This window comes from Lathyrus oleraceus, chromosome 7 (assembly GCF_024323335.1).
Source record: "Lathyrus oleraceus cultivar Zhongwan6 chromosome 7, CAAS_Psat_ZW6_1.0, whole genome shotgun sequence".
NCBI classification, from domain to species: Eukaryota; Viridiplantae; Streptophyta; class Magnoliopsida; order Fabales; family Fabaceae; genus Lathyrus; species Lathyrus oleraceus.
The window spans coordinates 270,058,727-270,130,815 of record NC_066585.1 but is presented as its reverse complement, the minus strand read 5'-3'; the positions used below and the strand labels follow the sequence as shown (position 1 = coordinate 270,130,815).

General features: G+C 37.4%; 1 protein-coding gene across 2 annotated transcripts; it reads right to left on the bottom strand.

The window, feature by feature from the left end:
* Positions 1–47,138: 47,138 nt before the first annotated feature.
* On the bottom strand, positions 47,139–54,082 carry LOC127101545 (transcription initiation factor TFIID subunit 15). Of its 2 annotated transcripts, XM_051038986.1 has the most exons (9): positions 53,915–54,082; positions 53,345–53,462; positions 52,726–52,894; positions 52,029–52,384; positions 51,724–51,915; positions 50,621–50,704; positions 48,687–48,765; positions 48,177–48,303; positions 47,139–47,544 (listed from the first exon to the last, which is right to left on the bottom strand). In XM_051038986.1, exons 3-9 carry the CDS (start codon positions 52,843–52,845, stop codon positions 47,360–47,362), a joined length of 1,143 nt encoding a protein of 380 aa, XP_050894943.1. In that variant the 5' UTR covers positions 52,846–52,894; positions 53,345–53,462; positions 53,915–54,082; the 3' UTR covers positions 47,139–47,359. The 2 variants fall into 2 exon arrangements, with proteins under 2 accessions (XP_050894943.1, XP_050894942.1); XM_051038985.1 differs by lacking the exon at positions 53,345–53,462.
* Between the last annotated feature and the right edge of the window lie 18,007 nt (positions 54,083–72,089).

The window sequence follows — 72,089 nt, the reverse complement described above, 5'->3', positions numbered from 1 at the left end:
AGCGACTTGATAGACCAGCACATGTGTTTACAGCTGAGGCCAGTTTTGATGATAAACCATGGTACCACGATATCAAGCATTTCCTTCAGACTCAGGAGTATCCTCTTGGAGCAACAGAAAAAGATAAAAAGACTTTGAGAAGATTGTCAGGCAGTTTCTTCCTTAATCAGAATGTGCTCTATAAGAGGAATTATGACATGGTCTTACTCAGATGTGTTGACAAAAAGGAAGCAGAAATGTTGATGAAAGAAGTTCACGAAGGGTCCTTTGGTACTCATGCAAACGGCCACTCTATGTCAAGAAAGATGTTGAGAGCTGGTTACTACTGGTTGACCATGGAATCAGATTGCTACAAATTTGTAAAGAAGTGTCACAAATGTCAGATCTACGCTGATAAGGTTCATGTACCACCAACCTTTTTGAATGTGATTTCTGCTCCTTGGCCATTCTCAATGTGGGGCATTGACATGATCGGTATGATTGAACCCAAAGCTTCCAACGGACACCGTTTCATTCTCGTGGCAATTGATTACTTCACCAAATGGGTGGAAGCAGCTTCGTATGCAAAGGTGACAAAGCAAGTGGTGGTCAGATTCATCAAAAATAATCTCATTTGCCGATATGGCATTCCAAACAAGATCATCACTGACAATGGCTCCAATCTGAACAACAAAATGATGGATGAATTATGTGAAAGTTTCAGGATTGAGCATCACAACTCTTCTCCTTACCGTCCCAAGATGAATGGGGCAGTTGAAGCTGCAAATAAGAATATCAAGAAGATCATTCAAAAGATGGTTGTTACCTACAAAGATTGGCATGAAATGCTGCCTTTTGCACTACACGGATATAGAACATCAGTCCGTACTTCAACTGGGGCAACCCCATTTTCACTTGTATACGGTATGGAAGCTGTGTTACCGATAGAGGTTGAAATTCCATCAATGAGGATACTAATGGAAACTCAGTTGTCAGAGGCTGAATGGTGTCAAAGCAGATACGATCAGTTGAATTTGATTGAAGAAAAAAGAATGATTGCCTTGTGCCATGGACAGTTATATCAAAAGAGAATGAAGCAGGCATTTGATAGGAAGGTTAAGCCGAGAGAATTCAAAGAGGGTGACCTTGTGCTCAAGAAGATGATACTATTTCACAATGATTCTAGGGGCAAGTGGACTCCTAACTATGAAGGACCCTATGTTGTCAAGAAAGCCTTCTCAGGCGGTGCTTTAATTCTTACAAACATGGATGGTGAAGAGCTTCCATGTCCCGTGAATACAGATGCAGTCAAGAAATACTTCGCCTAAAAAATGAAAAGAACAGCTCGCTAAGTTGAAAACCCGAAAGGGCGGCTTAGGAAAAAATGAGCGTCTCGGTGGACTGAAAACTTGAAAGGGCAGTCCAAGCAGAAATTAGAGACATAAAAAAACAAAGAGAATATTATCCCGGTAGATTGAAAACCCGAAAGGGCAATCTAGGCAAAAGTTAGGGATTTCAGGCAAGTAACTGCATAACAGAGATAAGATCATTGAAGTATCAGAATATTTTCAACAGATCTCCAACTTTCTCAAGGCTGCAATACAGGTCAAAAGTGGAAGAGAGAATGATGTCATTGTAGTTCAACGTACCCTTTTTCCACGAAATTACCATTTTCCAATTTGTAAAGATCTATGGAATCACGCTGTTGGCTGATTACCATCCTATCAAATCAATTTGAGCCTTTCTATATTTCTTGGCACTCTTAATTTTCATTTCAATTTACGAAAGTTCTTTTACTTTGACAGATATGTTTTGAAACAAAAGTTTTGAATTAAAAACAGTTTTTGAAAAATATAAAGATTATTTATTTTGATTTGTGGACATCAATAAAAGGATTGAGACATGTGGTCCCAGTAATTCTGAAATCATGTGATTCTTATTACTATCCTTATATGTATATGATGAAAAAAATCTCCACAGGTGTCTTGGCAGTAATATTTCTCCAGCAGAGGTTGTGATTCTGGATATCCCCAGCTATGCTTCCTAGTTTTCCTCAAGAGATCATGCAAGAAATATTTCAAGAAGTTTCTTCCCTTCACTTGGGGCATGAAGACTCCCCAGTTAATTGATCATGAAGACTCCCCAGTTTAATTGATCATGAAGACTCCCCGGTTAATTGATCATGAAGACTTTGATCCAGGTTTTAAGTTACAGATTTGGCCTATGGGATTACTACAGGTATTTCCCCAGTAATTTATTAAGGCGGGATCAGCAATGTCCCCAGCAGAGGATGAGAAGGAAGATTTGATTTCCCTGAGCAGGAGTAATACAGAGGTTTCCATCCCTCAGCGAGTGAAGAAAGTTGATATTCAGAAACTACAGGGAATCTCCTGTTGTTCTCTGTCCATTCAATAGAAGGATATGTCTCCTCCTCAGTAATGTTTTGTAGTAAAAGAAGAGTGTGTTATGCATTTTAAGCAAATTCAAGAATTGCAGGATTTCTCCTGAATTCTCATTTATATTCAAAGGTCAGACATCACTGTTCCCCGGCAGAGTCTCCTAGAGGAAAGATCTCGTAACCAGATATCAGACACCATAATCCCCTGCAGAGTCTTCAGATACAGAAAGTCTCCATGATAATTAAAGCAAAAAAATCAAGGATAGATTTCCCCTATATTCTTATTCCCTGGAAAGATACCACCTACCCCCAGCGGACTTTATCCCCAGCGGAGTCTTCCAGAAGAATAATCCCTTCTGCATTATCAGCAAATTCAAGAATTGCAGGACTTCTCTTACAATATCATCTTATTTCCAGAGGATAACACCTTGTATCCCCAGCGGAGTCCTCAGAAAGGTCCAATCCTCATATACCTCACAAATTCAAGAACCACAGGGAATCTCCTGCATTTTTGAAGTAGAAGGCATCTCCATTCTTCTACGGAATCCTCAGCAGAGACAGACTTTTAAAGAAACCTGGATATGGTGCTCTTGTACCAATTCCCCAGCAAGTCTTTGTACTACTCCCTAGCGAGTCTCGGTGCAAATCTCCAGCAAGTCCTTATGCAGCTGTTAACATTTTTAGTTATTCCTAGTTTTGTCTGTCCATCATGCATTCATTAATAAATATTCATGCATATCTATGACATATCATGCTTGCATTCATATGCACCTTGTTTCCTTGTTTATATTGTGGGTTGAGTCAATCTCTCCATATAGAGTATCCTCATAAGCAGCAAAATACCTTTTATTGGTCATGTTTCCCACAGAGATCTATGCCTCGTGGAAGATGGTTGTTTCAGTTGTAAATCCTGATGAGTTCATTCCTCTTCAGTTGAAGTCTTGTTTGACCGTTTCATTCTAGTTCTATCCTAGTTTGAACCTCGTGTCTCCAGATAAAGCTCAGAAATTGCCAGTAAAAGAAGGCAACAATATAGTCTTTGTGACTCTCATTCAGTAAAACAGACATGACAGATATTGTGTCCAAGTCCTTTATACCTTCATCTTTGAGTTGGTACCCGTTACAAACTTGAGTTACCTACATCCATGAGTGGTAACCTTTGTTATCCCTCGGATAAATTAATTACTATCTCCATCTATGAGTTGATAACATCCTCACAGAAAGTTCCATGGTTCTACCTGCAACTTTGAGCTGGTAGCGTGCTTTCGTCTTTGAGTTTAGCACAGATTCCTTTTGATTCCACCTTCGTCTTTGAGTTGGTGAAGTACCTGCAACTTTGAGCTGGTAATATGCATTCATCTTTGAGTTCGCACATTTTCCTGTGATTCCATCTTTGTCTTTGAGTTGATGGAGTACCTTCATCTATGAGTGGGGTATGTTTGATCCTTGTTGAACTGATAGTGTGCTTTCATCTTTGAGTCTGCACAGATAACTTCTGATTCCATCTTCGTCTTTGAGTTGATGGAGTACCTTCATCTATGAGTTAGGTACATTTTGTCCTTCCACCGTCATCTTTGAGTCGGTAATGATAAACATCTCCAGGAAAATATGTTCTAAATTCTTTTAAACACCTTTGTCAATGAATCGGTGGTTGCCTTCAACTTTGAGTCGGCATTTCTCTGTCTACCTCATCAATGAGTTGGTAGTGTGCATTCAACTGTAAGTCTACACAATGATCCTTAGATCTGATTCTTCATCTACACCATCATCAATGAGTTGGAATTTGATTTCTCTAGCAGTGTTATTATCAATCTTTTGAAGCTTGCCTTCAACTTTGAGTTGGCATATCCTGTTTACCTCATCAATGAGTGGGTAGTGAGCTGTCAACCATGAGTCAACGCAGTTCGATTCTTATTATGCCCTTGTTATACCTTCATCCTTGAGTTGGTATTCATCTTTTCTGTTACCTCCATCTTTGAGTTGGTAATGTACTGTCACATCAGTACTCTTGTTATATTGATCTTTTCCCACTTTCATCTATGAGATAGTGATGTATCGTCAGCATTGAGTCGATATCTCTTTTCCTCCTATTTTCCATCTATGAATAGGTAGTGAATCTTCCCCAGCTGAGTGTTCTCAGTGTTTACCTTCATGCATTGAGTCGGTGTATGTCCTTCCCCAGTAGAGTTTGCACTCCTGTGTCTCTGTGTCTGTCTGTCTTTTGCATCATGCATACATGCATTTGCGGTCAAATTTTGTGGCGTTTGTCATATTTAATTACCTTACGCCATTCGATAGCCTCCGGCTATCTGGCCTAAGTTAATTAAATAGGGGCATCTGTCGCACCCCAAAATTTGACTTTGGCTTTGTTGACCACATCTTGATTAATCTCGTTGTCTCGTATTCATCTCAATTTCTTAAACTTCGCGTGACAACTGGTTTGATTAGATTTTGTGTGTTTTCGTTGCTTACCGTGTTGTATTTCGTTGTTTTAGCAAAACCTGGCCGATATCGTTGCCTCGTATTTATCTCGCTTATCTCTGTTGTGCGTGGCATCGCTTCGATTAGGTTTGGTGCATTTTTATCAATTTAATTGTTTGTTTGTCGGTATTTTGACTGTATTTCGAATATATTAGAGTTTTCGTATTGTCCGATTATTTGTGATTGTGTTTGTCAGCGTTTTCATGATGCCGTGTTGATTTTATTATTGCCTAGGGTTGTTTATTTAATTACGTGTTGTGCCGTGTGATTTAATCGAGTATGTTTGAGTCGTGTTGTTGATTTTACTGGTTTACCGGTTTACTGGTTTATTGGTTTTATCAATTTGTCTGTTTTGCTGTGCAAATTGTCATCATTTTTATCGCGTTCGTGTCGCTCGATTTTATCGTATTTTAATCGTGTGCCGTTTAATATTATTTGTGCTTAATATTAATTGTGTTTAGTTGTTAATTAGTTTATTTAATTAGGATTAATATTATATTAGTTTATTATTATTATTATTATATAATATATAAATATATATTATTAATTTATGTTAGATATTTTTTAGGTTTCTTATTGTTTAAGTAATCTAAATATATATTATTAATTTATGTTAGATATTTTTTAGGTTTCTTATTGTTTAAGTAATCTAAATATATATTATTAATTTATTTAGATATTTTTTAGGTTTCTTATTGTTTAAGTAATCTAAATATATATTATTAATTTATGTTAGATATTTTTTAGGTTTCTTATTGTTTAAGTAATCTAAATATATATTATTAATTTATGTTAGATATTTTTTAGGTTTCTTATTGTTTAAGTAATCTAAATATATATATATAGATGTGGTTAGTAAGAAAAAAGAGAAGGAGGTGGATCAGTAAGGAAAAAACGTGTGGTGAGAGAAACAGAGAATTGAAAAGAAATATTTTTCCAAAAGCATTACCGTATTTCACTTGTTCTTCATTTTCGGTAACCCAAAATTGTCCCGATTATTCACCGAAACACAAAACCGATTTCATATCTTTGAAGTTCGTTGAGTCCAGGTCACAAATATCCAAGGTTCATTTCATTCCGGCGTCGTTTCACTGATCAAAAGCGACGTTGAAGTCAGGTACTCACGAAGGCAGCCAGCACTGCGTCGGTGACGGTTTCCAGCTTTCGGTCGATCATTTGGACGATCAGAAGTTCATCCTCTTCACACAAGGTAATATTCTTCACTTATCTCTGAAATCGGCAAAGTTCTGGCTTGCCGACATGTGTTTTAATATATTATTTATCTATATATATATATATATATATATATATATATATATATATATATATATATATATATATATATATATATATATATATATATATATATTTTAGACAATAAATATATAGTAGACAAAAATATATATATGTACATTTAGACAAATAATATATAATAGACAAAAATAATATATATATATATATATATATATATATTTGTAAATTATATATTATTTGTCTAAATGTACATATATATTATTTTTGTCTACTATATATTTATTGTCTAAAATATATATATATATATATATATATATATATTATATATATATATATATATATATATATATATATATATATATATATATATATATATATATATATATATTACTTTTGTTTACTAAATATTGTTTATCTTTTATTATTATTTTGCATATATGTTTTATTTAAATGTTAGTTAAATTAATTATTTGTTAAATGTTTATTTTAATTAAATGTTTATTTATATCAAATGTTTATTTTGTCTAAAGTAAATGTTTATATTGTTTTTTATATTTGTTTATGTTGTTACTAACCGTTTCGTTTCAGTTTCAGCTCGATTAACTCCACTAACTATTCGTAATACTAACTATTCATAGCTAACTGTGTTGTAATAATTTACTTTCTCGCATTTTTTATGTTCTGTATTGTGTGTTTAATCGTATTGTTCACGTTTTATGTTAAAAATCGAAAAATCCAAAAAAAGAGAAACCCGATGCGATTCCAACGGTCGCCGTTTAAGAAACCCTTTTCACACACTCACAAGCTTACTCTTGGGCTTCCTTATAATGAGCCCATTTATTTATTGTTTCAGGGTTTAGGCTCATTCAAATCTTTTGCCAGCTTTGGCTTTTCAGTTTAAAAACATTTTCAAAAGGACGTGTCAGTCTCGAAGCCTCCCGCCTAGGTCGAGCAAGAGATGGCAAGACACGCCAATCTAAAATCAACAAAACAGACTTTCCCCTTTTCTTTTGGGAGAACTACGTGGATTCTGATTTCTCCATTGCGCCTTGGAGATACGTAGGCATGAAGTCTACGACTTTATCGAGTCCAAAAACAATAAAATCAAGTTCTTTTCTCATCTCCCTAATCAAACGATCAAAGTGAAAAAAGCAAAGCATTCACATAAACATAAGCAAAAAGGTTCCTGTGGAGTACCACAGATGTAGAGGGTGCTAATACCTTCCCTTTGCATAACCAACCCCCGAACCCGTAACTCTAAAGGGATTTATCGTTATTTTTCCCTTCCTCTTTTTGGATAAAATAAAAGACGGTGGCGACTCTTGCATTTAAAATGGGTTAAGTTCAATCAATACTTAATCTCGTGAAAAATCCCGCCGCGACAGAAAGTCTTCACCATCCATAGTAGTAAGCATCATGGCACCTCCTGAGAATACTCTTTTGACCACAAATGGTCCTTCATATGTAGGAGTCCACTTTCCCCTAGGATCACCCTGTGGTAGTATGATACGCTTGATTACCAAGTCACCAGCCTGATATACCTTTGGCTTAACCTTCTTATTGAAAGCTTTGATCATCCGTTTCTGGTACATCTGACCATGACAAACAGCTACCAACCTCTTCTCATCAATCAAATTTATCTGGTCGAGTCGAGTCTGAATCCACTCATCTTCATCCAAGCATGCATCCTTCATGATTCTTAAGGAAGGGATCTGAACTTCAATGGGCAGAACTGCTTCCATACCATAGACTAAGGAGAATGGGGTTGCCCCTGTTGAAGTACGTATTGTAGTACGATAACCATGAAGAGCAAATGGTAACATCTCGTGCCAATCCTTGTAAGTAACAGTCATCTTCTGTAGAATCTTCTTAATGTTCTTATTAGCAGCTTCTACTGCCCCATTCATCTTCGGACGATACGGAGAAGAGTTGTGATGCTTAATCTTGAACTGCATGCAGAGATCAGTAATCATGGTATTGTTCAGATTAGAGCCATTGTCTGTGATAATCCTTTCAGGGATGCCATACCTACATATGAGATTATTCTTAATGAATCGAGCCACAACATTCTTGGTAACAGATGCGAATGAGGCTGCCTCTACCCACTTTGTAAAGTAATCAATAGCAACTAGGATGAAACGATGCCCATTAGAAGCAGTAGGCTTGATCTCACCAATCATATCAATGCCCCACATGGCAAAAGGCCAAGGAGCAGTCAACACATTTAATGGAGCCGGAGGTATATGCACTTTATCAGCATAGATTTGACACTTGTGACATGTCCTGGAATGTTGATAGCAGTCAGCTTCCATGGTAGACCAATAGTATCCTGCTCTCAATATCTTCTTTGTCATAGTATGACCACTAGAATGAGTGCCAAAAATCCCATCATGCATGTCTTCCATAATCTTTGTTGCTTCCTTCTTATCCACACAACGAAGCAAAGTTGAATCATGATTGCGTTTGTACAAAATTCCATTACTCAAGAAGAACTTAGCAGAAAACCTCCTCAGAAACTTCTTATCTTTGACAGATGCCCCTTCAGGGAACTCCTGAGTTTCAAGATATCTTTTTACTTCATAGAACCAAGGCTTTTCCTCTCCTCCTTCAGTATCAATCTCATTGCAGTATGCAGGCTTCTCAAATCTATCAATAGTAATCTTGGGAGCTTCATCATCCCAGCTAATCTCAAACATAGATGCCATGGTGGCTAATGCATCTGCCAACTGATTCTCTCCTCGTGGAATGTGTCCAAAGGTAATCTCTTCAAAATGTGGGATCAAAGACAACACATGCTCTCTGTAGGGAATAAGATTTTCATGCTTGGTATCCTAATCTCCTTTAATCTGACTCACTACCAGGGTTGAATCTCCATATACGTCCAGGAACTGAATTTTCATATCAATGGCAGCTTTGATGCCCAGGATACATGCCTCATACTCAGCCATGTTATTGGTACAATAGAAACAAAGTCTTGCAGTAATCGGGGTATGACAACCTTCAGGGGAAATTATCACAACACCAACACCATTACCAAGTGCATTAGAAGCTCCATCAAAAACCATAGTCCATCGGGATCCTTGTTCAGGTCCGTCATATTGTCCAGGTTCTTTGGTAATAATCATAATGTCTTCATCAGGAAATTCAAAACTCATTGACTGATAATCATCCACTGCCTGATGAGCCAAATGATCAGCTACAACCCTTCCTTTAATGGCCTTCTGAGTAGTGTACTGTATATCATATTCTGTTAAGATCATTTGCCATCTCGCTATTCGTCCGGAGAGAGCAGGTTTCTCGAATATGTACTTGATTGGATCCATCTTCGAAATCAATAAGGTAGTATGAGTCAACATATACTGTCTTAGTCGGCGAGCAGCCCATGCCAAAGCGCAGCAAGTTTTCTCGAGCAGTGAGTATCTTGTTTCACAGTCGGTAAACTTTTTGCTAAGGTAGTATATTGCCTGTTCTTTTCGACCAGACTCGTCATGTTGCCCCAACACACACCCCATTGAGTTGTCTAATACTGTTAAGTACATAATCAAGGGTCTTCCATCAACTGGTGGCATCAAAATTGGAGGTTCTAGGAGATATCTCTTGATTTCATCAAAGGCTGTCTGGCACTCATCATTCCACTCCATTACCTGATCTTTCTTTAACAACTTGAAGATTGGTTCACAGGTAGCAGTTAATTGGGAAATAAATCTTGCAATGTAATTCAATCGTCCCAAGAAACCTCTAACTTCCTTCTCAGTACGGGGAGCTGGCATCTCTTGTATAGCTTTCACTTTTGCAGGGTCTACTTCAATACCTTTTCCACTGACAATGAAACCCAGGAGTTTACCAGACCTAACTCCAAAAGTACACTTGTTTGGGTTCAATCTCAATTTGTATTTCTTCAACCTTTCAAACAACTTATGCAGATGATCAAGGTGTTGCTCTTCATTCTGGGACCTGGCTATCATATCATCCACATATACCTCTATCTCATGATGAATCATATCGTGAAACAAAGCCACCATAGCACGCTGATATGTTGCCCCGGCATTCTTCAAACCAAATGGCATCACTTTATAGCAAAAGGTACCCCACTGTGTAACAAATGTAGTCTTCTCCATATCTTCAGGTGCCATCTTGATTTGATTGTAACCAGAGAAACCATCCATGAAAGAGAATACTTTATGCTGAGCAGTGTTGTCTACCAGAACATCAATATGAGGCAGTGGAAAGTCATCTTTGGGGCTGGCCTTATTCAAATCCCTGTAGTCTACACACATACGTACTTTAACATCTTTCTTAGGTACCGGTACCACATTTGCAACCCATTGAGGATAAGAAGTCACAACTAAGAACCCTGCATCAAATTGTTTCATTACCTCTGCTTTAATCTTTTCTGACATTTCAGGACGCATGCGACGAACCTTCTGCTTCTTTGGACGACAATCTTCTTTTACCGGTAAACGGTGAACCACAATGTCCGTATCCAACCCTGGCATATCTTCATAGGACCAAGCAAAGATTTCCACATAATCATGTAACATTTGAATTAATCTGCTCTTGACACCATCTTCTAATTCAGCTCCTATCTTGACCTCTTTCCTGTTTTCTTCAGTTCCCAGATTCACAACTTCGATTGGCTCTTCATGTGGCTGTATAGCTTTCTCTTCTTGTTGTAATAACCTAGCAAGCTCTACAGGTACTTCACAATCTTCATCCTTTCCATCTTCAGCTTGATAGATCGGATTCTCGAAATTATAATTGGCAATAGTAGAACTGTTATCAACAGGATCCAGAGTGGATGAGGATCTGCATTTTAGTGATGTGGGTGTGTGTAAGAACACATAGCTGATGAAAATAAAATAAAAGAAAAACAAAGAGCCCAATATTTACGAAAACGAAACGTCCATTGATTTTTATTGAATGAAGTATGCAAATGAAATGACATCCCGAAACAAGCATACCAATGTGCCCCGGGTAAGGCACAAGGCTTAAAAATTTAATTGTTCAAACTTAAAAATAACAACATAGTAATAGTATTTACTCCTGACTAAAGGAGATAGGAATAACGTCTTCAGTCTTCCAATTGTTGAGCCCATCACCCACAGTAGGAAAAATCCAGTTATCCAGATTGTAGTCTTCATTATAGTCACCCACAGCATTGATTTGATCTTTCATGTTCCCTGGATTGGTGATACGAACAGCACGAGCACGACGAACAGCCTTCTGGGACTCTGCAGTGAAACCCAAACCAAACTTGTCAGACTTGTAAGGAATGTCGGGAAGCTGACCCCAAATAGTGCAACCACCTTCTTCAACCACAGCTCTAGCATCTTTGAGGGAAGCCATTGTAGGAGGTACTCTGGTAACCACAGGAGGAGCTTCAGTAGCGGGAATGACCCAAGGAACTACTTCAAATGTCTGGCAAGGAGTCTCAACATATTCACCTTCCACTTCAACATACTTAAATGTATTCACATGACTGACCATATATTATTCCTCTCCATAAACAGTTACGATCTTTCCCTTCACTGGATATCTCAACTTCTGATGTAGAGTGGAGGTCACAGCACCTGCCCCGTGGATCCAGGGGCGCCCAAGCAAACAAGAGTACGCAGGAGGAATATCGATTACATAGAAGGTAGAATCGAAGACTTGAGAGCCTACTTTGATCGGGAGATCTATTTCTCCATGCACCACTCTTCTTGAACCATCAAAGGCTCTCACCACTATATTACTTGATCTTAACACAGCATCTTCAGGACTGAGCTTGTTCAGAACCTCTTTGGGAAGTACATTCAATGAAGAGCCATTGTCTATCAACACATGAGACAAGGTAGTGCCCCTACATTCAATGGAGATATGTAAAGCTCTGTTATGGTTTCTTTTGGCAGGAGTCAAGTCAGCATCAGAAAAACCTAACCCATTATCATAAGTCAGATATGCAACACAATTTTCAAATTGATCCACAGAAATTTCATTTGGTACATGAGCAGTCCTTAAGAATTTGATCAAGGCTTTAGCATGAGCCTCAGAACACATCAACAAAGACAACATGGAAATTTTGGAGGGAGTATGCCCCAACTGATCAACAATATCATAATCACTCTTACGAATGATCTTCAGCACTTCTTCCATCTGTTTAGAGAGATTTTCAGCAGTCGGTGCTTCAGCTTGCATAGGTTCAACCACAGGACCTTTGCCTCGAGCATCAGTACTTGGCTCAGAAGTGGAGGTAGTAGTTGGAAGAACTGTATTTTTTGAGGTAGCTGGAGGAGAGAAAATTCTTCCACTTCTGGTGATCTTACTAGATCCAGCAATATTATCAACATCAAGGTTATCATCAGTAACAGGTGTATCAGTCAAAGGTTCCTGCTTAACACCATGGATATAAACATCAGAACCGTAATTCCAGGGTATAGCTTTATCAGAAGTATAAGGAATAGGGCCAGGAATGGTAATAATCATGGGAGGCACTCTAACTTCAGCAACAGTCTTCACCAGGCCTTCAGCAGTAATTTTGATAGGACCCTTGGAAGTGATCTTGACAGGGCCTTTGGAGGTAATCTTCACTGGCACTTTATCAACCATATCCACATCTTCAAACTTCTTACCTCGAGTTAGGTGTTCACACATACTTTCCACAGAAGGAGTTCTCTCAAACAATATAGTGTAATTGTCCATGAGGCGTTGAATACCATCTTTCAACTTCCAGCAGCTATCAGGTTTGTAGGCACAATAAAAACAGTCCTCGTTGCAACCTGGAAAGAATCCAACCTGCACCAGCTTCTTCTTGATAATAGATAAGGGAGTAGTCACATCTGCTACTGAGGAAACATATGAAACTTCATCAACAACATTAACAGTCTTCTCATGATTGGGCATGGGAGCAGTAATCACATTTGGAGTCCCAGGAGGGTCAAATTCAATCTCCCCAGCTTCAATCATATCTTGAATCTTATTTTTCAGCACCCAGCAATTGTTGGTGTCATGTCCCGGACAATTAGAATGATAGGTGTAACACCCCGATAAAAATAAGATAATTATTTAATTTAAGTTAATATTATATTTATTAATTTAATTAAATAATTGGAATTATTGGAATATTATTATTATTATTATTATTATTATTATTGGAATAATAATTATTGGAAAATATATATAAGTTGGAAATAAGGAAAAAAAGAGTTCCATTTTGGTAAAAAGAGTTTTCACGTGAAAGCAGAGAAGCGGCTGAAAAGAGGAAAAGGGCAAAGAGGCAGAGCAAGAGGAAGAAGGTTGGAGAAGAGAAGAGCTTGAGGCTAAAAGATTCGCCGGATTAACTCAGGTAAGGGGGGTTTATCGTCGGTTAATGGGTATTATGGGTTAACATGTAATGGGTAGTGATAAGCCGTTGATTTGACCCTAATTGGATTATGAATGTTGAAAAATTGTGATGAATAGATGATGTGAAAACTGTACTTGAATCTGTATTTGTGTGAGTTGTGATTTCCCGAACGTATAGCTTTTTACGGAATCGGAATCGGAGGTCCGGAAGTCCTCTAACGGCGGAAAATGCGGAGAATTCTGCATTCTGCTTCGTGTTAGCGCAGGAACAGCTTTCTGTCTTGCGTTAACCGGTTAACCCAGGGTGTTAACCGGTTAACACTGTTATGAACTGTGAAAATATTGCTGTTTTGCTTGCGTTAACCGGTTAACCCAGGGCGTTAACCGGTTAACACTGTTGTGATTTTTGAGAAATTGCTGTTCTGTCTGCGTTAACCGGTTAACCCAGGGCGTTAACCGGTTAACACTGTTGAGTTTTGCCAGAAAGCGTGTTCTGTGTTGCGTTAACCGGTTAACCCAGGGCGTTAACCGGTTAACACTGTTGGAAATTGGAAAAAATTAATATTTGAATAATGTGTGCATAATTGGTGTTTGGCCTATATTGGCGTATGATGTAATAGGGATTAATTCCCGCTATTTTGAGCAGTATAGGTATTAGTGGAGTGTGCTAATACTGTGATTGATTAATTGGCATGACATGATATGATTATGTGATAAATATACTGATGATGTGTGAAAATATGCATAATGTTGTCAATGTATATATTATGCATGTGTTGGTGAATGGACTGTTTTATGGCTTAGAGTGTGAGCATATGTCCATTGTGGATTGTTGTTAATGATGTTGCATTGCTAGGTGAATTAGCATGCATATTGTGGCCTTTATGGTGGTAGCTAATTCCCATGGTGAGGAATTAGTGAGTAAATCATTATGGATTATTGTTGATGATTTTGCATTGCTAGGTGATTTAGCATGCATATTGTAGTCTGTATGGTGGTAGCTAATTCCCATAGTGAGGAATTAGTGAGTTGGTGGTAGCTAATTTCCGTGGTGAGGAATTAGTGAGTGAGTCACTAGGTCTCAAATGAGTGGGACTAGTGGGCTTGGTAGCCGTATCTGGATTTGATCGGTGAGGTGAACTATATGTTCACGAATAGTCGGTACCGCATGCATGGAGTCTCATTGCATAATGTATGTATTGTGTATAATATGAATGGATGTGTTCCAATATTATACGTGTGTTTTGATGTTTATGTTGAGTATGATTATGAGTATGAGTTGATGTTGCCGTTACTGAATGTGTGATGTAATTAGGGTGATTAATGTGTTATTTACTTAGCATTACATGATATTTTATAATGCTTTTTATATCGATTGAGGAACTCACCCTTACAACTATTTTTCAGGTAACGAGCAGTGATTGAGTAGAAGCTAGTGCTTGGAGTCTAGTGTAGTCTCCTTAGTGGGTCATGCTCTGATAGATGTAACATCGGGACGGGATGTTTTACCTTGTTGAATAATTTTACATGTAATGTGTTACATGTTTTGCATGATTGATTTGATTTCTATCCGCTGCGTATTGTGCAAATGCTTTATGTTTTGAATTAATAAAAGAGCATGACAGTTATTTGGTGAATGGTGTGAAATGATTGTGTGACACCCTTAATTGCATAATTACTCTGATTGATATATTGCTATTTTAATTAAATATTTGGGGTATTTTAGAAGGGTGTTACATTAGTGGTATCAGAGCATAGTCGGTCGAGTCGAGTCGTAATTATTCTGTTTTCCCTGTACGGGATAGGTGTTGTGTAACCCTATCAGTACTTATTGTTTTAGCTTGATTGGGTTTTTAGAATAGAGATGGCTGGAAGAGGTAGAGACGATGCTGCGATTGCTGAGGCTCTGGGTATGCTAGCTGGAGTACTTGGAGGAAATCCGAATGTTGTGGGAATGGGAGCTGCTCGTCAACTGAGTGAGTTCCAGAAGAACAATCCTCCAATGTTCAAGGGAGCATACGATCCAGATGGTGCTCAGAAGTGGTTGAAGGAGATCGAGAGGATCTTCCGAGTGACTGAGTGTGCCGATAACCAGAAGGTCAGGTTCGGTACGCATATGCTGTCAGAAGAAGCAGATGATTGGTGGGTTGCTACCCGCACTGAGTTGGAATCTGCTGGGAATGCTGAGATCACTTGGGCTGTGTTCAGAGAGAGATTCCTGAGGAAGTACTTTCCAGAGGATGTCAGAGGAAAGAAAGAGATAGAGTTCTTGGAATTGAAGCAGGGCAACCGGTCTGTTACTGAGTATGCTGCTAAGTTCACAGAGCTGTCAAAGTATTACACTCCCTATGATGAGGCTACTGGGGAATTTTCAAAATGTGTGAAGTTTGAGAACGGGTTGCGTCCCGAGATCAAGCAGGCTATTGGATATCAGCGGATTAGAGTGTTTTCTGATTTGGTTGACTGTTGCAGGATTTTTGAACAGGATACCAAGGCCAGAGCGGAAAGCTATCAGCAGAGGGTTGATAGGAAAGGCAAGAATCAGAATGATCGTGGGAAACCGTATGCAGCTGGCAAAGGTTTCCAGAGACATAGTGGAATGAAGAGGCCTAGTGGGGGAGACTCTAGTGCCCCTGCTAAGTGTTACAGATGTGGTCAGGCTGGACATCATGTCCATGAGTGTACCAGTGCTGAGAGGAAGTGTTTCAAGTGTGGCAAAGGTGGTCATTTGGCTGCAGAGTGCCGGTCGAAGACTGTGACTTGTTTCAACTGTGGAGAGTTGGGTCATATTAGCCCACAGTGTCCTAAACCGAAGAGAGAGAACCAGTCGGGAGGCAAGGTCTTTGCTTTATCGGGTTCTGAGACTTCTGCAGATGATCGTTTGATCCGAGGTACGTGTTATATTAATGGCTTTCCTCTTGTAGCTATTATTGACACAGGTGCGACTCATTCCTTTATATCTTTGGATTGTGCTGTGAAACTTAAGTTAGAGATATCTGAGATGCATGGAAGTATGGTGATTGATACTCCTGCGAAGGGTTCAGTGGCTACTACTTCAGTTTGTTTAAATTGTCCTTTGAGTATTTTTGGTAGAGACTTTGGAATAGACCTAGTGTGTCTTCCACTAGTGCAGATTGATGTTATTCTGGGTATGAACTGGTTGGTGGGTAACCGAGTTTATATCAACTGTTTTGATAAGACTGTGATCTTTCCTGAGATTGAGGAAGGAAAGGATTTGTTTCTATCAGCGAGGCAGGTGAATGAGGCAGTAGAAGATGGGGCAGAGTTGTTTATGCTGTTAGCGACTTTGGAGGCTAAAGATAAACTGGTGAATTGCGACCTGGCTGTGGTGTGTGATTTTCCTGATGTGTTCCCGGAAGAAGTGAATGAATTACCGCCAGAGCGTGAAGTTGAGTTCTCGATTGATTTGGTACCTGGTACTAGGCCGGTGTCGATGGCTCCGTACCGTATGTCTGCTGTTGAGTTAACTGAACTGAAGAGTCAGTTGGAAGATCTGTTGGATAAGAAATTTATTCGTCCGAGTGTGTCATCGTGGGGTGCACCAGTGTTATTGGTTAAGAAGAAAGAAGGTACTATGAGGTTGTGTGTGGACTACAGGCAACTGAATAAAGTGACGATCAAGAATCGGTATCCTTTGCCGAGGATTGATGATTTGATGGATCAGTTGGTTGGTGCGAGTGTGTTCAGCAAAATAGATTTGAGATCTGGGTATCATCAGATACGTGTGAAAACTGAGGATATTCAGAAGACTGCTTTCAGAACAAGGTATGGACATTATGAGTATTCTGTAATGCCTTTTGGTGTGACTAATGCGCCTGGAGTATTTATGGAGTATATGAATAGGATTTTCCATCCGTATCTAGACAAGTTTGTTGTGGTGTTTATTGACGATATTTTGGTGTATTCGAAATCGGAAGAAGAGCATGCTGAGCATTTGAGAATGGTTTTAGGAGTTCTACGAGAAAAGAAGTTATTTGCTAAACTGTCCAAATGTGAATTTTGGTTAGAAGAGGTTAGTTTTCTTGGTCATGTGATTTCAAGAGATGGTGTTGTTGTTGATCCTTCTAAGATAGAAGCGGTATCTAAGTGGGAAGCTCCGAAGTCAGTTTCTGAGATAAGGAGTTTTCTTGGACTTGCAGGTTATTATAGGAAATTCATTGAGGGATTTTCTAAGTTGGCGTTACCGTTGACGATGTTGACTAGAAAGGGGCAAGCGTTTGTTTGGGACTCAAAATGTGAAGAAGGTTTCCAAGAGTTAAAGAGAAGGTTGACTACTGCTCCTATTCTGATATTACCGAGTTCGTCGGAATCATTTGAGGTTTACTGTGATGCTTCATTGTTGGGCTTGGGTGGTGTGTTGATGCAGAATAAGCAGGTTATAGCTTATGCTTCGAGACAACTGAGGGTTCATGAGAGGAACTATCCGACACACGATTTAGAGTTGGCAGCTGTGGTATTTGTTCTGAAGTTATGGAGGCATTACTTGTACGGGTCAAGATTTGAGGTTTTCAGTGACCATAAAAGTTTAAAGTATTTGTTTGATCAGAAAGAGCTGAATATGAGACAGAGGAGATGGTTAGAGTTTCTGAAGGATTATGACTTTGGTTTGAATTACCATCCGGGTAAAGCAAACGTAGTGGCTGATGCATTGAGTCGGAAATCATTGCATATGTCTATGTTAATGGTTAAGGAATTGGATTTAATTGAGCAGTTTAGAGACTTGAGTTTGGTGTGTGAGAGTACTCACAATAGTGTTAAACTGGGAATGTTGAAGTTAACGAGTGGTATTCTGGATGAGATTAGAGAGGGTCAGAAATCCGATGTGCTTTTGGTTGATAAGTTGACTCTAGTGAATCAAGATCAAGGTGGTGAATTCAGAGTTGATGAGAATGGTGTTTTGAAATTTGGTAATCGGGTGTGTATTCCGGATGTTACCGAACTTAAGAAGAGTATTCTTGAGGAAGGACATCGTAGTGGCCTGAGTATTCATCCTGGGGCTACGAAGATGTATCATGATTTGAAAAAATTATTTTGGTGGCCGGGAATGAAAAGAGAAATTGCGAGTTTTGTTTATTCTTGTTTGACTTGTCAGAAGTCGAAGATTGAGCATCAGAAGTCGTCTGGGCTAATGCAACCGTTGGCTATTCCAGAGTGGAAGTGGGATAGTATCAGTATGGATTTTGTTTCTGGTTTACCGAGGACAAGTAAGAATTTTGAAGCTATTTGGGTGATTGTAGATAGATTGACGAAATCGGCTCATTTCATTCCGATCAGAATGGATTATCCGTTAGAGAGATTAGCCGAGTTGTATATTGAGAAGATTGTAAGTTTGCATGGTATTCCGTCGAGTATTGTTTCGGACAGAGATCCTAGATTTACATCGAAGTTTTGGGAAGGTTTGTAGAAGGCTTTGGGAACTAAGCTGAGATTGAGTTCTGCATATCATCCGCAGACTGATGGTCAGACTGAGAGGACGATTCAGTCACTGGAGGATCTTTTGAGGGCTTGTGTTTTGGAAAAGGGAGGTACTTGGGATTGTTATTTACCTTTGATTGAGTTTACCTACAACAATAGTTTTCATTCGAGCATTGGTATGGCACCGTTTGAAGCCTTGTATGGTAGGAGATGTCGGACGCCTTTATGTTGGTATGAGTTCGGTGAGAGTGATGTGGTTGGACCGGAGATTGTTCAACAGACTACGGAAAAGATTAAGATGATTCAGGAGAAGATGAGAATTGCTCAGAGTCGTCAGAAGAGTTATCACGACAAGAGGAGGAAGTCACTTGAGTTTCAAGAGGGAGATCATGTGTTTCTTCGTGTTACTCCGATAACTGGGGTTGGTCGAGCTTTGAAGTCGAAGAAGTTGACACCTCGATTTATTGGTCCTTATCAGATTTTGGAGAGGATAGGGGAGGTAGCCTATCGTATCGCTTTACCGCCGTCACTTGCGAATTTGCATGAGGTTTTTCATGTGTCTCAGTTGAGGAGGTACATTCCTGATCCGTCGCATGTAGTCCAAATAGATGATGTACAGGTGAGAGATAACCTGACTGTTGAAACATCACCTATGAGGATCGAGGATCGAGAATTGAAGCAGTTGCGGGGTAAAGAGATTGTTTTGGTAAAGGTAGCTTGGGGAGGACCAGCAGGTGGCAATGTGACTTGGGAACTTGAGAGTCAGATGAAGGAGTCTTATCCGGAGTTATTCGCTTGAGGTATGTTTTCGAGGACGAAAACTCTTTTAGTGGGGGAGAGTTGTAACACCCCGATAAAAATAAGATAATTATTTAATTTAAGTTAATATTATATTTATTAATTTAATTAAATAATTGGAATTATTGGAATATTATTATTATTATTATTATTATTATTATTGGAATAATAATTATTGGAAAATATATATAAGTTGGAAATAAGGAAAAAAAGAGTTCCATTTTGGTAAAAAGAGTTTTCACGTGAAAGCAGAGAAGCGGCTGAAAAGAGGAAAAGGGAAAAGAGGCAGAGCAAGAGGAAGAAGGTTGGAGAAGAGAAGAGCTTGAGGCTAAAAGATTCGCCGGATTAACTCAGGTAAGGGGGGTTTATCGTCGGTTAATGGGTATTATGGGTTAACATGTAATGGGTAGTGATAAGCCGTTGATTTGACCCTAATTGAATTATGAATGTTGAAAAATTGTGATGAATAGATGATGTGAAAACTGTACTTGAATCTGTATTTGTGTGAGTTGTGATTTCCCGAACGTATAGCTTTTTACGGAATCGGAATCGGAGGTCCGGAAGTCCTCCAACGGCGGAAAATGCGGAGAATTCTGCATTCTGCTTCGTGTTAGCGCAGGAACAGCTTTCTGTCTTGCGTTAACCGGTTAACCCAGGGTGTTAACCGGTTAACACTGTTATGAACTATGAAAATATTGCTGTTTTGCTTGCGTTAACCGGTTAACCCAGGGCGTTAACCGGTTAACACTGTTGTGATTTTTGAGAAATTGTTGTTCTGTCTGCATTAACCGGTTAACCCAGGGCGTTAACCGGTTAACACTGTTGAGTTTTGCCAGAAAGCGTGTTCTGTGTTGCGTTAACCGGTTAACCCAGGGCGTTAACCGGTTAACACTGTTGGAAATTGGAAAAAATTAATATTTGAATAATGTGTGCATAATTGGTGTTTGGCCTATATTGGCGTATGATGTAATAGGGATTAATTCCCGCTGTTTTGAGCAGTATAGGTATTAGTGGAGTGTGCTAATACTGTGATTGATTAATTGGCATGACATGATATGATTATGTGATAAATATACTGATGATGTGTGAAAATATGCATAATGTTGTGAATGTATATATTATGCATGTGTTGGTGAATGGACTGTTTTATGGCTTAGAGTGTGAGCATATGTCCATTGTGGATTGTTGTTAATGATGTTGCATTGCTAGGTGAATTAGCATGCATATTGTGGCCTTTATGGTGGTAGCTAATTCCCATGGTGAGGAATTAGTGAGTAAATCATTGTGGATTATTGTTGATGATTTTGCATTGCTAGGTGATTTAGCATGCATATTGTAGTCTGTATGGTGGTAGCTAATTCCCATAGTGAGGAATTAGTGAGTTGGTGGTAGCTAATTTCCGTGGTGAGGAATTAGTGAGTGAGTCACTAGGTCTCAAATGAGTGGGACTAGTGGGCTTGGTAGCCGTATCTGGATTTGATCGGTGAGGTGAACTATATGTTCACGAATAGTCGGTACCGCATGCATGGAGTCTCATTGCATAATGTATGTATTGTGTATAATATGAATGGATGTGTTCCAATATTATACGTGTGTTTTGATGTTTATGTTGAGTATGATTATGAGTATGAGTTGATGTTGCCGTTACTGAATGTGTGATGTAATTAGGGTGATTAATGTGTTATTTACTTAGCATTACATGATATTTTATAATGCTTTTTATATCGATTGAGGAACTCACCCTTACAACTATTTTTCAGGTAACGAGCAGTGATTGAGTAGAAGCTAGTGCTTGGAGTCTAGTGTAGTCTCCTTAGTGGGTCATGCTCTGATAGATGTAACATCGGGACGGGATGTTTTACCTTGTTGAATAATTTTACATGTAATGTGTTACATGTTTTGCATGATTGATTTGATTTCTATCCGCTGCGTATTGTGCAAATGCTTTATGTTTTGAATTAATAAAAGAGCATGACAGTTATTTGGTGAATGGTGTGAAATGATTGTGTGACACCCTTAATTGCATAATTACTCTGATTGATATATTGCTATTTTAATTAAATATTTGGGGTATTTTAGAAGGGTGTTACAATAGGCACATCGTGCATTAGGATTGTACCGAGGAGAGGAAGTATTAGGATTCTGAGGAGGGTCCTTCAAAGTAATGAGTTCCCCTTTCAACATGTATTGCAAGGCTTGGGCCAGTGACATGTTGATCTTGGTGAATTGTCTTCTAGGCTTCTGTTGATTACTCTGTGGTAGCTCTGGTGTTGCAGGAGTAGGATTAGAAATGTGAACTGCTCCTACGGATTGGTGACTTCTGTTATGGCCAGGTTGACCATACACAGCATTAGACTCCTTCTTTCCACTAGGGGGCTTCTTTGTAGTGCTTGATGAAGAGGCACCCACCTGTATCTTACCACTTCTTATGCCACTTTCCACACGCTCTCCAGTCATTATCAGCTCAGTGAAACCAGATGATGAGCTTCCAATGAGGTGACTATAGAAAGGACTATTCAGCATACTCATAAACATATCCACTAGCTCCCTGTCAGTCAGAGGAGGTTGAACTCTGCCAGCCAGGTCTCTCCATTTCTGGGCATACTCCTTGAAATTCTCCTTAGCACCCATTGACATGCTTTGTAGCTGCATGCGAGTAGGTGCTAAATCAGCATTGTATTGGTATTGCCTGTAGAAGGCCTCAGCAAGATCATTCCAATCACGGATATTGACACTCTCCAATTGATAGTACCATTCCAATTGAGCTCCAGACAAGCTCTCTTGGAAGAAATGAATCCATAACTTCTTATCAGCAGTATGTGGTTGAATCCTCCGGACATAGGATCTTAAATGCAGCTTGGGACATGAGACACCATCATACACCACAAAAGCAGGAACCTTGAAACCAATAGGTATAACCACTCCAGATATTAAACTCAGATCTTCAAAATCCAGCCCAGAAGATTTTTGTAACTCCATAGCATTCATTCTATCCACCAGCATCTTGTACTTATCTTCATTAGGATCATGATAATAATTTGCTTCAGAATCAGAATCTCCCACAGTATCATGGAGACTACCTCCCTCTTTCTCAGAATTTTCAGACTCATAATCATCAACCTGTTCCTTTGTCTTGATAGGGCCTCTGAATCTTCTTCCCATATTGATAAGGCCTCCTGATCTTCTAGTCTTCTTCTTATTCTTAGCCAGCAATGTCTTCAACTCATCTTGCCCCTTGGACAAGTTCAGAATCAACTCTTGGAATTGTGCATTCTGAGCCTGGAGATCTTTGACAGTCTGTTCAAGAGCCATTTCTGCTGAGGTAAACAGCGAGAAGATAAGATACCTGTTCATAAGAAACCTGTGATGCAATAATATGGTATGTAGATGCTTATGCAATGTTTTCAAGGACCGTAGGATTTAAATTTGTTTAAACCACCAAAAAGTAAACTTTTATTAGTAATAAACTTGTTTGCCCCTTGGGCTTACAATAAAAATGAAATGAATACAAAAAATGGGGTTTTAAGTCTCCCATGGACGTTTCCTCCTTGTGTTGAGGTATGAGTTGAGATTCCGCTCCTCGTGAAATTGTTTTGTTAGCTCCAGGATTCTTTCCTGACTTGCCTTGTAATGAGTCTCAAAAGTATCTCTTTGCTCCTTCAACTGGATCCAGGACCTCTGTAACTCTTCCATGTCAGTGGGCATGTCTGGATGAAGAATGATGTAAGAAGTATCTCCTTCAGCAACAGGCTCCATGGTAACTGGCAGGATAGCAGGATATAGCATCATAAGAGTCCGAGCACGAGATCGTACCCATCTGAGATATGGTTCCATAGGAATAGTGTACTTGGGTTCCAGAGTCTTGTTGTCAACCTTGTTCACTTTACCCCATACTCGTATGAACCTTTGACGGTAACCTTGAAGATCGTTGTCGTAGTCGAACACAATACCCTAAATAAGCATGTCATGAGGACCATCAGTCTGAGTGTAACCAAACTGACGTAGAGCTAAAGAAGGGTTGTAGGTAATGCCCCCTCTTATGCCAAGGAGTGGCACATTAGGGAACTCCCCACAACGGTCAATGATGGTAACATTCTCCATAGATCTAGAGCACCAATGAATATCTGAATGAGAAAGTGACATAATCCTCTTGGACCACCTGAACCCTTGTTCATTCTTCATCACTGATCGAGGAAGGTGAGAAATAAACCACCTAGATAATAGAGGTATGCAACACATCAGAGTTCCTCGTGCCTTCGTAGTACGGGTATGAAGAGAGTGTAAGATGTCTCCAAGTAATGTAGGCACTGGATTGCGAGTCAGAAATATGTTGATGGCGTGTACGTCTATGAACTGGTCTGGATTGGGGAACAGTACTAAGCCATAAATCAATAGGGCTAAGATCTCCTCAAAAGCATCATAACTCATAGCCTTCAGGAATACTTGAGCTTTCTCCATCAATACCTTAGCAAGAATACCCTTAACTCCACTCCTTGTTTCTAGGACAATGTCTGATTTCTTTAAATGTAAGGCTGCAGCAATGACTTCAGGTTTAGGCTCTTTTTCCAAGCCTGTGAAGGGTTTCTGATCAAGAATAGGTATACCCAGAAGCTTGGAGAACTCTTCCATTGTAGGAACCAGCTGATAGTCGGGAAATGTGAAGCAATGATGTTTAGGGTCAAAGAACTGAAACAAGACACTCATCATGTCTTCATTGAACCCTGAAGTGACTAGATCCAGTAGGTGACCATGCCTCTTGCTGAACTGGGAGTTTTCAGAAACTTGAGAGACCAATTCCTTAAGCTTAGGAGGTATTCCTACAAAGTTGATCCGGATAGTATTCCTACGAGCAGAAGCCATGACCTGCAACAAAGAACAAAGATAAATCCTTTGGTCCTTGAAATGGTTAGTGAAAATGCTATGCTTATGATGCATGATGATGCTATGATGTTATGCTCAATCACAAACATGTGGCACACACAAACAAGTCACACAATAGCCCTAGGTTTGAAGGCTTGCATGAGGTTTAAAGGTAAGTACCTTCCCCTGAAATTTAGTTGATTCATCTTGTCCTACAAAAGTAACCAGGTTCTAAGGGATCTCAAAATCATTGATCCTTCACAAGGGTGGTTGTTCAGTAGGCAACTTACTTGCCAACCAAAACCCTCCAAGTTTAGGATCTCAATGAGTGTAGTATCGAGTATCAACCAACTTCAGTCTTCACCAAAGCCGGTTATCTCACTACTTTCTAAAGGCCAAGATGGGATGACTAGGGTTCTAAAAGTCAGTTAGTGTATTGACAACATATGGCAGTCTCATATTATCCTCAACTTGCTTAAGGAACATAAGCACCAACCAAGAAGTCACACTAACTATGGCCACCAGATCAACCATATTGATATACGCCGTACAGTTTCCTTGGTCTATTGCCATTTACCTAAGGTACACTAGATCCGGGTTAGGGTCTTTCACACATAAGAGCACCCAACAGATAAGTATAAAGCAAACAAGGCAAACAATTTTAAAGTGATCTAATTCCTAAGGGTACCCCTCTTTTATTAAATCCCCAGCAGAGTCGTCAGTTCTGTAACACGGTGGGAGAACTGACTTTAGTTAAATGTTGCGGATAGCAAGAGTTGCCACCGACTTTTATTTTATCCAAAAGGAAAGGACATAAAAGAACAGGAAAGACCTTAAAAAGATTTTGAGTTCGGGGGGTAGGTTATACAAAGGGAAGGTATTAGCACCCTTTATATCCATGGTTATCCATGGGCTCTTAGTTACTTAGCTCACTTTGTTTGTTTGCAAGAGTGTAGTGTGTGATTAGAAAAATTTCTTTAAGTACTTTGTAATGACCCTCGTATGGGTGTATACAAAGCCTAGTTTAGAAATTGTGAGGTGTAAAAGTAATTTTGAAAAGTGTGAGCAAGTAACTATGAGATACCTACCCTAGATTAAGTCTTTCGTGTTCTCGTATATTCTTTCAATGGTAAGACTGTCCCTATTATTAAGGAATAGGTAGTCATTACCTTGGATGTGTTTAAGGGACGGGCGTAGGGTCATCGTATGGTCAATGAAGGCAACATAAGGGGTCTCTTTAGCAACTCGTAGGGACTACCATCATATTTACCGAAGGGACAAGATCATTATATCGTAGGCAACCTCGTAGGGACTTGATCTTTTAAGTTTATAGGGACTTGATGATTTTTCTGTTTGAAGGGACTTTGCTTAAGACACCCTTATTTTCGAGGGACTTGACCATTTAAAGAAGGCAACCAAGAGGAATACCCTAGGAAGTACAGATGGCGATCAAAGATCGACTTACGTGTGTGAGTGTTATTTTTCAGATATTTGTCTTGAATTTAATTTTCTAAGTTCAATTATTTACAGTTAGTTTTTTTGCACTCCCTAAATTACTAACCACGCAATAAATATTTACAAAAATAAAAGCAAGAAAAATAAATTCCTAAACTATTACATGGCTATGGGACAGATACATAATAATCAGGCGAGAAAGAATAAATTTACAACCTATACATTTGTTCCTAATATTATAAATAAAACAAAATTAAAATAAGGAAAATAATGAAGTAAAAATAGAATAGATAAAAGCAAATAATAATAAAATAATAAATAAACAATGGTAATAAAGCAATAATAAAATAACAATAATAATAAAGTGATAATAAAAAGGTTAGAATTTTAAAAGAAATTATTTTAGGTTAAACAAGTTAGCTTTTTTTAGAAGTTATTAGAAAAATATGAGTTTAAAATAAATTAGTAATAATAAAAGAATTTAAAATACATTAATGTACAAATTATAAAATAAAAGAGTTATATGAAAAATATTAAGTTAGTTATTTACAAAATAAATAAAGATTATAGAAAATATCAAATTATTAGATTAATAGGTTTATTATTATTATTCAATTAGAAAAATGGTCAATTAGATTTTATTTACAAAATATATAAGGATTTATTATTATAAGTAAGTAATAAAAAAAAAGTTATTAAAATAGTTAGTATTTATTATTTATTTACAAAAAATATAAAGGTTATAGAAAAATATTGAATAATTAATTTAATAGGTTTTCACGCCCTACATTACTAAACCACGCAGTTAATATAGGATCAATGGCAGGAATTTAAATGGCAGAAAAATAAAATGGCAGAAAATAAATGGCAGAAAATAAAACCCTAATTATTACAACGCTTTGGTGCAGTTACATAATAAAGATGGCGAAAAGTAAAACTGAAAATATTACAAGTTAAAACTTAAAATATTACAAGGGCGAAGCAGTTACAGTGTATGAATAACATAAATATGAGCGAAAATAGGAAATAATAATAAGGTTTGTTAAGGTTTAAGAAAAGGTTTATGGTTTAGAGGAAATAACACGGTTAAAGTTTTAGGTTTGAAATTTAGAGTTTGTGGCGAAATTGTCAGGGTTTAGGAAAAATCAGGGTAGTTAGTTATGAAAAAAAATGTGCAGATCTAAATATATGTATATAAAAAAAAATATGAATTAAAAAAAAACAACGGCGTTGCTAGCGCAAAATTGCGATCATCGCAACTGGATCGGATAACACAAATGTCACGCCTCATACACGTATATGTGAAAACGGCGTATTGACACGATCCGATCCGAAAACATAATCAAATTATAACATAAAATAGAAATATATATATATTTAACACACTAGTTACATATTATAAATTATATATTATATGATCCATATGCATTTTTATTAACAACAAAATTATTATTATATTATATTATATATTATGAGACATGTAAAACTTATATAAAAACAAACACATCAACTACATAATACAATGAACCAAATTATTATACATGTTATACTTATGTGCATAAAAAAGCAAAACGGCGATATCCTGATATATTTAACCAAACCGCATGTATCTGGAATACATAACACAGTCACACATATGAACATGTATTTGAAACACAGTAACAAATATATCAACAAAATAGATAAAGTATATATCATATATAAACTATTACCAAACTGTGTGTACGATAGTATAGATCAGCCACTCTCAGTTTCTCTTTTTTGTTCTGTCTTTCGGCCTCCCTCTATCAGTCATGCTAGTAAATATATATAGGAACAAATTAGGTTAATGATAATGGGCCTAAGTTTATTTTGAAACCCAATATTAAATTAAAAACTGAATAAAGTTAAATAATTAAAATAGTTAAAATTAAAATAAAAACTAATTAACCTATTTTTTTATTCTAGACCCAATATAAAAATAAATAGACTCAAAAAAATAAAAGTCGGGCACCAAAATGCTCGAAAAAATAAAATGAACACGTCAAAATAATCAGCGCGAAATAAATGACTCGGAAAAATACAGCGTTTGGTCGGATTTTGAAATAAAAATTATGACCGTTTAAACTGCTCAGACTGATCAACATATGACCAAAAATAGTCGTAAAAATATTTTTAGCATGTCAAATTAAACCACGTGAACCGCAGATTAATGTTACCGACATTTGCAAACTTAAACTTGACATTTTTTTGTTGACTAATTTTAGGCACAGTTAAAAAGTTAATTTGACCAGTCTGTTTGTAAATTCCGAGAAATTATTCCGGCTAATATTAAGACAGAAAAAAATGTTATGCTATGAAAATGATGCAAATGAATGTGAAACAAAAAATTAGTTAGAGTTAAAAATAGAGGGCAAATTTTGGGGTGCAACAGATACGGTCCCTCCCAGTTGGGTTGTAGTTTTCCTTGTTGTGTGGGTATCACCACTTCCTTCAAGACCAGGTTATCTTATTGCATTTCTCTTGGCTTGACTCTAAGTTATATCTTCTGGTGGCCTTGTGTTTGGGAGCAAACTCTCGGACGTGGGGGTGTCCCTCAATTCGTTGATCATGTCTTTTGTGCACTTTGAGCCTATCTCATTCGCTTCTTCATTGAACTAGGATCGTTGCCACGAGGGTGTGTCGATCTCTACATGAAACATGGTGTTTGATCCGTATACCATGGAAAACAAGATTCCGTTGGTGGTGGAATATGGAGTGGTGTGGTATGTCCACAACATCTCATGGAGTAGTTTTGTCCATAAGAATTTGGCATCGTTAAGATTCTTCTAGAGTCCCTTCATAATTACTTTGTTTGCTGACTTGGCTTGACCGTTGGCTTGAGGGTGTACCACAAAAAAAAATTCATCTATAATCCTAAGTCTTTACAAAAGTAAATGACCATAGCACTGGAAAGTCGGGTCCCATTGTCGGGCACAATGGCTCCAGGAAGTCCGTATATGCACATAATTTTTTGCCAGTAGAAACAACGCACTCTTTTTTCCGTGATTTTGGCTACTACAATTGACTCATACTATCAAGAACTTCATTTAACCCGGCTCTAAGAGGAACATGAACAGAATGTCCACACCCCATTGGTAGAAAGGTTAGGGCAAAGTCATTGACTGGAGAAGTTATGTTAGTGAATGGTGAAGGCCAATATGTCTCTTGCATTTATCACACCTCTTGACAAAGGCGATGTTATACTTCATTAGAGTAGGCCAATAATACCCTGCTCTTAAAATTTTATGACAAGGGATTTTCTGCCAGTGTGAGTGTTGTAGCCCCCCTTATGCACCACTACAAGTACTAGGGCAGTTTTGTGCTCACCCAAGCATCATAACATGGGAGAAGCTCTCCCCATTTTGTAAAGTTTCCTAAAGAGCATGGCGTACTTGGTAGCTTATTCCCAAATTCTTCTTTCTTCTCCCTCATCTAGTGGAAGTTCGTGATATTGTAGGTAACATAGTATGGGCGACATCCAGCTAGATTTTTGGACAACTTCCACGGAGTAAACCTTGTCCGCCTTAATGCTAGGGGAGGTGGGGGTTTCCTGAATAACTTTTATGTTGAACCCCATTGTCTTTGATGTGGCTAGCTTAGATAAAAGGTCTTCTCGAAATTTTTGCTCGCGGGGGACGTTTTCTATTTCAAAAGAGGTGAAACATGAGGATAAATTATGTACCTTTTGTAGATAATTATCAATTGTGGCTCCTTGGCTTGGTTCTTCCCGGAGACTTGGTTAGCGGTCATCTGTGAGTCACTTTTGGACTTCATTCTGAAGGCTCCAATCTCTAAGACGAGGATCATTATAGAAATGAGAGTCTCGTACTCCGACTGCCACGTCCTTTTATGTTAGAGGTGTTATCCATTATGGAGGCGTCTCCTCTCCTGAGGGCGAGCTGGATTCTGCCACAAAATCTTCTAGAGATTATGATTTGATGTTTCACCTTAGGACGTACTATATGTCATATTCCAAGAGTTCCATTGCCCAGAATACCATTCTTCACACTAAATCGGGTTTCTTCAAGACGTGAGAAATAAAATAGTTGGTTTTTACCAGGATTTTGTGACCCTGAAAGTATGTTCTCAGTTTTCTCGCCGCAACAATGATGGCTAACGCCAGTTTCTCAATCTTCTGATAGCGTGCTTCGTTGCCCCTGAACACCTTATTTATGAAATATACAAGTTTTTTTGCCTTGTCTATTTCCTAGATAGGGACTTAGCTCTTTGCCTGATATGTGATCGAGATATAGACGAGTAATGATAACTCATCTCTTGGGCAAGTTAGGACGGGGGATGATCTGAAGAAAATATTGACCTTGGTGAAAGCCTCCTCACATTTGAGGTCCACTTACACCTATCATATTTCATTAAGGTGGCAAAGAAGAGGAAAGCTTTGTTGCTTGCGCGGGAGAGAAAATGGGATAGGGTGGCGAGGCGACTTGTGAGTGGTTAATTCCTTTACATTAGTGGGACTCCTTATTATGATGACTGCTTGGAACTTATCTGGGTTAGCCTCGATGCCCCTCCATGTTAGCATGAAAACCTAGGAATTCCTTGGCCTGAACCCCGAAAGAGCACTTGGAGGGACTTAGGCGGATATCATATTTCCTTATTGACTATAGGACATCCTCAAAGTCTTCTATGTGGTTGTTCCCTTCAATAGTCTTAACTATCACGTCGTCGATGTAAACCTCCAGATTTTGTCCTATTTGGTGAGCGAATAGATCATTCATGAGCCACTGGTAGGTGGCGTCGGGGTTCTTGAGGCAGAAAAGCATGATATTGTAGTAGTTGTTGCCATGATTTGACGTGAAGGCAGTTTAGGGCGCATATAGGGGATCCATCTGAATCTGGTTGTATCTTAAGTATGCATCAATGAAGTTCAGCGTGCAATATAATGATAACTCATTGATGAGGAGATCGATGTCTGGAAGCGGGTATGGGTCTCTAGGACAGGCGAAATTCAGATGAGGGAAATCAACGTACATGTGCCACTTGTTGTTAGCCTTCTGTACCAGAACCATGTTGTCCATCCAGGAGAAGTATTTTGTTTGCTTTATGGATTTGATGTCATATAGTTTTCCCACGTCTTCATCTATGGAGGCCCTTTTTTCCTCACCTATTTTCCGCTTCCTCTATTCCACTGGTTTGGCGGAAGGGTGGATGGCGAGGAGATGACATACCTCTTTTGTTTATCCCTGGCATGTTAGAGGGATCCCAAACGAACATGTTTACATTCTTAATGAGTTGGTTGACTAGTTCATGTTCCTCCTCTAAGGATAACGAGGTACCTGTCTTCATAACCTGGTGCGTGTGAGGACCTATCTAGGCCTCTTTCAAATCTTTTGTGGGTGTGAGCCTTTATGCTTTTGTGCCAGTATGGCGTTCCAACACTCAAAATGAGTATTTGGAACTTCAGAAGAATGGACATCAACAAGGGAGGGCTCTTCTCTAGTTGTCTCCAGGCTACTTTGGTAGCAATGTCGGGTGGCTTGTTGGTCCCATTGGATTGTACTGACCCACCCACCAGGAAGTGGGTATTTTAAGGTCAGGTATAAGGTGGATATGACTGCCCCTAGGGCATTGATTGTCGGTTGCCCCTATAATGATATTATACGATGATAGGGCATCTACAATGACGTAACTAACGTCAATCAGCTTGGCGTCCACTCCCTCGCCACATGTGGTTTCAAGTGTTACATGGCCTGTTATTTGTAATTGTTTGCTTGATAATCCCGTCAAAGAGCCGATGAACATCAATAGACCTACCAAGATCTATCAAGACATGTCTGATATCCCAATTTCTGTGTTTCACAATGCTAACCAAGGGATCATCGTCATAAGGGTTGACAGTGAGGGTATCCTCCTTAGAGAAGATAATGTTAACCCCTGTTTTATCTTGGGAGCTTATATGGAAGCCAGGGGATACTACATTTGTTGCAAATACATGTCTTGCATATTTATTTCGGGAGGATTTGGAACTACCTCCACCGACAAAATCTCCGCCTATGGTGTTTGGGTTGTAAGTTAGTGTTTTATTGGTCATCCTCAGTGTGTGGCCCGAGTTAGTTTTATCGAAGCCCCACGGTGGACGCCATTGTACTGGTCAAAAAGTACATGTGTTCTTGTTTCTTCTACATGGGCAGGGGACTCAGAGGTCTTAGTAGGTATATTATGTTGTATGATGGTTAAGACTTGCCCACAGTGGCGAGAAGCCCTGTATGACGGTGTTTTACGGTCGTTTTAGGATTCCTACTAACGTGAGGTGAGAGGTTGTATGGATGGTCGATATTCTTAGGTATAAGCTGATGAAGGGTGTGATAAGTGTAACTTATGATCAAGTTAAGTGTTATGCTTTTAGGGTGTAATGATCTTTCTTCCTCCTCTGAGAGAGGTGTATTTATAAAGGCCTTTAAGGCCTAGGGTTCTCTTGGAAAGGGCCACCGCTCACTCAATCAATGGTGGATCGTTGAATCCCTATTTTCAAAGAGGTTATGGGTCAGTTAATGACCCTGACTTCTCCCTTCCCTAGGAACGTCTTTTCCCATGTTTCTCATGTCTGAGCGGTAGGGAGACTTTGGGGGGCGAGGTGATACCTCCCCCTTGGGTGACTTATTATCGTCTCTCCTTGGGCGTCATATAACCATCTTCCTAGAGGAGACCTTATACGAATATAACACTACATAAAAAATTGGTCTCTAAGGTTCTACAACCTATTTTACTACTTCACATTATCGTACACTTGCGGCGTGTCAGCATGAACGAACCATAACCTCAAATGACTCAAATTCAAACCAAGTCTTATTAAAAGCAAACAAACAATACATTTCTATTGAATGCATCATAATATATCATAACTTTAATATATTAATGAATTGCATGCATCACAAGTAAAAGAAAAATAAAAAATAAAACAAAAAGCAAGGATTTGAAAAACTTGTCATTGTGAGAGATGTTTGTGCTTAGCTTGAATGAAGAGGAGTAGAAATTTATTAAGATACTAGATTTAAATGTACATGAATACAACTTGAGAGGAAAGTTGGAACAATGTGAGAAATGAAAGCTCAACTTCAATAACATTGATTTTGTTCTGTTTCAAACGGAAGGGAAATAAGAGAGAAAGACAAAGCGCGTGTATTTAATTGAAAGCGTACAAATTTCAAATTCGCGAGGTTTAATTCAGAGTTTGAAATTCATACATTTCTTTTACTTTGATTTTATTGTGGTTCCTGTTAGACTATGGCACGGATCTAGAAGGGGGGTTGAATAGATCCCAATTAAAAATTGAGTCGGCGCTACCAATTAAAAATTGGTTTTGAAAATTTGTTTTAAGTGCGGAAGCGGCCGAGGAAAATATAGTCTAAAACGAACGGTTATTGGAAAACCGGATATGCGTCTAGCCTATGGATTAGTGATAATGTAGAATAAGAATCACTACACTAGTCACACTATCAATGATTTATTTCACTTGCTAGGATTCCTAGTTCCAATGACTCAAAGAGCAAACCAAACTAGATACACAACTAAGATAATTTTGGTTTAGGCAAATTATCAAACACTTGGTGTGCAAAAACACTCCAAGTGATATTTATGTTGAGTAAGTGATTCCAATTAGTCTAGTACAATATCTTATTGTACTTTGGATTCAAAAACAGAGTTTTAACTTCTTACTCAATTAATATCAAGGTTTGATAAAAGTGGTTATACAAAAATCACTTATTTTTAAGCCAAAACAAATATGCTGAAAAATAGAGAAGACAAAGATTTGATGAGGCAGTTCCCCCGCCGTCCTCGCTTCGGGGTACGTCTGCCCTCAATTCTAAAACTAGAATTGAGTTTACTTTAATAGATATCACATGTTGAGTATAACAGTTTATACAAGGATTGACAAGCAAATATACAACAGAATTCTCAAGACGTTGAATGTTGCTTCCACTCCTTGTTCCTTGATTCAAGGTGAATCAAGTCCTTCGATTGTTGTTGATAGACCTCCGATTCTAGCCCCTTTGTTGAATAACTCTCAGTTCTTCAATCCCTCGGCCCGACTGATCTCAACTACAACAGATCGAACCCGAAATCTTCCCTTCAATATCATTGAATCCGCTACTAGATTGATGAAGACTTCCTCTTCTCAATCACCTTCGCTCAGCTGAAAATTGATGAAGAAATCGTCCAAAAACCCCCAAAATCAAACCAATCTTGGAGGACAAAACCCTAAAGGTTTTATTCAAGAAAAAACCTGTCGCAAGCTTCAACCCAAACCGGATTCCCCAATCTCGGCTTCGAACGTTATCACCTTTAACCAATCACAAAGCACTTCAAAAATGGTTGTGTGTAATTGATGTGTTGTGAGATGTTGAAGATGAAGATGAAGAATCTTGGACACCTATTTCACTTTTTCTTGTTCTTTGTACACTTGAATCAATTTGTCAAATGTCATTTTGATACAAGTAGCTGAACTTCTATTTATAGTAACAAACCAACCAACCCACTTAACAGCTTTTCAAACAAAGTGGGAATCATTTAAAATCTGTGTTTGCGCACGAACGGTCGACCATAGCAGGTCTATGCGTCGACGCATAGCCTGCAGTTTTGGACAGTCTGAAAAGCACATCAGTATGCGTCGACCATAGGTCGGCGTGCGCTGACCCGTGGTTCATGCGCCGACCCTGCGGTCGACTCAAGCCTTCGTGCGCTGACCCGTGAGGAAATGCACTAGGTTATGCGTCGACCCTGTGGTCGACTCAAACCCCGCAAATCTGCAAAAATTCAGATTCTTGTGGTTTTCATGCATTTTGTCATGACCACATTTTATCCACATATGTTGTATGAAATATAACAGTTTAGATGAGCATAGAAAAGGATATGATAGGTGATATGTTGCATTTGTTTTGTAGAGGTGGAATCGACAATGTTGATTCATCCATGGTGGTAATTTGTCATCATCGAAACCTATGATTGTATGTTGTATGACAGTTTGCCCTTACATACTCCCCCTTTTTTATGATGACAACCTGTGTGAAACCAAAGAAAAAACAACATGCAATATTTACACACACTCCCCCTTTCTTTTGTAATCTAAGGCTGGCTGCAAAACAAACTGTTAATTGTTGTGAATATCTTGGCTTGGCTTTGGTACATGCTCTTCTCCCCCTTTGACAACATCAAAAAGAGAAAGAGAACTATTATTCAACATAACATGATATTCAACAGGAGATAGCGAATCATATAACAATACCACACCAAATATTATTACTGAACGAATTGAAAAGGAGATAACATTAAACTAGATTAGCAAACAAGCATAACAGAAAATAAGTTCAGTCAAACAACAAAAGTACAGATGCACATGCAGTTTTATGCCCTAATAGCCTCGTCCTCGACCGAAACAAGCATCCGTTATTTGGTCAGCAACACTACTTAGATACTTGAGGCCCACATCGACGGACCGCTCCTGTCGTTCAAATGTTTCGGTGAATGCTGCATACCGTGCATTCATGCTGGTAGAGAGGTTATCGAGCCTCTCATTTTGTGCTTGAAGCTGGCTGCTAATATGAGCATAACGCTCATCCTGAGTTTGTATGAATGATTGTTGAGCCAGCTGCATATCTCGCACCATATCTAAAAGTTCAGAAGAGTTTTCTTGTTGCGGAGGATATGGTGGAGATTTTTCAGCATCATATTGATATGGCTGATAGAATTGGCGTTGTGTTGACCAGCCCATATGTTGCCATTCACCCCAGCCACCACGGTTGGGGGCATCTTCTTCAGTCGAATAGGTATTCTGAACCCAAGCGGTGTTTGTGTAGTCGTGTGTGTCTGCTTGTGGAGGACTATCATGTTGTTCTGCTCCTTCTTCTTCGTTTTCCTCTTGGTCTTCTTCTTCACTTTCATCACTTTCATCATATCCTTCAACACTCGTAGGAACATACCCCCTGCGAACAAATTTGTATGTTCTCCGCTCATCACACCAAAAGTATCCCATCATAGACAAAGTTTTTGGGCTGAATTCTTTATCTGAGGAAATGGAGGTATACTGAAAGGACGGATAATCAACATCGGCTGCAGTAAGAACCTCTTGAATAAAAGATCCATAAGCAAGAGCAGTGCCTCGTCCGGAGTCTCGTAAACTAAACATCCTACTAGCAATGTAGTAGGGCCAGTTTATTTTACGCTTATTTTTCAGGATATATATGAGATGAACCTCAGCCTGTTCAACTCGGGAAAGGCCACCTTTCTTAGGCCTCAGGATGCGCGCCACAATCCACTGAAGAATACGCTCACCTATTTTCAGCTTACCGGCAGTGACAGTTCGTGGGAACGCATCACTGTTCACAATGTGGTCTGGGTAGGGTCGTTTCAGCATAGCGTTCAAAGCGCTCTTAAACTCATATCCTTCTATTGTGTGAGAATCAGTTACCTCAGCAGGAGGATTTTCATCAGCAGCCAATGTCAGATCAAAAAATTTATTCCAAACAACAGACTTGAAAGATACCTTTCTTGTGCCGATCCTGGAGTGAAACTTTTGACCACGAAATTTGTCATGAAGGCAAGTGTAGAACACGCGGACTAGGTCTTCGCTATATTTGGCATTGCATTCCAGGAATTTGATAATACCGTGATACTGTAGCAGATTCATGATGTCAACGAGATGCATGTGTTCTGCTGTGAGTTTGTAGAAGGCATGTTGCCTCACAACTCCTCTTTGACTAATGTCTTTGTTGAAGGTGTCGACAAGAGCCGGTGGAACTAATGAAACCGCGGTAATGGGTAAGGAGGCAGAGGATGATTCCCTTGATCTCTTACCGGTAGGTCTACGGGATGAGGATTTAGGGTTTTGGGAAGAGGAGAGGCCAAGAGACAATAGGCACTAGGTAGATGCAACTCACAATGTAATGGGTTGAATGCACACTTAATGAGAATTTGAAATGTAAATGCATGGGAAGTTTGAACGTTTTCTACAGAGAAAAACTGATTTTTCGCGCGATGCGTCGACCATACCCTCTGCATGCGTCGACGCATACTGTTTGAATTTTTGAAAAAAAGAAAGTTTTTAAGGTGTGCGTCGACCATTGCCCTGTTATGGTCGACTCATACAGGCAAATTTTGCAGATTTTCACTATTATGCACATATGCTCACATGTTTGATGCATAAATAGAAAGCCACACAACATTAAACATCCAAACAGATATGGTATATGAAATAAGTCATATATATACAATATTATCATGTAATACAACTATTTTGCCATGAAGGTTGGGAGAGAGAGAAGGGTAAAGGAACAATATCACCTCGATGCCGAAATAACTTGATGAACAATATACTTGTGCTTGCAACAACATTAACTTGTTAGAAGTACAAGACTATAGTTTTAAATGAAATAAGATAAAGCAAGCAATTTATGAAGTCCGTTCCGAAATGTCGAGAATACAAAGTTCTCGGCGAATATGCAAGAAAGGCTCAGTAGCTAGCGGCTTTCTGAAAATGTCCGCTAGTTGATTTTTAGTGTTGACATGTTCAAATACAACATCACCTTTCTCTACATGATCCCGAAGAAAATGGTGTCGAATTTCGATATGTTTGGTGCGAGAATGCAACACAGGATTTTTGGTAAGATTAATGGCACTTGTATTGTCACAGAAAATGGGAATACGTTCGAGTTTGAGATTAAAATCCAATAATTGTTGCTTAACCCATAGGATTTGAGCACAACAACTACCGGCGGCAACGTATTCCGCTTTGGCGGTTGACAAAGCAACTGAAACTTGTTTCTTGCTATGCCAACTGACCAAGGAATTTGAAAATAACTGACAAGTACCACTAGTGCTTTTCCTATCCGATTTGCAACTGGTAAAATCGGAATCGGAGAAACCTACCAATGAGCAATCATTACCTTTGGAATACCATAGTCCATACTTCGGAGTACCGGATAGGTATCGAAGTATTCGTTTGACAGCTTTTAGATGGGATTCCTTGGGACATGATTGGTATCTTGCGCACATACACACGCTAAACATAATGTCGGGACGAGAAGCCGTAAGATAGAGAAGTGATTCAATCATACCTCTATACCTTTTTACCTCTACGTCCTCACCGTTTTCATCTTTATTCAAGTTTGCACATGTTGGCATGGGGGTGTCAATGGCCTTAGCTTTTGCCATGTCAAATCTCTTGATAAGGTCCAAACAATACTTTGTTTGACTCACGAATGTTCCTTCATTGAGTTGTTTAATTTGCAAACCGAGAAAGTATGTGAGCTCCCCCATCATACTCATTTCGAATTCACCCTGCATAAGATCTGAAAACTATCTCACGAGATTCATGTTAGTAGACCCAAATATAATATCGTCAACATAAAATTGTACTAATATCAAGTGCTTTCCTTGACGTTTAATAAAGAGGGTTGTGTCAACCTTTCCTCTTGAGTAACCTTGATCAAGTAAAAATTTACTTAGGCGCTCATACCAAGCTCTAGGAGCTTGTTTGAGACCATATAAAGCCCTTTTTAGTTTGTAAACATGATCGGGATACTCATGAGATTCAAAACCCGGAGGTTGTGCGACGTAGACCTCTTCATTTATATAACCGTTAAGGAACGCACTCTTAACATCCATTTGGAATAGTTTAAAGTCTTTCGCACAAGCGAAGGCAAGGAGAAGGCGTATAGCCTCGAGTCGGGCAACCGGCGCATAAGTTTCCTCATAGTCGATGCCTTCCTCTTGATTATACCCTTGCGCTACTAAGCGCGCCTTGTTATGGGTTATTACCCCGTTTTCGTCCAACTTGTTCCTAAACACCCATCGGGTGCCGATTACTCGATGACCTCGCGGAGGAGGGACAAGGTCCCAAACCTCATTTCTAGTGAACTGATTTAGTTCCTCCTGCATTGATAAAAACCAGTGTTCATCGAGTAGGGCTTCTTTAGGGTTTTTAGGTTCCATTTGTGAAACGAAAGCGAAGTGATAACAGAAATTACTTAGCTTTGATCGAGTGGTAACGCCCTTTGAGATATCTCCGAGAATGTTGTCAATTGGATGGTCTTTGGGAGACTTCCAAGATTGAGGGAGATCATCGTTTGAAGACAGATGAGCTACCTCGGTTTCCTCATGGTGTACATCTTTATCCTCCTCAACTTTGACTTTGTAGGGTTGATCAATCCCCGGCTCGCCACTCTTGAGTATTTCTTCCGTAGATGTACCTGCACCATGAACAACACTACCCTTTCCGACGTTTCTCGGATAGGATTCATCAAAAGTGACATGTACAGACTCTTCCACAGCAAGTAATTGTTTATTATATATTCTATATGCCTTACTCGATTGAGAGTATCCGAGGAAGATACCTTCGTCGGCCTTGGAATCGAACTTGCCCAAGTTTTCCTTTCCATTATTTAATACAAAACATTTGCAACCGAAAACATGTAGGTGAGAAACATTTGGCTTTCGCCCTTTTAAAAGCTCATACGGTGTTTTATTTAGAATGGGGCGAATGAGCACCCTATTCAAAACATAACACGCCGTACTAATGGCGTCGGCCCAAAAATATTTCGGTAAACCACTTTCGTTAATCATTGTTCTTCCCAATTCTTCCAAAATTCGATTTTTACGCTCCACAGCCCCATTTTGTTGAGGAGTACGTGGAGCGGAGAAGTTATGATCGATACCATGGTTACTGCAATATTCTTCAAATAAATGGTTTTCGAACTCACCCCCATGGTCGCTTCTAATTAAAACAATGTTTGTATTTAATTTATTTTGGGAAAGCTTAGCAAACCTTTCAAAGGCGGCGAACGTATCGCTCTTGCTTACTAAAAAGATAGTCCAACAAAATCTAGAAAAATCATCCACTATTACGAAACCGTAATAATTTCCTCCTAGACTTTTAATCCTAGACGGCCCAAATAAGTCCATATGAAGAAGTTTGAGAGGTCTCGTTGTTGAAACAATATTTTTGGATTTAAATGAGATCCTCGTTTGCTTCCCTTTTTGACAAGCATCACAAAGGTGATCCTTGGTGAACTTTATTTTGGGGAGACCTAAGACTAGATCTTTTGAGACTACTTTATTTAGTAAGTCAAAGTTAACATGTGCTAAACGCCTATGCCATAACCATGAATCTTCACTCATTGTTACAAGGCATTTGTCACTTGTTAACGATACTTCGTTCAAGTCTAACATATAGACATTATTCACTCGCAGGCCATTAAACATACTCTTCTTATCATCATTATGTACAATTTTGCAACAATCTTTTGAAAAAGATACATTGTATCCTTTGTCACATAATTGACTGATGCTAAGTAGATTGTGTTTAAGACCTTCGACAAGCAATACATCAGAAATAGTAGTGGAAGAAGGGTTACCTACACTACCTTTACCTAGTATTGCTCCACGGTTGTTGTCACCATAGGTTACATATCCTTTCTTCTTAGCCACGAAGTCAATGAAGAGTGATATGTCTCCTGACATGTGCCTTGAGCATCCATTGTCGATAACCCATCTTCTCTCGGTGGTCTCGAGGCATTGTACCTATGGAAATGCAATTAACACGAGAAGGTACCCAATGGCTTATTGGGTCCTGGATGGTGAGTAACGAAATGGTTGCATTTGGGCAGCCATTGATAAATGCCTTTAGGAACTAAGAATCTCCTAAACCTACATTTAGCAATGGAGTGGCCTTTCTTGCAACAATAAAGACAAGAGAAATTAGTATTTTGATTGCCTTTGCTATCTTCATCCTTTATAACATATTTATATTTTTGATATGGATTAACCATACTTTTTCGAAAGTTTGATTTATCGATTGCAAAGGTAATCTTGGGCTCAAGAGCCTTGTCAAGTTTGGTCTTTAGGTTTCTTACTTCACCTTGCCAAATATAACAAATATCACACCCATAGTTGATTATCGTATTTCTAAGGTCCTCACAACCTGCTTTTGTGCTGTCTACTATAGAAGCTTTGAGTGCCTCAAGTTTCCTTTCGGATTCTCGAATTTTTTGTTCCAAATGGATAAAAATTTGGTTATTTGAGGCAAGCCTTTTAAAGGCCTCTTTAGCTTCACATTGTAAAGTATCAAATGCAGCTTGTAATTCATGATGAGACATACTAGAGGATTTTTCATATTTAGCATGTCGTACCTGTTTCTTTTTGTTCTTTTGATGAGCAGAGAGGCAAAGGTTTGCAGCTTCATCTTCATCACTAGAGCTTTCATCATCGGAGGAGTCGCTATCGCTTTCCCAAGCTATGTATGCTCTCCTTGGCTTTGATGATTTCTTTTCCTTTGTCTTCTTGTTCATCGGACAGTCCGGTTTGTAATGACCGGGCTTCCCACAAGTGTATCACGACCCTTTAGTCTTTTTACCTTTTGAGTCATCATTTTTAGAGTACCTCGATTATTTCCAGAAGTTTACCAAGTTCTTCTCGGAATGTTGGATGCCGTTCTTTCTCACGTAACGATTGTAATGTTTAACGAACAACCTCATATCTTCGCTCTTGTCCTCTTCTTCTTCGTCGCTCGAGGAATAATCACTTTGCTCTTTTACTTGAGACTTCGAGGAGGAAGTCTTAAGAGCTATAGATTTCTTTTCACTCACCTTTGTTTTGTCCTTCTTTTCTTTCTTTTCATGTTGTTCTAGGCTCAAAAGTACTTGTTCGTTCTCTTGTAGTTTTCCAAATAATGTTGTCAAGTCTAATATGGTGAGATCATTTGCTTCTTTGATGGCGGTCACTTTCGGCTGTCATTCCCTGTTAAGACATCTCAAGATCTTATTAGCAGCAACATCATTGGAAATCGGCCTACCTAATGAATGTAATCTATTGATGAGATGAGTAAATCTCTTTTGCATGTCAGCAATGGTTTCCCCTTGCTCCATGAAAAAGAGATCAAACTCTTGTGTTAGTGTGTTGATTCTTGCCAACTTAACATCGTTCGTCCCCTCATGGGCGATTTGTAGTGAATCCCACATGGCCTTAGCAGTAGGACAATGAGATACACGATAGTATTCATCTACACCTAATGAGGGGATTAGGATATTTTTGGCTTTCCAATCATAATTGTATTTTCTTTCATCATTATCGGTCCATTGTGCTTCGGGCTTTGGCACTAACTCATTATTCTCATTGGTCATGGTTATTTCAATTGGACCATTGAGAATAACGTTCCATATTTTTCTATCTATGGAATTTATGTGCACCCGCATACAGTCTTTCCAATAACTATAATTTTCACCATTGAAAACGGGAGCTCTATTATAAGCCCCTTTAGGTTCGTTAGCCATTTTCTATCAAGGTTATATTTTGAAGCACAGAGTGAACCGGTGCTCCTGATACCACTTGTTAGACTATGGCACGGATCTAGAAGGGGGGGTTGAATAGATCCCAATTAAAAATTGAGTCGGTGCTACCAATTAAAAATTGATTTTGAAAATTTGTTTTAAGTGCGGAAGCGGCCGAGGAAAATATAGTCTAAAACGAACGGTTATTGGAAAACCGGATATGCGTCTAGCCTATGGATTAGTGATAATGTAGAATAAGAATCACTACACTAGTCACACTATCAATGATTTATTTCACTTGCTAGGATTCCTAGTTCCAATGACTCAAAGAGCAAACCAAACTAGATACACAACTAAGATAATTTTGGTTTAGGCAAATTATCAAATACTTGGTGTGCAAAAACACTCCAAGTGATATTTATGTTGAGTAAGTGATTCCAATTAGTCTAGTACAATATCTTATTGTACTTTGGATTCAAAAACAGAGTTTTAACTTCTTACTCAATTAATATCAAGGTTTGATAAAAGTGGTTATACAAAAATCACTTATTTTTAAGCCAAAACAAATATGCTGAAAAATAGAGAAGACAAAGATTTGATGAGGCAGTTCCCCCGCCGTCCTCGCTTCGGGGTACGTCTGCCCTCAATTCTAAAACTAGAATTGAGTTTACTTTAATAGATATCACCTGTTGAGTATAACAGTTTATACAAGGATTGACAAGCAAATATACAACAGAATTCTCAAGACGTTGAATGTTGCTTCCACTCCTTGTTCCTTGATTCAAGGTGAATCAAGTCCTTCGATTGTTGTTGATAGACCTCCGATTCTAGCCCCTTTGTTGAATAACTCTCAGTTCTTCAATCCCTCGGCCCGGCTGATCTCAACTACAACAGATCGAACCCGAAATCTTCCCTTCAATATCATTGAATCCGCTACTAGATTGATGAAGACTTCCTCTTCTCAATCACCTTCGCTCAGCTGAAAATTGATGAAGAAATCGTCCAAAAACCCCCAAAATCAAACCAATCTTGGAGGACAAAACCCTAAAGGTTTTATTCAAGAAAAAACCTGTCGCAAGCTTCAACCCAAACCGGATTCCCCAATCTCGGCTTCGAACGTTATCACCTTTAACCAATCACAAAGCACTTCAAAAATGGTTATGTGTAATTGATGTGTTGTGAGATGTTGAAGATGAAGATGAAGAATCTTAGACACCTATTTCACTTTTTCTTGTTCTTTGTACACTTGAATCAATTTGTCAAATGTCATTTTGATACAAGTAGCTGAACTTCTATTTATAGTAACAAACCAACCAACCCACTTAACAGCTTTTCAAACAAAGTGGGAATCATTTAAAAACTGTGTTTGCGCACGAACGGTCGACCATAGCAGGTCTATGCGTCGACGCATAGCCTGCAGTTTTGGACAGTCTGAAAAGCACATCAGTATGCGTCGACCATAGGTCGGCGTGCGCTGACCCGTGGTTCATGCGCCGACCCTGCGGTCGACTCAAGCCTTCGTGCGCTGACCCATGAGGAAATGCACTAGGTTATGCGTCGACCCTGTGGTCGACTCAAACCCCGCAAATCTGCAAAAATTCAGATTCTTGTGGTTTTCATGCATTTTGTCATGACCACATTTTATCCACATATGTTGTATGAAATATAACAGTTTAGATGAGCATAAAAAAGGATATGATAGGTGATATGTTGCATTTGTTTTGTAGAGGTGGAATCGACAATGTCGATTCATCCATGGTGGTAATTTGTCATCATCGAAACCTATGATTGTATGTTGTATGACAGTTTGCCCTTACAGTTCCAAGACTAGATTTATTGTGGTGTGTTGGGGTCCATCCAAATTCCAAATCTGCACATTTTTTACTTATATTTGGCGTGTTTTTTTTTTTGTGCCTATGAATTTCAAAATCTAAATTTTAAGGGTATTTTGAAATTTTCACTATGAGTAACATATAGTATAGTGAACAATACTCAAATTTTAAATAAGAGTCTAATTAAAATCAAAATAATACAGTATGGTAGTTTAATTTTTGAATTCAACTATTTTCTATTTTAAATTCAGTCACAAACATATGATAATGAATTTGAACCATTTGATTTAAAATAAATGAGTGAAATTATGTGTCATCTTTATTCTCAATCAATTTTTGTCTCTCCTCCATTATTAAAATGACTTAAATTAAAATATTATAGTTCTGTCTATCAAAATTTTCTCTCTCATTCATTTATTTCAAATCTAATGGTTCGAATTGATTCTCATGTTCTCAAATCTCAGATAACTCTTCACCACACATCTGTATAATAAAATCAACCGTTGAATTGAAAGATATATTTTATTGATTATATCTATAAAATTTAACATCAATCGAAAATAATATGATATGTTAACGAGATGCATAAAAATTAACGTCTTACAAAACTTTAACAAAATCTTTAATTTTGATCCTTCATTTTAATATATCAAACAATTTTTTATTGATGTTAATAAGTTTCATTTTAACAAAATCGTTATATATATATATTTTTATAAAATCCTTCATAATTATATTTTTTATACCATAATTATTATATTTCTTAATATATTAAAGAATTAAAAACGATTTATAATAAAAATGGAGGGAGTATCTCTTTACTTGAAAAATAATATGTATATATCAACCAATACAATAAAAAAGACAATATCAAATCGGAATGTACATAATTTTTCTTGTAATTTTACTATTACATTGATTTAGCAAATCTGAATCATCATAAAAAAAATAATTTAGAAATCTATTTAGCAGAAACCTAAATCAATTAATTAAAAAAATTTACATTAATTTTTTTAAATAAAATATATAATAAGTGATTATTAATGTAAAGAGACATTATATACTTTTACATAAAAGCCATAAAAATATAAAATTATTTAAAGTTAAAATTTGAATTATCAACAATGACAACTATCATCAAGAGGGTTGAGAGACTTTTGAGAGGGAAATGCGGGGTGTTTTAATGTATTTTTGAGTGTGTTAAATGAAAAATAAATAAAATAAATCTAATACTGTAATTAAGATGAATTAAGATGAGAGAAGAATATTGGTGTGAGATAGAAAAACACGATTTTTTTTTAAAATAACCATGTTTTTCAAAAAAAATACGAAAATAACCATGGCGTCAGATGTATTGGCGCACATGCATTGGGCCTCATGAAGAGGCGTTTGTGGCGCCTGCATGGCGCCTGTGTGTTGTTTGTGAAAAGAAATTTAATTTTGAAGTCAACAGCAACCTTTTGATTAAGAGTCAAGCACGTTACAACTGCACCACAGACCCTTCATGTTAATTTGTTTCATCATATATTTAATATACCGTGTATAATTTCAGTAGATTAATAAATTACTAAACCTTAGTTGAATTTTTTCCACTTAATTTTAAAATAATGTATAATTACAATAGATTAATTTTTTTCATCTCTATATATTTGTCTTAATCATTTTCACTTAGAACTTTTATACCTATTTTAAAATTTTAAATTAATTAAATATATATTTTATTTTATTTTATCATTGTTTTAAAATATATAAGTTAAGAATATTATTTAACATTTGCATTTTAATTTCTTAAGAGTACAATCGTAATTTTATATTATAACATTAAATATAAAATATAGATAATATACATTCGACATATTAAATATGAACGTAGATAGCTAAAATATTTATGTTTATTTAAAATTCATTATAATAAAATTAAATAAAATATATTTTTTTTATTTTATAAAAAGAATTGTTTAATAAAAAAGAGTATTGTATAAAAGAATATTTTAATTTTATAAAAATAAACATTAAATAAAATAATGGATGAAACATAGTGTAAAATAAAATTAAATATTTTAACTATGTTTATATTTTAAAACAAATATATAGAGATGAATATCTACGTTCATATTTTATATATTTTAAAACAATGATAAAATAAAATTAAATATATATTTAGTTAATTTAAAATTTTAAAATAGGTATAAAAGTTCTAAGTGAAAATAATTAAGACAAATATATAGAGATGAAAAAAATTAATCTATTTTAATTATACATTATTTTAAAATTAAATGAAAAAAAATTCAATAGTTAGTAATTTATTAATCTAGGATTTGTGGTGCAGTGGTAACGTGTTTGACTACCAATCAAAAGGTTGTGTGTTTGATTCTTGTTGGCTGCAAAATTAAATTTCTTTTCTCCCCCGGCGCATCCTCTCCCAAAGTTGGTTATTTTGGAAAAAAAATTGAAAAAATGATTATTTTCGTTTTTTTTTTTAAAAACATGATTATTTAAAAAAAAATTGAAAAACACCATGTCTTTCCCTCCCTAGCCACAACCCTTCAACCACCACCACTCACGATTTTTATTCAAATTATTAAAAATAAGTTTAATATTAAAATACATTTATTTTTAAAATAATAAGCAACATAATTTTTAAAACAAATAAAGGAAATATTATTTCCAATCTATATTTATGAATTTGTTGAATATTCACCCATCTATTTAGAAAATGATAAATAATAGTTTAAATTTTGGATGGTCTGTTTCCCAATTATCTCCCTTTCTCTCACTATCTATCTTTTAATTCACTCTCTTTTCAATAATTTTTTTATTTTAACAAAGAGAGAACAGAATTAGGAGAAAAAGAGAGCTAGAAAGTTAGGAGAGAGAGGAGAGAATAGTGAAGAAGAGGATCCAATCCCTAGTTTTTAGGTTTAAGGGATAAAAAAAATTAAAAAGTATTTTAATTCATCCATTACAATCCAATTCAGATTAATAGGCGGTAATAAGATTACACACATGAAGCAGACAAGATGCTAATAGTTCAAACTATTGTGAATATTCTCAAATAGAAATTTGTCCAAGGAAATACTAACAGCATAAAGATCTTTGGTTATACATTAGGTCCATGCATTCATCAGATTGCAGGATATCAATCCCCAAATTTAAGGATTTAATTCAAAGCAAATGAAATTTCTAGTCAAAAAGGCAACACATAATCAGTGTCAAAACATCAGGATGCACTTCTACTGCTATTTTTAATATCGGTGTCTACTCCGGTCCCGATCTCGCCCATAATCCCTGTCTCGATCTCTTCCTCTGTCCCTCTCTCTATTCCGACTGCTTTGTCTCTCCTTCTCGATTGGCTCTCTGCTTCTCTGCTCTCCATCATCACGATCCCTTCCCCTGTCTCTGCTTTTTTCTGTAGCATCTCTGTGAATCCCTGCCATAGGTGTTATAAAGAGTAAGTTGGTTAGCAGGTCCAACCAATTCAGGATTTCATACACAAACGTGTTGATGATCACATATCAGAGTGACACGATAACTTGTCTAACATTTTTTGCAAATTGGATATCTGTACTATTCTGTAGGCATAACTTGAACCTACGATCTCTACGTATCCTTACATGAGAATATATGGCAATACCGTATCTTGTTTTTAGAATGCGCCAAAACCAACAACCAGATGATTTTAGTTTTATGCATGGCCATCAAACTCGAAGGCAATCAATCAGTACATATATTCATATATTAAGACAACTAATAATTGGTTTTGAAATAGTATGCATGTTTGAATGTAAAAAGATGCCATCAATCAGTTGCAAAAGAATGGAAAAAAAAGGAATGACTAATAAAAATAACAAAAGATAGGATAACATGAGAGTATTTGACAATGTTAATTCCTCTAGGGCCATAATGATTACTCAAAAAAGTATAATGTAAAAGTATTTGGGAACATGTTGGAAAACTGAAAAGGAGGGTGGAACCGTTGAGCTTGACAAGTCCGCAAAGTTGCAGCTTCAGCTTGCTCTGTAACTAATTTAAAGGCAAATAATTCCAGGTATGCAACATTACCTAGATCCTCAACCTCCCAACCAGCACGCCCTGAACCAGGAAGCACTCGTGCAGCTTCAGATTGCTGTGTTTTGGCACGGAATTTCTTCTTAAGGTTTCCAAATTCATCATACAGCTCACCATCATCCTGGTGGTAGAAAAAAAATCACAAGCCAGAGTCACTTAAATATATACCTCCTCTGTCCCATTTATATGCAAAAAAACTTAGTTTTTGTCCCAAATGAAAAGCAAAAAAAAATCAACTTTTATTATATTTAATCACTTTGTTCCAAAAATGTATCATTTTCAATCTGAAATTAAATGTAATGAAAATTATTTTTACATTTTCCCATTAAACTTATTCCAAAGAAAAAACAAAAAGTCATATTCCAAATTATTATGTTTTGGTTTTCTTGTTTTTTTTTGGTCAAGTGTTTTGGTTTTCTTAATAAGTGTGATTTTTTTTATTATAATTTGGGACATAGGGAGTATTTATATTTATAGCATGTATGGTCTTAAAATCAATCTTACTTCAGCCTGCCGCCTACGACGTTTAGTTTCTTCAATTTCCTCTTCATCAAGCTCCTTGTAACCTCCAGCTCGCCCTCCTCTGTTCAATTAGAAAGTAACCTGAGTTAGAAAACAACAACAACCAAGCCTTATCCAACTATGTGGGTCGGCTGAGTTAGAAAAGTAAGTTTAAACTGTATAGGGAGTGATGTATCCCCATATATACAGGTTGGTGTTTAGTCCTTTGATGTATCCCCATCATTGTTATAATAATATTAAGTTTTCACTATTTATCTTCTCCTTCTTTTACCCTAACTGCATGACTTCAACAAAGACTAAGAAAAATATAAGTTAAATCATTATGAGATATTAAGACTCGAGGTTTATCATTGGACTTAATTTGTGGCAGGACATTATAGTGCTGTTTGATCAATGTAGCCAACCCAACAGCATGTAGGTGTGGTTTTCCCCCCTATCCAATGTTGAGTTCCTAATTTGAAACTTTTAGTGCCTCTGGGGAAGAACTAGTTCACAATTTCCCCTAAACAAATTGCAATACAATTTGAAAAAAGGGGTTTAAGGGGGGAAAACCACACCTACATGCTGTGAAACAAATGAAATGGACATTTACCAGGAAAAGGATTGGCTGGCATTTGATTGCAACATATGCTTTATACTGTGAAATGATATGTCTCAAACCATCTTTGTTAATAGTTCGGGGAACAAATTTTAAGTTACATTTATATTTGAAAAACACAACAGTGATGTGGTGCTCTACAATGATGAGATAAGCACAATGCCATAAAGCACCACTAACTACTTGCCCATGGGAATAGATAATATACAACTTGACTACAACCATAGCCATCCAATCGTGTAAGGTTGCTAATGGTTATTCAGTTTTACCCACAAATATCAAATTATTGAGATTTTTAACAAATAGGAAAACAAAATAAACACATGCTCCATTTGACATCAACAAAATGTAATATTTGTAATCCTTAGAGGGTCAAAAAATACAATGCCGCAAAACCACATGCACGGCGGCATATTGAAAAACAAAAAACATGTTCAGTTAAAATATTAAACGAATATGATGATTTATTGTGAAGAAAACACACAAAAATTATGTGTGGATGATATGAGGATCTTGCATTGGATGTGTGGGTAAGACTAGACGTGATAGAATTAGAAATTATAACATCAGAGAAAGACTTGCGGTAACACCTAAAGTACAACAGAAAAGAGATGGTGGAAACTGGAAACTAGATATGGTGGTTTGGGCATGTAGAGATAAGACTTGTGGATTATGCTGTAAGGAGATTAGACCAGATCGCGGGTAGTCAAACCGCTAGAGGTAGAAGAAGAATATATGAAACTATAAACAAAACTATTGAGATAGATCTTGAGATTAATGAATTGGATAAAAGTATGGTATTTGATAGAACATTATGGTGTCGTTTGATCCATGTAGTTGACTTAGTGGGATAAAACTTGGTTGTTGTTGTTGTTGTTGTATGATGATTACATATGAATTTAACACAACAATAAGACATAAAAGTGTATCCTTACTACCTTAAACAGGACTCCCCACTTGGCATCAAATATTGTTTTTCTTAGAATCACATGTTATATTTCAATTATAATTGAACAGATAAGAGAGAACCAGCAGCTTCAAAATAGTCATTTGGTTCTATTTTATCCAAGAACATCCACGTGTATATCTAGGATACAAACACAACTAAAACTACCGACTTTCTCTTATATTTCAAAAAATAAATTGTATGCTTAAGGGTTTTATGTTTTAAAATTTGCTTTACGAATTACAGCTTTTCACTTGTTTATCATTTATTTTTTGAAATGTAAAGAAATTGTACGTGTTTTCATAGACCTGCCATTCAGAAGTGTCACTAATAGTACATACTTGAAGGTATATAAAGAATTAAATATAATACCTTACACCACCCTCGTTGTGGCCAGGCTTGTTTGTATTGCAAATATTGCATTTTAACCGCTTTGCCCAATTGATATTGCCACACCTATGCACAAAAAAAAGACAGACAAATAAGTACATTAAGAATTTCAATTAAAAAATAAAAAATCCTGAACAAACCACATCATGCATGTTAATTCCAAGTTTAATGTCAGGTAGAAGTATAAACAGATGTTAATTCCAAATTTAATGTCAGGTAGAAGTATAAACAGTCTCAGCCTAACGTTCAGTTGAGTAGAGCAAGACTCATTCAAAATGAATAAAACTAATGATGATATAACTGACCATGAGCACAAATCATATAGACAACTTGCAATCAAATGCAAAATCAACTGCCACAACCCACAAGGACAGAGGAAATAGAGGTTAACGACAACGTCAAAGAAGCTATCAGGCTTACTTCAAGGTCATCATACCCCGTGTCAAAGTTCTAAACTATTCATATTATTAACATTACGAACACTTATTCTCTGTAAATTGTAACAGATTCAGTAGACCTTATGTGGCTTTAAGTTTGCAAAGGCCGCTAGATTTGCACTCAATCACATCTCACATGAGGATTGCTTCCTTTAAAATTCATAGAGAAATAGAATAGCATAAGAAGGAATGATAGATTGAGTTGGGATGTGCCAAAATTAATACTAAAGGCAAAAAGGTATGCAATTTGGCTAATATATAAAATTTCCTTACAAAATTAACAAACCTTATGCAGCAAACCATGCAAAGGAAAAATTAGGAGATATAAATTAAAGAAAACAGGTAGGCATTAACTCCTGTTTGAGCCATTAACTCCTGTTACACATGTACAAACACAAATCTCACCATCATATTCAATTTACACATGGTTTAACTGTTCGCCAGCACTTCGTCCAACATAATATAACACTACAGTAACCCAATTGATGAGACAAGGCAACGTGTTTATCAAATTATAAGAAATTTATACATGTCAATTGATATCAGTAAAATATTGAAATTTGAATTAGAAAAACAAATTTTAAAATGAAACCAAGTATAAATAAACCACAAAAAAAAGAATGTGGAGACAATATGACAAAATCGTACATTGGACAAGACCAGTCATTGGGACCAAATAGTCCTGCAGTTGCACCAGCTGGACGGCCAATACCCCCTGAATCTTGCCCAGAACGTCCCCTGCCACGGCCACCTCCTCCTGCAACGCCAGAAGCACCAGCAGGGCGTGCACTTCCACAGCGATTACACGCACCACGAAAAGCAAAATTCACATTGGAGCAACTGCAATGACAAGAAAAATGTGTTGTTCTTTCTGCACAAAAAAGAAACTACTGCGACTGAAACAGTGCGTAAAAGAGCAAGAAAGAGCTGCTCACCAATCTCATATCACAGACCTTGTATTCGGACACATCCAATCGCCCTCTTGTTGCCATGGTTTGCTGGAAGCATCAATTTGACCTATACCTCCTCCATTAACACCATTAACGTCACTTTCAGTTTCTTCTGGTCCAACAACATCACCAGCAACAACCGGATCTGCTATTGAACTATAAGTTTGGTCATCCTTGTTTTTTGACTCAGCTATATAAACTCCAATTGCATTGCCATGAAAATCTTTGTTGTTAAACCATTCAACAGCAGCCACGGCAGCATGCGGATCCTCATATGTCACAGTAGCATCTCCCTTTGGTTCATTGGTCTCTTTGTCTCGATATAACCATATTTTAGGTCTTCCTGTACGTTTATCTTTCTGCAAAACATGAATTGTAAATGAAAAATGACTGATAGTTTGGAAATAGAAGGTGACGCAGAAAAACAGAACCACGTAAAGAGGAAAAGAAATGCAATAAATAAACAAATCAACCATTCAGGAATCCAAAATAACCCTCTCTTTGCAAGGAAAATAAATCATTCAAGTAATCACATCTTACATAAAAATGAGTTTCCAAACTGGCCATGATAAAGTCCCAAACATTACCAAAATGTACTGGTAGTTATCTTCCTAAATCATGATAAAATTTCATTTCTTAAAAAAATAAAAGTTGGACAATAACATAGCATCATTTCAAAGGATAGCTGCAGGCTCAATACCTTTATTACTCCAATGGTACCAAAATATTCAGCCAACATATTATCATCAGTCCCATGAGGCAGGTTGCATACATAGATAGACCCATTAGAAGGAGCAAATTTTCCAGGAATGCTAGCCATGGAATCTCAATCTCATGAAATAAAAAGCAACGAGAACCAGCACAGAGCTCTGAAAAAACAAACAATACACATCATTTCTTTTAAACATGTAAAAACTAAAAACAGCATCGCAAAAGAAGCAAGGTTGTTAATTTCATATCTCAAAAAATAGCGGTTTGATCAAATTCCGCTACGCAACAGTGATACTATAACTGCTGTTTGACAACATTTGGTACTAAATAGCATGCGGCTACGACGTGTGCTATAGCTGCTATTTACCAACAGTGACTAACACTACTAGATAGGCATGCAAATGCACACGAAAAATGTGAAGACGGAAAATTTATATCAGCAAACACCCACTCTAAGGATAAAACATAACACAATAATTATCACATCCCTACGCAAGTTTCTCCTATGACGTTCCACAACAAAAGCAAACATTCACACACCATACATATTGCTTATATAACCATTAGATGAAATCCATACATATCCTCCTCTCAAACACAATTCTTACAGAGTGTAGAGCTAGAACATCTCATCGAAGGATTTATTTTTCACCAGAGACTTCCTACTACTGAGTATCTCCATGCACAAATCTTTGTTTGCAGACCTAGCATGCTTCCAGTAGGGCCCTATTTGTATAAACAACTTAATTAAGCACTTATGCTAGCATAAGCACTTATGTACAAGTCATTTTTATAACAAAGGACTTATGTGGGTAAATAAACTCAAATAAACCAATCTAGGTTAACCTCATTGAAAAAACCTAGATAGTTATTAAATGGATGAATGGATGCAAATCATAAGAGAAACACTAACAAGGTAATATCACATATATCAGTGCCATTCAATAGTTAAAAATCGAGTATGCGGAAACTGAAAATATCATAGGTTAGAGTATGAATTGCGGTAATTTGCGAAACTAATTGTTGTATGGTAATGCAATCGGAGATGAAGTAAATCGGCGATTTGTGAAATGGACGTTATGTTTCGATGAAATAAAGAAAATGAATACTGTAATTCAAATATTAATGGCGAATCGAACGAAGAAATGAAGAGAGATGAAGAAGAAAGAAGAGTTCACCGGAATCGAAGCGGCGCGTGACGGGGAGAAGCACGCGCTTTGCTATGTTCTTCTCCGATGGATAGATCTGTGATTTATCGCTCCGTCTACAGTCTCCGCTCTATTCCTCCACCTCTTTGATAATCCTTAATTCCTCTTCGATTTTTTTATTCGCGTTCCTTTTTATTTCGCGTATAACTGGTTGTCTCTACGGCCGTTCTCGTAAAAGTTTTACTTTCACCGCATTTTCTTTTTATTTATTTAAGGCTTAAAACAACATTTTAATTTTTTTTTGAACTAATTTGGATTAAATGAAGTTGTACGAAATGAAGTGAAGTAATGGAGTTAAGGTGTCTTGAAAGGGATTATTTGTACTTTATATTTAACTTTAATACATGTTTTATTAACTAAAAATATTATAAATTATTTCATTAACTTTATTTCTGTCATTTTATTTGGTCTCTTCCGTTAATATTTTTTTAAAAAAAAACTTTAAATTCTAATGACGTGGCATGATAGAATGGTCATTGATATAAATTTAAATCAACATATATAATTAAAAACGGATACATGGTTCAAATTGCGAGGATCTTCCTTTCGGAGGTTAAAAATCCTCAAAAATAAAATATACATAGTTTAAACAATGTAACTATTTTTAACTACGTATATTGACATATATTTGTACAAATGATCTTGTTGTCACGCTACATCACCACAACTTAGTGTTTTTTTTTTCCATAAATTGACGGAATTGACCAAATAGGACAATATAAGTGAAGTCAAGGGACTAACTTCTAATATTTTTTAGTTAATTGACTAAAGCGGGACATTAAATTAATTTAAGAGATTTGGTAACAAATTATGCCTATAGTGTATCGCGGTAAAAAGTCACCAAAGTCTTTAGATTTTAGAGATATATTTTCGAACACACCTAAATTACATATCCTCAGCATTTGAGTAACTGAGTCACCCATATTTTATTCAAAAATGTGTTCAGAGATGTATCTCTGAATCACCATTAATTCAAAACACTGAGTTTTACGCTCAGTGAGTTTTACGGAGATGCATCTCCAGATGGGTTTTAATTCATATACCTCACGCCTGAATTTTTCCCTTTCCTTCTTCATTTGTTACATTCTCACAAATTCTTTAAAGAGCTCTGAGCAAGATTTAAGCCTTCTTCATTTGTTACATTTTCACAAATTCTTTAAAGAGCTCTGAGCAAGATTTAAGTGTGCAATTTTTCAAGCTTCAACGCTACTTCAACTACATTGCAGTCAATATTTCATTCACTTCATTCAAGCTTTCGTACAATATCTATCTATCAGTATGTTTCTCATTTTCTTTCTATTTCTGAGTTATGATCCATGTATTAGGCAAACTAGGTATTTTCAAATGTATTAGTTTATAGTTACATTCAAAACATGTACTTTGTTTAGACTTGCATACAAATATGTTGGTGTTTAGGACATTGTATATATTTTCTGGAATTTTGCTATCGCACATTTTTACAGAGATACATCTCTGGATTTTTCTAGATTTTTTTGCTTTTTCTGTTTTGTGGAGATGCATCTCTAGATATTTCTAGATTATGTTTTTCTATTTTACAAAGATGCATCTTCAAATTATACTTACATTAATTTTGATATTATTTTCTATTTTGTCTTACATGGACAAGTGTTGAAAATTATGAGAGATTGAGGCACGATCGTGTATTTTAACATGTTTTTGTTCATATGGAAAGGGCAATATGCTCAAGCCCACGAGTTAGTGCTAGTTTTTTTGACACATAGGTGTCGACGTCACATCGTCGCATGTCTCTGACTTCATAAGGGTGCGTGTCTCAGACTCCAACCTTCTGAGGGCACGTGTCTCTTGTTAACCCTCTAGTTTATGAAGCCATAGAGCCCAATTATTGGCTCCTAATTTTGACGCCCATTTTAGAATTAAAAAATGGAGTTCTCTATGAAGATGTTTCAACTGAATAAGATATTGGGAGCTCTAATCGAAGATGCCTTGATGAGAGGATCAAGATGTTGCAGGGACTTAGAAATAATTTTTAGTGTTTAAAGACAGTAAATTGAGAAATGTACGTTCAATTTACACCATTGTCATTTACTTTGAAGTAATTAAATTCATCTTTATTTTCCATAAATATTTCTTTGTTTTAAGGATTTATCTTTGTTGCCATTTATCTTCGTTCTTACAACGTTCTCTTTATTTTGTGTTGGTCATTTACTTTTTAAGTATTTTCACTAATCACTATTGTTGTAAACACTGTTGAAGTATTTATGTTCACTAGAATTCACTTTAACAAATAATTAGCATATGTCATAGGATCAATCTGATCGATCTTGTAAGTAACCAAATTTAGTAATTTGGAAGATCAACGGTTGTTTATCAATTTTCACGGTAAACAAATCAGCAGAAGCCCCATGCACCTCATCAATCACAACAAAGGAAGCTTGGAAGGAAACTGAATCTTATACTAATGATTTATTCAGAGGTTCCCTAGTAGAACTACAATTGAATAATCTCTCTCCTCGTCTATACCATACAAGTCATGGCGAGAATGCCCGATGTGAGCACAAAGTACAAACATTTGACTTTCAAAGAAGGAGTCCCATCAGTGAACGATCACCCTTACTTTAACAAAGTGCAAGAATATCAAAAAGCATCCCCTAAAGATAGTGGATCAATAATGAAGCTCATCCCTGGGATCAATAGACTTTATCATTGCTAGTTGTAATTTTTTTTTTGCTAAGGGTTGTTTGCATTTAAAATTTGTACTCTTTGAAAATTAATTTTAATAAAACGAGCATGCATATTTTTGAATCAATCCATTTGTTTACACTCTCTTCTATGCCATCACTTGCTAAAAAATCAAAGTTTTCCATTTCGCTTTTACCTCTTAATAAACTTAAGAGGAGAATGATGTAATAAATAATTGAATTTGTCGATTATGCTTTTAATAGTAAGAGCTGAATGACGATGTAAGGCATTATTTCACTTACTAAACACTGTAGAAATAAGAAGATAATCCGTATTCAACCCCCTCGAGCCAGAAATTGGTGTTTCTTTTTCTATTCATAAAAACCCTTAATATTAACCAGGGGCAGGGTAGTTTCAATTAAGTTAGTGATGCATTCTAGTCTCAAGAGAACCATTCCATAATCACATCAGTAAGAGGTTCAAGCAACATCTTCCTCACACCATTCAACATCGAGGAAGCATTGAGGACAAAGCTAGCAATAACTAACATGGCAGTCACAACTTTTGAATCAAAAGCAAAAGCACATATGAGTTGTTCCAAAAAGAGTTCGCTAAGTAAAAAAGGGGGGGGGGGGGGGGGGGGGGGGAAACAACCAGAAAATTTTTGACTTAGGCAAAAGTTAGGGCATCATGTTTTAAAAAAAAGGTCTGCTAAGTCAAAAAACTAAAAAGGAGTTGACTTAGGCAAAAGTTAGGGCATCCCAATGGACCACAAATTCAAAAGAATGGTTCCATGAAAAAGTAGGGATTAAAAAGCAAAAAAAAAAACAACGAAAACAAGCTTGTAAGTGAAACTAGGTGAATGCCACCTCAAGAATCTCATTAGTGCTTGAATCATTACATTCATCATCATTATCAAAATTCTCTTGCAGACTAAATGCATTCGTTGAATTAATTGGATTTAGGAATGAAGATCATTAAGGAGAATGGGTGGGTCTTAATCAAATTTGAGCCATATATGTCTTGTTTCATAAACCGTGAACCGGGCCATGTTATAACATTTAAAAGTCCTAATTGAATCTAGGTTCACTATGAAATCATACTCGGCAAAATCGTTGTTAAACTGACTCTGAATGTTTGTTACTAACCTTCTTATTCTATCACATCTTCATTTCTGCCAACCTCATGGCCAAATATCATATGTATATATCTATCCGTTTTCCATAACAATTTCCAATTTCAAAAAAACTTGCATGAGCATAATGTTAGAATTACTTTTCAAAAGAACATTTTTCTCACAAATCAATACTTAGTATCAAGGAAACTTCAACAATAGTCTGATCAAAGGCGAACAGTTTCGAGACGCTAGGGGCAAGTCACCTAAGGGTCCTTCCAATTAGGGGCAAATCCTTATAATCATGGGCAGGTCATCTGAAGATCCTACTAACTAGGGACACAACATTCCAAGATTTGACCCATCGATGTTGAATCACTTCTATGACCCCAATGATAAGGGGAAGATCTTACAAAACTCAAATATTGGGGCAGCCTATATCCAGTTAATATCACAACACGGAAAGATCCAGGTTCCTTTTCAGGAAACACCTTTGGACCCTAATTGTCAGGGGCATACCTTGCAAGATTCAAATACAGGGGCAAGTTATATAAAGGTCACAACATCGCGGGATCCAAGTTCATTCTTAAACATTCCAAGATTTGACACACCTATGTCAAATCACCTTCATGACCCTAATGATCAGAGGCGAACCTTTCAAGACTCTCATACTGGGGCATACTAACTCAAGAACATAGTGGGGCCAATCATTCCAAAAAGTCATCTAATCTGGGGCATACTTTTCAAAGAGTCAAATACTGGGGCAATTCATATAAAGGTCATATCACAACATTGTGGGATCCAAGTTCCTTCTCAGGACACTCCTTCAGACCCTAATAATCACGGACATACTTTTCAAGATTCATATACTAGGGCAATCCATATCAAATTCATACTACAACATGATGGGATCCAAGTTCCTTTTCTGGAAATACCCTCAAAAGCTCAATCAATCTGGGGCAAACCGCATCAAGGCTTGATCAAAAGAAACCGCTCCAAAAATCGGTTCGTCGGGGCATATCATTCCAAGGGTCTATTAGTCAAGGACGAATCTCTCCAAGGCTAATATTACGGTGGGACGTCTCAAGTGCATGGTACGGTTAAACCACTTCAAATTCATATTGAGGTGAATTTCTTCAAATACCCAACAGATTGGGGCAACTATGGGATACTGCAGGGACAATCCCTCTTAATACTTTCAAGATGCACGTACAAGCTCTTCCATTTATCAACAATCGTCAAGTTTGAAACGAGTATCGGGAAACCATGCTAGCGTAACACCCTACCACCTTTTGAAAAAATATCCTGGTTACACGAACAACCCCTCTAAGCCTTAACAGTCCACGACTCACCACATGGGCACTTGTGGAAACATTCAAATCATTGTCATGCATTAATCATGTCACTACGCTTTAGCGTCAAACCATGTGTATCATCTCATTCATATAACACATTCCCATATCATGAATCTAATATCTACAAAAGCCCAATCTTACTTGGTACCACACAAAAGGCCAATCTTACTTGGAACCTACATCCAAAAAGCCCAACCTCATTTGGAATTCACCCCAAAAGCCCAACTCTGATTGGCATCTCACAAAAGCCAAACCTTGTTTGGCACTCAATACCAACAAATGGCCCAATCCTCAGCGGTGCAGACCAAGACTAATACATTACATGTATCAATCATCGCATTACGCCATGAATGTGGAGCATATCCATGAATGTGGAGCATTACGCCATACAAACTCTAAACATGCATACATAACATAACATAGGTTGAGACTCAAGACTCATCGTGAGAGTTTGGATAAATCCCCAGCTAAATCGGTGATAGATCCCTGTCCAACCTTCTCCCCAACTCTTTTCTCATTGTACAGCCAGTGGGATGGTCTTAAGGACAATTCCCCAGCAAGTATCCTTGGAACTCATTCTCCAAGCAAAAAATACTTAGCAGCATTGTCCCTAGTATGCCATATTGGTATACAATTCCTTCACCAGATCCTTGCAGGAATTTCTTAGGACTCTTCTCCAGCACTCGTGCTCCTTAAGGAACCTCTCCTGGAAGCATATTCCCCAGTAGAAAATCATCTTACGTGACACCAGTCTTCCCCAGTAAGTAACATCTTCACAGAGCCTTTTCAATAAAGGACTTTCCCAGCAAACTCACTCACCGTGAGTCATTAAAGGAGTCTATCCAGTAGTCGATAATCTTGAATGATCGTTATAAACTATTGAGTAGGTCTTCACCTCTCATATATCCATCTTATTAACATATCCCACACACGGGACATGTAACACCCCGATAATAATATAATAATTATTTAAATTAAGTTAATAATATATTTATTAATTTAATTAGATAATTGAATTATTATTATTATTATTTTGGAATAATAATTATTGGGATAATTATTTATTGGAATAAAATAAGTTGGAATAATAAAAAGTCCCATTTTTGGTAAAAAGGGTTGATACGTGAAAAGGAAAACACAGAGAAGCGGTTGAAAGTGGAAAAAGGGCAAAAAGGCAGAGCAAGAGGAAAGGAAAGCTTGGAGCTCAGAGACTGCCGGATTAACTCAGGTAAGGGGGGTTTATCATCGGTTAAAGGGCATTATGTGATAATATGTACTGGGTAGTGATAACCATTGTTTTACCTCTGATTAGATTGATGCATGATGAAATTGTGAACTTTTTGGATAAACGAAATTGGGGTATAATTGAGAAAGAATTCGTGAAAATTAGATGTAAAAGTGTCAGATTTTGTGTAATCGAATAAGATAGGAATTGTGTTGAAAATATGAACGATTTCTGTGTAGAAATTGGACTGTGGAAGGTTGGATTGGGTAGATCTCGTAGCAGAGAAAGCCATTGCAGATCTGGAAATCTGGTTTCTGGTCATACGCGTATGGCACTAGGCAATACGCGTATGAGATGGCTGGTACGCGTATGGCACTAGGCAATACGCGTATGGATGAGGAAGATGATGTTTTGAACGTGTTTTGGTCTCTGTTGGTACGCGTATGGGAATGTGATACGCGTAGCATACGCGTATGGGCGTGGGCATTACGCGTATGGATTTGGTCAGGCGTGGGCAATACGCGTATGGGCATAGGCAATACGCGTATGGGCAGAATTGTGATTTTTCTGTGCTGTTGTTGTGCAGTTTTTGGTTGGTTAGGCTGAGTGATGTACTTAGCTGATGTATGATGTAGCAGGGATCATTTCCCGTTGTTTTGAGTAGTATAGGTATTAGTAGAATGTGCTAATACTGTATTTGGTTATGTGGCATGATGTGATATGCTTTTGTGATAAAATGTATTAATGATGTGTGATGATAAGCATGATGCTGTGAATGTATCAGTTATGTATGCATTTGTGAATAGACTGTTTTATGGCTTAGAGTGTGAGCTTATGTCTATTATTGAATTGTTGCTGTCGTTGTTGCATTGCTAGGTGATTAGCATGCATATTCTAGCCTTTGGGGCTGTAGCTAATTCCCATGGTGAGGAATTAGTGAGTGAATCATTGTGGATTTGTTGTTGATGTTTGCATGCTAGATGATTAGCTTGCATAGTCTAGCCTTCGGGGCTGTAGCTAATTCCCATGGTGAGGAATTGGTGAGTGAGTCATTAGATCTCAAATGAGTGGGACTAGTGAGCTTAGTAGCCGTATCTGGATTTGATCGGTGAGCTTGAACTGTAAGTTCAAGAATAGTCGGTACCGCATGTGTGGAGTCTCATTTCATAATGAATGTATGGCATATAATATGAATGGATGTATTCCAGTATTATATGTGTGTTGTGTGTTGTGTTGTTGATGTTGAGTATGGTTGAGATTATACATATGCTATATGTTACTGTTGAATATGATGTTTTGAACGGATATTGCCGTTGCTGAGTGCGTAGTCTGATTAGGGTGAATTGATGTGTTATTTACTTAGCATTACATGTTGTTCTATAATGCTTATTATATTGATTGAGGAACTCACCCTTACAACTATTTTTCAGGTAACGAGCAGTGAGTTGAGTAGAAGCTAGTGCTATGGAGTCTAGTGTCGTCCTTAGTGGGTCGTGCTCTGGTAGATGTAACATCGGGAGGGAATGTTTGACTATGTTTTAATTTAGTTGTGGATTCAACTTTACATGTAATGTAGTACATGATTTGAATGTCGATGTTTTATACCCGCTGCGAATTATGCAAAAGAGTCTTATTTTGATTTAATAAATGAGCATGACATGATATTTTGATAATTGTTGTGAAATGATTGTGTGACACCCTTCGGGGCATAATTACTCTGATTGATATGTTATTATTTTAATTAAATATTTTGGGGTATTTAGAAGGGTGTTACATTAGTGGTATCAGAGCATAGTCGGTCGAGTCGAGTCGTAATTATTCTGTTTCCCTGTACGGTATAGGTGTTGTGTAACCCTATCAGTACTCATTGTTTTAGTTTGTTTGGGTTTCAGAATAGAGATGGCTGGAAGAGGTAGAGATGATGCTGCAATTGCTGAGGCTCTGGGTATGCTAGCTGGAGTACTTGGAGGAAATCAGAATGTTATGGGGATGGGAGCTGCTCGTCAACTGAGTGAGTTCCAGAAGAACAATCCTCCAATGTTCAAGGGAGCATACGATCCAGATGGTGCTCAGAAGTGGTTGAAGGAGATTGAGAGGATCTTCCGAGTGACTGAGTGTGCCGATAACCAGAAGGTCAGGTTCGGTACGCATATGCTGTCAGAAGAAGCTGATGATTGGTGGGTTGCTACCCGCACTGAGTTGGAAACTGCTGGTAATGCTGAGATCTCTTGGGCTGTGTTCAGAGAGAGATTCCTGAGGAAGTATTTTCCAGAGGATGTTAGAGGGAAGAAAGAGATAGAATTCTTGGAATTGAAGCAGGGTAACAAGTCTGTTACAGAGTATGCTGCTAAGTTCACAGAGCTGTCAAAGTATTATACTCCCTATAGTGAGGCTGCTGGAGAATTTTCTAAGTGTGTGAAGTTTGAGAACGGGCTGCGTCCCGAGATCAAACAGGCTATTGGATATCAGCGGATCAGGGTGTTTTCTGATTTGGTTGACTGTTGCAGGATTTTCGAACAGGATTTCAAGGCTAGAGCAGAGAGCTATCAGCAAAGGGTTGATAGGAAAGGTAAGAATCAGATTGACCGTGGAAAACCGTATGCAGCTGGCAAAGGTTTTCAGAGACAGAGTGGGATGAAGAGGCCTAGTGGGGGAGACTCTAGTGCTCCTGTTAAGTGTTATAGATGTGGTCGGGCTGGACATCGTGTTCATGAGTGTACCAGTGCTGAGATGAAGTGTTTCAAGTGTGGAAAAGGTGGTCATTTGGCTGCAGAGTGTCGGTTGAAGACTGTAACTTGTTTCAACTGTGGAGAGTTGGGTCATATCAGTCCACAGTGTCCTAAGCCGAAGAAAGAGAATCAGTCAGGAGGCAAGGTCTTTGCTTTATCGGGTTCTGAGACTTCTGCAGATGATCGGTTGATCCGAGGTACGTGTTATATTAATGGCTTTCCTCTTGTAGCTATTATTGACACAGGTGCTACTCATTCCTTTATATCTTTGGATTATGCTGTGAAACTTAAATTAGAGATATCTGAGATGTATGGTAGTATGGTGATTGATACTCCTGCGAAGGGTTCAGTGACTACTACGTCAGTTTGTTTGAATTGTCCTTTGAGTATTTTTGGTAGAGACTTTGGGATAGACCTTGTGTGTCTTCCACTAGTGCAGATTGATGTTATCTTGGGAATGAACTGGTTAGTGTTTAACCGAGTCTATATCAACTGTTTTGATAAGACTGTGAATTTTCCTGAGATTGAGGAAGGAAAGAATTTGTTTCTATCTGCAAGGCAGGTGAATGAGGCAGTAGTAGATGGGGCGGAGTTGTTTATGCTGTTAGCGACTATGGAAGCTAAAGATAAACTGGTGATTGGTGATCTAGCTGTGGTGTGTGATTTTCCTGATGTGTTTCCGGAAGAGGTGAATGAATTGCCACCAGAGCGTGAAGTTGAGTTCTCGATTGATTTGGTACCTGGTACTAGGCCAATATCGATGGCTCCGTACCGTATGTCTGCTGTTGAGTTGACTGAATTGAAGAGTCAGTTGGAAGATCTGTTGGATAAGGAGTTTATTCGTCCGAGTGTGTCACCGTGGGGTGCACCAGTGTTATTGGTTAAGAAGAAAGAAGGTACTATGAGGTTGTGTGTGGACTACAGGCAACTGAATAAAGTGACGATCAAGAATCGGTATCCTTTGCCGAGGATTGATGATTTGATGGATCAGTTGGTTGGTGCGAGTGTGTTCAGCAAGATAGATCTGAGATCTGGGTATCATCAGATACGTGTGAAAATTGAGGATATTCAGAAGACTGCTTTTAGAACAAGGTATGGACATTATGAGTATTCTGTAATGCCTTTTGGTGTGACTAATGCGCCTAGAGTATTTATGGAGTATATGAATAGGATTTTCCATCCGTACCTAGATAAGTTTGTTGTGGTGTTTATTGATGATATTTTGGTGTATTCGAAATCTGAAGAAGAGCATGCTGAGCATTTGGGAGTGGTTTTAGAAGTTCTACGAGAAAAGAAGTTGTTTGCTAAACTATCCAAGTGTGAATTTTGGTTAGAAGAGGTTAGTTTTCTTGGTCATGTGATTTCAAGAGGTGGAGTTGCTGTTGATCCTTCTAAGATAGAAGCGGTATCTAAGTGGGAAGCTCCGAAGTCAGTTTCTGAGATAAGGAGTTTTCTTGGTTTGGCTGGATATTATAGGAAATTCATCGAGGGATTTTCCAAGTTGGCGTTACCGTTGACAATGTTGACTAGAAAGGGGCAAGCGTTTGTTTGGGATTCAAAATGTGAAGAAGGTTTCCAAGAGTTAAAGAGAAGGTTAACTACTGCTCCTATTCTGATATTACCGAGTCCGTCGGAATCATTTGAAGTTTACTGTGATGCTTCATTGTTGGGTTTGGGTGGTGTGTTGATGCAGAATAAGCAGGTTATAGCTTATGCTTCGAGACAGCTGAGGGTTCATGAGAGGAACTATCCGACACACGATTTAGAGTTGGCAGCTGTGGTATTTGTTCTGAAGTTATGGAGGCATTATTTGTACGGGTCAAGATTTGAGGTTTTCAGTGATCATAAAAGTTTAAAGTATTTGTTTGATCAGAAAGAGCTGAATATGAGACAGAGAAGATGGTTAGAGTTTCTGAAGGATTATGACTTTGGTTTGAATTACCATCCGGGTAAAGCAAACGTAGTAGCTGATGCATTGAGTCGGAAATCATTACATATGTCTATGTTAATGGTGAAAGAATTGGATTTAATTGAGCAGTTTAGAGATTTGAGTTTGGTGTGTGAGAGTACTCACAATAGTGTTAAATTGGGAATGTTGAAGTTGACGAGTAATATTTTGGATGAGATCAGAGAGGGTCAGAAATCAGATATGCTTTTGGTTGATAAGTTGACTTTAGTGAATCAAGGTCAAGGTGGTGAATTCAGAGTTGATGAGAATGGTGTTTTGAGATTTGGTAATCGGGTGTGTATTCCGGATGTTACTGAGCTTAAGAAGAGCATTCTTGAAGAAGGACATCGTAGTGGTTTGAGTATTCATCCTGGAGCTACGAAGATGTATCATGATTTGAAAAAGTTATTTTGGTGGCCGGGTATGAAAAGAGAAATTGCAAGTTTTGTTTATTCCTGTTTGACTTGTCAGAAGTCAAAGATTGAGCATCAGAAGCCGTCTGGGCTAATGCAACCGTTGGCTATTCCAGAGTGGAAGTGGGATAGTATCAGTATGGATTTTGTTTCTGGTTTGCCGAGGACAAGTAAGAATTTTGAGGCTATATGGGTAATTGTTGATAGATTGACAAAGTCGGCTCATTTCATTCCGATCAGAATGGATTATCCGTTAGAGAGATTAGCCGAGTTGTATATTGAGAAGATTGTAAGTTTGCATGGTATTCCGTCGAGTATTGTTTCGGACAGAGATCCTAGATTTACATCGAAATTTTGGGAAGGTTTGCAGAAGGCTTTGGGAACTAAGCTGAGATTGAGTTCTGCATATCATCCGCAGACTGATGGTCAGACTGAGAGGACGATTCAGTCATTAGAGGATCTTTTGAGAGCTTGTGTTTTGGAAAAGGGAGGTGCTTGGGATTGTTATTTACCTTTGATTGAGTTTACCTACAACAATAGTTTTCATTCGAGCATTGGTATGGCACCGTTTGAAGCTTTGTATGGTAGGAGATGTCGGACACCTTTATGTTGGTATGAGTCCGGTGAGAGTGCTGTGGTTGGACCGGAGATTGTTCAACAAACTACGGAAAGGATTAAGATGATTCAGGAGAAGATGAGAATTGCTCAGAGTCGTCAGAAGAGTTATCATGATAAGAGGAGGAAGTCACTTGAGTTCCAAGAGGGAGATCATGTGTTTCTTCGTGTTACTCCGATAACTGGTGTTGGTCGAGCTTTGAAGTCGAAGAAGTTGACACCTCGTTTTATTGGTCCTTATCAGATTTTGGAGAGGATAGGAGAGGTAGCCTATCGTGTCGCTTTACCGCCGTCGCTTGCGAATTTGCATGAGGTTTTTCATGTGTCTCAGTTGAGGAGGTACATTCATGATCCGTCGCATGTAGTCCAAATAGATGATGTACAGGTGAGAGATAACCTGACTGTGGAAACATCACCTATGAGGATCGAGGATCGAGAATTGAAGCAGTTGCGGGGTAAAGAGATCGCCTTGGTGAAGGTAGCTTGGGGAGGACCAGCAGGTGGCAATGTGACTTGGGAACTTGAGAGTCAGATGAAGGAGTCTTATCCTGAGTTGTTCGCTTGAGGTATGTTTTCGAGGACGAAAACTCTTTTAGTGGGGGAGAGTTGTAACACCCCGATAATAATATAATAATTATTTAAATTAAGTTAATAATATGTTTATTAATTTAATTAGATAATTGAATTATTATTATTATTATTTTGGAATAATAATTATTGGGATAATTATTTATTGGAATAAAATAAGTTGGAATAATAAAAAGTCCCATTTTTGGTAAAAAGGGTTGATACGTGAAAAGGAAAACACAGAGAAGCGGTTGAAAGTGGAAAAAGGGCAAAAAGGCAGAGCAAGAGGAAAGGAAAGCTTGGAGCTCAGAGACTGCCGGATTAACTCAGGTAAGGGGGGTTTATCATCGGTTAAAGGGCATTATGTGATAATATGTACTGGGTAGTGATAACCATTGTTTTACCTCTGATTAGATTGATGCATGATGAAATTGTGAACTTTTTGGATAAACGAAATTGGGGTATAATGAGAAAGAATTCGTGAAAATTAGATGTAAAAGTGTCAGATTTTGTGTAATCGAATAAGATAGGAATTGTGTTGAAAATATGAACGATTTCTGTGTAGAAATTGGACTGTGGAAGGTTGGATTGGGTAGATCTCGTAGCAGAGAAAGCCATTGCAGATCTGGAAATCTGGTTTCTGGTCATACGCGTATGGCACTAGGCAATACGCGTATGAGATGGCTGGTACGCGTATGGCACTAGGCAATACGCGTATGGATGAGGAAGATGATGTTTTGAACGTGTTTTGGTCTCTGTTGGTACGCGTATGGGAATGTGATACGCGTAGCATACGCGTATGGGCGTGGGCATTACGCGTATGGATTTGGTCAGGCGTGGGCAATACGCGTATGGGCATAGGCAATACGCGTATGGGCAGAATTGTGATTTTTCTGTGCTGTTGTTGTGCAGTTTTTGGTTGGTTAGGCTGAGTGATGTACTTAGCTGATGTATGATGTAGCAGGGATCATTTCCCGTTGTTTTGAGTAGTATAGGTATTAGTAGAATGTGCTAATACTGTATTTGGTTATGTGGCATGATGTGATATGCTTTTGTGATAAAATGTATTAATGATGTGTGATGATAAGCATGATGCTGTGAATGTATCAGTTATGTATGCATTTGTGAATAGACTGTTTATGGCTTAGAGTGTGAGCTTATGTCTATTATTGAATTGTTGCTGTCGTTGTTGCATTGCTAGGTGATTAGCATGCATATTCTAGCCTTTGGGGCTGTAGCTAATTCCCATGGTGAGGAATTAGTGAGTGAATCATTGTGGATTTGTTGTTGATGTTTGCATGCTAGATGATTAGCTTGCATAGTCTAGCCTTCGGGGCTGTAGCTAATTCCCATGGTGAGGAATTGGTGAGTGAGTCATTAGATCTCAAATGAGTGGGACTAGTGAGCTTAGTAGCCGTATCTGGATTTGATCGGTGAGCTTGAACTGTAAGTTCAAGAATAGTCGGTACCGCATGTGTGGAGTCTCATTTCATAATGAATGTATGGCATATAATATGAATGGATGTATTCCAGTATTATATGTGTGTTGTGTGTTGTGTTGTTGATGTTGAGTATGGTTGAGATTATACATATGCTATATGTTACTGTTGAATATGATGTTTTGAACGGATATTGCCGTTGCTGAGTGCGTAGTCTGATTAGGGTGAATTGATGTGTTATTTACTTAGCATTACATGTTGTTCTATAATGCTTATTATATTGATTGAGGAACTCACCCTTACAACTATTTTTCAGGTAACGAGCAGTGAGTTGAGTAGAAGCTAGTGCTATGGAGTCTAGTGTCGTCCTTAGTGGGTCGTGCTCTGGTAGATGTAACATCGGGAGGGAATGTTTGACTATGTTTTAATTTAGTTGTGGATTCAACTTTACATGTAATGTAGTACATGATTTGAATGTCGATGTTTTATACCCGCTGCGAATTATGCAAAAGAGTCTTATTTTGATTTAATAAATGAGCATGACATGATATTTTGATAATTGTTGTGAAATGATTGTGTGACACCCTTCGGGGCATAATTACTCTGATTGATATGTTATTATTTTAATTAAATATTTTGGGGTATTTAGAAGGGTGTTACAGGACACATTCCATATACCAGGTTTTCCAAGGGATTTTACCAAGGGATTTTATCAAAAGGGCTTTATCAAGAGTTTCATCTAGGGATTCCATCTGAATTTTTATCAAGGGGGTTTTATCAAAGGGTTTTCATTAGAGCACTATCTACGGCGATCTATCAAGGGTTCACCAGGGTTTTACCAAGAAGTTTCAGCAAAAGGTTACTATCAAGGGGTTTTATCATGGATTTATCAAAGGATTTCACCAGAATATCACCAGAGGGGTCTCAGCCAGAATTTTCTATCAAAGGGTTCCACCAGAATTTTATCAATGGATTTTATCAAAAGGATTTTGTCATGGGATTTTATCAAAAGGGTTTATCAGGAATGTCATCGAAAGATTCCATCAAGGGGTTCTGCCATAATTTTACCAAGGGGTTTCATCTAGAGTGATCGGGGTATTAGTAGAGTATTACCTGATTCCCATAAAATGATCGGATGATCATGGGAATCGTATGCAAGTTTCACCCAGAAGGGTTAAAATTGATCAAAAAGGGTCATCAAAGGTTCCATTAAGGGTTTCATTAGGGATTTCATCCGATTTTTATCAGAGGGGTTTCATTAGGGTTTTATCAAAGGGTTCCACCGTGGGTTTCACCAAGGATTTTAACGGGGTTTCATCAAAGGATTTTATCAAGGGGTTCTATCAGAAGTTTCATCAAGGGATTCTATCAAGGAGTTTCAACAGATTTCTGTCGGGGTGTTTCTTCAAGGGATTTCTTCAAAAGGATTTTATCAAGGGTTTCATCCAGGGATTCTATCTGAAGTTTCATCAAATAGGTCCATGAAGGGGGTCTACTAGAACTTTATTAAGGGGTTTCACCAGAGTATCACCAGAGGGGTCTCAGCCAGAGTGATTGTGATATCACTAAAGTCCTATCCGACTCTAGTGACATGATCGGATGATCATATGAATCATAAGCAAGTGTCATCCGGAGAGGTTGAAACTAATCATCAACGAATTAGTCGAGAGGTTTCGTCAAGGATTTGTCAAAAGGGTTTCATTAAGGTCTTATCATCAGGGGTTCCATTAGAAGTTGTACAAGGGATGTAATCAAGAGTTTTGCTAGGGATTTTATTAAGAGTTTCATAAGGGGTTCTACCAGGGTTACCAAACAGTGACCGGAGGATCGTCAGAGTCTTGCCTTATATCTACGATTTTGGGAGTCGTATGCAAGAAGATATTATCAGGGATACATCAAAGTGGTATGCCAATAGAGCATCAAGTATTGGTCAATCCTTGCTCGACTCCAGAGTCTATTAACCTTGTGGTCAAAATTAAGGTCCCTCTCTATATTTAACCATCTCCAGCTTGAGAGGATGAAGACTCGACATCATCATCATTATCTCAGTTTGAAGCTGATCAAATAGGGGCAGCTGTCGTACCCCAAATTTTGACCATATTATCTTAACCTGGTATTTATATCACTAACATGTCCAGAGACTATCTAAGTCATCTGGCCAAATCCCAGTAAGTCAAAGGGGAACATTTTGACTTCTTAGTCCCTCTTAGAAGTTGATTATTTAGATTTTTCTAAATAACATAATTTGTAGGATTATACTAAAAAGTGGTTTATTACTATGAAAACTAATTTTTAGAGAAAAACAAATATGATTAGCAATTATAATAGTATATCTCATTAGATTATATTACTTAAAAACATAAGTATTATATTAGGGTATTAATCATTTAATGAAATTATAGATTAATATTTTATGAGATTTTTTTTTTAAAATTAGGCTAAAAGTTTAGTTATTATTCGCTAGGAAATTATTTTATCTATTTAAGTATTTAAATTATTATAAAACTATTTATTTTTTACTTAAGTGTTCAGGAGTGTCATTTTACTTTGAATGAGTGCAATGGTCTAATGGAGGGTAGAACATGGGCATGGAGTTATGAGTGTGAGAGGTCATGAGTTTGAATCCTTCAAAATATCATTTTTCACTTTTTACCTTTTATTTTTATCAAAATAAATTCCATTTTTTACTTTCTTTATAAAGTTTGATTTTAAAACAGTTTTAGATAAATATTCTATTTTTATGCACTTTTATTTAGAAAGAGTAAATAAAAAAGAGAATGTTATTTATTTGTTTTAAAAAGAGTAAAAAAAAAATCAAAATCAAATGCTTATTAGGATATTAGTCTTTTGATTCAATTTCATTTCAAATAAGTATAATAGTCTATTTGGTCAAGACTTGAGTGAAAGGAGTAGTAGACACAAAGTCTAAGGTTCAAATCTAATTGAGACATTTTATGTCATTTTATTGCTTTTTCTCACTATTTTAGTTTTGATTTATTTAAATTTTTTTTCTTATTTATATTTATTATAAGTTATTATTATATTTTTTGTTCTTATTATTAATTTTAATTATCATTATAAAAAAATCCTTGTCATTAATTTATATTATTATTGGTTATTATAAAAATCTAAAATAATATTGGATGAACTACGTGGCTCTGATCCTTCAATAAATTTGAGGGTACATGGGCATAGAGTTGTAAGACTCTGACGAGTATAATAATAAAAAATATTTCTTAGGGATTCCCTTATTAAAATGATAAAACATTTTTGTAAATAAATAAATAATTAAACAATTAATAAATATTAAAGCAAACATTCCTTAGAAACACACTAACACTAGAATTAGAGCAGGATCCCATTGAGTACAATGGAGGTAAGGGGTGTCTAACACCTTCCCCTTACTTAACCGACTCCTGAACCCAGTATCTCACCTTTAGTTAATATGTTTTATCATTATTTCCCTATTCCTTAGGAACGAATCAAGGATGGTGGCGACTTTGTAATTTTCCAGTTGCGACACGTATGTCGTGCTTATGCTAAGATGATATGTAGAATGACCATCTAAGGAGTGCCTTCCTCAAACTCTCTTATATATGACCTATATCCCAATATCCATAATATGGTGACATATTGGTAACACAACAATGGCATCGTCTTCCCTTGCCTACATGTCCTCTGAGATTTCCCTATGAGCCAAACTTTGAGGATCTCCTTATACATCTAGTGTCATGTACGAATGTGACACTCTATAAAACAATTGGGTGTAGCCGTATACCATAATCCATGGACAAGAAGCTGGCACACGATGCACATCCTCTAAGACCATATGATCTTAATACTATGCTAAAATCTCATCAACATCCCTACAAAAGATATTCGAGTGAGCAGCAACGACGGGGTCTCTGAGTATACATTGCATATACCAAAACTGCCACATAACTCACTCAGGTAAATGTTGGTACATAAGTTGAGAAACACATGACACTCATCGAGAGTACTGGGTTATCACCTTCAAGGGGCGTGTTTCACAATAATCAGCATATGACATAGAAAATATCATTCGACATGATATGGTT

Coding starts and splice junctions, on each gene's coding strand:
- LOC127101545 (XM_051038986.1), bottom strand. CDS start 52,845: ATGGCTAGCATTCCTGGAAAATTTGCTCCTTCTAATGGGTCTATCTAT. Junction 50,705..51,723: donor AATGACTGGTCTTGTCCAAT/GTACGATTTTGT, acceptor TTTTGTGCATAG/GTGTGGCAATATCAATTGGG. Junction 47,545..48,176: donor TTGGGAGGTTGAGGATCTAG/GTAATGTTGCAT, acceptor CACCTATGGCAG/GGATTCACAGAGATGCTACA.